Here is a 72,089-nt window from a genome sequence, read left to right on the forward strand (position 1 = left end):
AATTATATATAATATACGGATACTTATTATATATGTATCATATACAATTACTTATTATATATATTATATATATTTAATTATATATAATTCATATACTTAATCTACATTCTATAACCCATTAGTTAATAATGGTTATAGTTAATTATATATAAATTAGTAAATATGTATAAACCATCGACGTTAATGGTTTAAAACTATTTACTTTATATTTATTATTCTATTTTTAATAATTACAAATGTATATAAAGCTTAGTATGTAAATTGAAATGAAGAGGGAAAATAATTTTCTTAGTTTTAACGGTCTTTCTTGTCTTACATAATATTATCTCTCTCATATTAACAAAATCCACTTCCAAAGAGAAGTAGCAACATCTGTTTCCTACTAAAAGTTCTATCTTATAGAAGTTTTGGATCATGTAGTTCATTTTCACAAATTAAAACTAATAATTCCTATTTTATTAAAAATAAACTAATAAACCCTAAGTGCAAATTTCACATACTCTAAATAAAATATATGATAATAAATACATACATTTTCACAAATTGAAAATTTGTGAGTTCTCCAAATCTAAAAAAAATCCTTTGAAATCAGTAAAAAATAATAAATTTTTGGCAGCATAATGACTTAAATTTGTTTTATTCCAAAAATTAAAAACTTGCACACAAAAATCAGAACATCCACACTAACAACATAAACACAAAATAAAAATTAAAGACAATCTTTCATTTTTTTTCTTAATAATTCAAATAATTTATTTATTCTCTTTTTAATTTCACAATTCCTTTTACAATTTACTAACAAAACTTTGATATTAAGTTTACTAAAAAATATCATATAAATTTCTAATAATAAATACAAATGCATAGATCAAGAACACAATAATCATACTTACATTTTCATCACTAATCTGATTTCATAACAAAATAATTATAATAGCTTAAATTTTCACATATTGAAAATAAACAAAAGGCCTTTGTCAGGATTCACTTTATTGGCACATTATAGATTTAAATCAAATAAATAAAAATATAAAATATCATATTATATCACATTTCAAATTACAAAACATAAAAGAAAAAAAATACATACATACATGAAATTTTCTTGCCAATTTGTGACTTCTCTAACTCCAAATCATAGATTTATGTCACTAATACTCCCTAAATAAGATTTCTCACAAAACAAAAATACAATTACATAAAAAAAAAAACAATGTATTTTTAAGAAAATATATACAATGAAAAAAATAAACATAACTTCGGTGCTTGGAGTGCTCGAAGGTGCGGTGACACCAGGGTCAGACTGCTTGGAGCAAGCGGAGCTTGGAGGTGCGGCAACGCCGGGGCCGAAGTGCTCGGACTGGATTAGTTCGGAGAGAGAGAGAGAGAGAGATGGAAAGAGAGAGAAGTGAATCTGAAAAATGAAGAAGAAAGGAGCTGTGCGACAAACTTATTATCACATGACTTTTCCCGGCGCGTTTCGAAGCACTGCTAAAAGTTAAAACTACATCGACAAAAGTCATCCAAAAAATCCTAGTTTAAAACAGCGTCATTTCATTAAATGATACTTTTGCCAGCGCATTTTAGACTTTTGCCGTCGTAGTCAAACACACTGGTAAAAGTATTACCATTGATTAATAATCTTAAGGAGAGAATTTTCCTGCTCCGAATTTACAAATTTTCAGACACCTTTCTCAGCACATTTTGCGAAATGTGGTGCTAAAATATCATTTGTCGACGCACTTCATAAAATGCGATGACAAAAGTACTTTTCCTAGTGCTTTTCGCGAAATGTGTCGGCGAAAGTTTATTAATGTGATTTGTTTGATTAGTGCAATTGTTAATCTTGAATCACATCGGCGACAATCAAACAATTAACTATGTTTGAAATACTCCATACTTAGCCAAGGTTGCAAGAAACTACTAGACTCATATTGCTATGATTCACACTGATAACAAAACTTTAACCACTAATAGTCAACAAGAACAGACTTTGAACTTCCTGTGGGAAATTAGATCATTGTTTAGGCTTGAAATACCCCATAATTATCCAAGGTTGTAAGAAATTACTTCCTCAGGGTGAGATCGATTATGATTCACACCGATAGCAGAACTTTGACCACTAACAGTAGACAATAACCGTCTTGATTAGTGAAATTATTTATATATTGGAATATCTCGTAGGCAATCAAATCATTGATTAGGTCTGAAATACCTCATAATCATTCAAAGTTACAAGAAACTATTGCCGTGGGGTAAGATCGACACTGATCGGAGAACTTTGGCCACCACTAGTCAACAATAACAGTCTTTATTAGTACAATTGTGTATCTTGGAATGCTTGTGGGGTAATCAAACCGTTGATTGGATCCGAAATATGTCATAATTAGCCAAGGTTTCTAGAAACTACTACCTTAAGGTAAGATCGACGATGATCGACACCAAATTTAGAATTTTTTTCAACCACTTTTCCCAATGCTTTTTGTGAAATGCGTCGCTAAAAGTCACCTTTTCCATCGCTTTTCGCAAAAAGCACCACTAAAAGCACTTTTCCCAACGCGCTCTCAAATTGCACCAACAAAAGTCGAAACATATGCAATGGTATCAGTCACTTTTCTCAGTGCATTTTGCGAAATGTGTTGCTAAATGTTTTTTCTCGGCGTATTTCGCAAAAAGCGTCACTAAAAGTACTTTTTCTAGCGCGTTTGGGAATTGCGCCGACAAAAGTATAATTATATGTAATAGTTAAAGTAACTTTTCCTGGTGCATTTCTCAATATTTGCCGGGAAAAGTATACTCATCAAAAGGTGAGGAATTTTGCCAGCATGTTTTGGAAAAGCACTGGTAAAAATCACTTTTGTTAGCGCATTACTACAATTCGCCGACAAAAGTAGCGTTTTGCGGGCACAAAAACACGCTAGCAATTCTTCTGACGTTTACTGGAGCATTTCATGAAAAATGCTGGGAAAAATCACTTTTACCGGCACTTTTCCGAAATGCACCGACAAAAATCCTATTTCTTGTGGTGTTTATGGCCTGAAGGTGGCTCTTTGGCTTGCTGTTGATGTTGTGATACTTGAGTCTGAGTGTCTTATGGCTACAAAATTAATTACTACTAGAAACATTGAGAGTCTTATGGCTACAAAATTAATTACTACCAGAAACGTTGAAGCTTCTTCATTTGGAGTAGTATTTAATGATATCTTATTAATATGTAATAGTTTTGTTAATGTTTAGATCATTCATCGCCCTAGAGAAACCAATGGAGTAACTCATAGCCTTGCAAAGTTGGCTCTTTCTTTAGATAATGAACATGTTTGGTGACCAATGTATCCTAGCTCAAGTAAGTTTGATTTTGGCTGATATTTAGCCTTGTCAATGACGTATCTCTATCAAAAAAAAAAAATACTAATCTTATTAAAATACTAAAAAAAAAGCGCAAATGCAATAAATTGACACATTTTTTATTTTTTAATCAATTGATTTTAGAGTACTCTTAATTGTTTCTGTATCGTATTCTTTACATCACCAAAACTCACATTTTTTATTTACAATACATTATACATAATTTATTTATAATCTATTCATTTGAAATAAAAGAAAAAATGAAAATAGGAAATAGAAACTAATTGAAAATATTTTGATGAGTAGTATTTTACAAAATCTAATAGATTGCTATTTTAACACAAATTCTTTATATTTTGAAGAAGATTCTTCCATACAAAATAATGCTTTTATTGCCCAGACGATTATTAGGTTGAACTTGTTTAGTTTGTTCTCAATTTATAAGAATATATTGTAGATTTTTTTTTTAATTTCAAGAAAAACATAACTTATTGGTAGAAAATGATTTTTTTGACAATGTGCTAATCAAAATTAGAAAAACCGGTTACAATGATTATCGTGCTACATATTTTTTTAGAGAAAAAACTGTTATCATTAATTAATAGCATCTTTTAAAACTACAAAATACATTGGAGAGGAAATATTCTCCAATTAAATACAATCTTCATCCACTCGAAAAACAAATTTAACTAAGCCATGGGTTGCTACAGTTGGTCTTTATTTATTTATTTTTTAGGGGATTTATTTTCTTAAAGTTGCACAATTATTTTGATGTTAGTGGTAGTACTTTTATAATTTTGATTGATATGTTATAGCTGTTCTTTATAAATTTAGATCATGCATTGTGAGTAAATCATTCTCCATCATTATTAAATCTTTCCTCTCTTATTGGTTATTTTCTCTAAATTTTAATTATTAGAATATGTTAAAGTGAGATCACACTATATAATGTAATTAAAAATACATAACACAAATAATTTTTTTTTTTTTTTAAATTATGATTGTCCTTGGCTCACTGGGATTTTTTTTTTGAAAGGGAGGCTCACTGGGATTAAGCCATGATTATTAACTTGATACATATTATTTTTCATAAATGTCACATCAGCTTGTAGAGTTAACCCACTCAAGTTTTTTTTTTGCTGGAATTGAGAGTTCACTGACTAGGCAAATAAAATGGAAACCACATCAGGGGATCCCTCCCTTGTACATACAAAATTGGCTAGTTTCTCAATTCTAGCTCTTTTGGCTTTAGCCAGGCTATTAGTTTGACTGTTGCAATCTATAGTTGTCCCATACTTCACTAACCAATCCATATCCAAAATAATTTCAAAGTAGATAATAACCAACTTTATCAAGTCAACTGACAACTCTCTATTGTCCACTGTCACTGGCAGTGATCTGACCCATCTCTTGGAAACTATTAGATCCCTAGTGGGAAATAAGGTTCCGAACCCCATATCATAATAATCATGGCCTACACAGTCTATCAATAATCCTACTAGCAACAAAAGAGTGTGTAGCAACAGAATCAATCAAAACAGTATAAGAGGTCCCAACACTAGAAAGCTGAACTGTCACTACTGAGGGACTAGCCTCAACCTCTGACTGTTTCAGTGCTCGAGTGTCCGCCTCCCTTGGCTCTTCCTTTCTTGCTCTAGGGAAATCCTTATTTAAGTGTTCCACTATCCCGCACAAAAAGAAGGCCTTTACCCGAAACTCCCTCCCATGCACCTCCTACACCTGGCGCACTCTGGGTAAGTCCTCCAGTCCTCATTACCGCCCTGGCGGCCTATCTTTATACCACGTGGTCTCCTGTCAGGGACTGAAGCTAAAAAGGCATCTGGAGACTTCCTTTTCTGATCACTGGGGCCTCTGCCCTACCTGAACCCATGAATGGAGGTCCCATCCTCCTCGTGTCTCTCCTGGCCGCATTCTCTCACCAAATTTTATTCTCTGCACCCTCTGTAGTAAGGGCTTTCTCTACCACCTGTGCATATGTTGTCACTCCAGGCACGGTGTTAATGCAGACATCTCGGGCTATCATAGGTTGTAGCCCCTAAAGGAATCCTTCCTTCCTTGTCCCATCAGTGGGCACCAAGTCTGCACTGAACTTGGCCAATCTATCAAATCTCAACGCATACTCTAACACTGACATATTCCCATGAAGCAGTTTACTAAATTCTTCTGCCTTTGCAGCCCTAATTGCATCATTGTAATACTTCTCATTGAATAGAGTCCTAAACTCTTCCCACTCTAGGGTATTCATGTTCTTGGTCTGGGATATCACCTCCCACCGAATTCGGGCATCGTCCCAAAACATGTATGTGGCATAGGCCACACTCTTATTACCAACCACCCTCATAAAATCAAGGATGGTGGTAACCATACTCATCCACTACTCGGCCTTAGCCGGATCTGTACTACCCTAAAAAACTGGAGGGTGTTGTTTCCTGAACCTTTCATAAAGAGGTTCCCATCTGTTCCCAGCCTCTGACGGCTGATCTACTGTCGGCATCAACACAGTTGGTACCTCTGGAAAAATGTTCCCTGCAAGAACCTGTTGCTTCTCAAGAGGGGGATCTCTTCTTCTTGCTTCAATAATCTGGCTTGCATATCAGCAAACACTTTCTACCAGTTCATAAGAGCTGGCGAAGGGGTCTGACCCTGATTATCATTCTCGCCATGTTCTTCCTGACCAACTGATGAATCTATCTACCTTGGAAGCATACTTCCAAGCTTGTACCTTGCTGCAGCAATCAATTCGGCCAGCTAGGTAGTAATAACTAAACATCTTGCTGCCCTACGGTCCACAACTGAACAAACAAACATTCAAACTCAACAGTCATGCTAATAAGTATGTCACTACAATAATTTTTACTTTTAATGACTCTCTATAATGACTTACACCAATGGTGTAAGTCATTATAAGTATTTAGGGATATTTAAAGTATAATGGTGTAGGTCATTAAAAGTTCTTGTTGATGACTACCTAGGTAAGTCATTAAAAGTGGTGGGAGACGTTAATTTAAAAATATGAATATAAAATTATTTATTTATAAAATATCACACATGTAAGAGCATCTAACGTCTCCCCTGGGAAGACGTGCCACATGGGACGTCTCCCTAGGAAAGACATTAGATGTATGGCACGTCTTCCCAGGAGAGACGTTAGATGTCTGGTCTAATATATACTCAGTCTTTCCTTCTTCTTCTTCGAGCGCACGGACCAGAGGTGGAGAAGAGCGATTTTTTGGGCGATTTCAGGGCCATTTTTTGATGATTTTGGCCGACTTTAGGCTATAAAATCTCATTTGAGGTAAGTTTTTATCATTTATAAGTGTTGTATAATAGTTAGGATAATTTTCGTGTTTATTTTCTCTAGTTATTAAGGGATTGATATTGGGATTTTAGGGTTTATGAGTTGCGATTTTGGGTGATTTTTGGCTCAACAAAGTAGACATAAAGCATATTTGAGGTAGGATTTCAAGATTAAACAATGTATTATAGTTAGAATGGTAGAAACAATTATTTTTGTACATTTTTTTATATGATTTGTGGGTTTTATTAGAAATATTAGTTTAAAGTATGAAAAATATTTTTTTATGTATATTTGAGATACTATATTATTCAATTTTAAGATGATACCACATTATTTACGATTTTTAAAATTTTATTACTATTTAATCCAAAAATTATTAATTTTTTAATTAATTTTTAATGTTTGTTAAGTATATACATGTAAATATGTTTTGCTAAAATATATTTAATAATTTTGTCTAAAATAAGAAAAATAATTTAATTTTAATTTTACATACAAAATAGTAATTCAAGTTTATATGTTTATAATTTTTTTTAATTTATATTATTTAATTAGAAAATTATATATTTGTAATCTTTACTAACATTTAAGTAGGTTATTTATATATAGTTATGTTATTTTTATTAATTTAGTAATATTTTATTAATTAATTAATTAAAAATTTTAAGTTGTGGTTTTAACGGAGATTTTTATGAGATTTTTGCCTTAAATTTTCGATTTCAAGCACACATTTGACATTTTTAAGTTTCTAAAATTCCAATAAGAAGTTATTGTTAATCTAATTATTTAGTACAGTTTGTTTAGTAATATTTTATTTATTAATTAATTTAGTTTTGTAGGTTTTGAATTTAATAGCAAAGTGCGTGCTTTGCAAAGTTAAGTAAATTTGCTAGCAATGACTATTAATTGCAAGTGGTACATACATTATCTTATTTCTTGTTTTAGTATTATTAAAATTTTGTTAGAGGGGTTTGAATATCTTAAATATTCATCCATAGTGAAGTAGGTTCTAAGATTAAAATTGTGTGTTTCGGTGAAAACAGAAGGTTGAGAACTGTGTATTTTAGTGAAGTAGGTTCTGAAAAAATTGTTTGTGTACTACGGAGCTATAAGGAAGAAACTTATTGTGTGTTGTTTAAATTGTTTGACTTGTTGTTCATAGATTGTTAGATCACTATTATAGGGGAAATGCTGCTCGATTTTGTCTAGAATTATGTATTCTATTATTATATTTGTATTGTGTTGTGCTTATTTGATTGGATTTTATTAGATTAACATATGGTTAGGTTCCTAATATAGGAGAAATACTGCCCAATTTTTCGTATGCTTATTTAGTTTTTTTTGTTTAATTTTTCATAGACATGAGAGAGGATATAGATAGAAAATGAATGTTAGTGAATATGTTATCCGTGGAATATAAAAAATGGGTCAACCTTTTTCTACCAGTCTACCGAAACCTCCCCAGATCCCAAAGAATATAGAAATTGTGCAACCTAAAGTAAGTAACTACAACTTTAATTATTTTGAAAATCTATAGTTGAATTTTACTAATATTCTTTATATTATGTATTTTTATTTAAATATTAGTGTTCACACCAACCAGACAATGTGGCATTTGAATATTATGTGATGAGAATGTTGAAGGATTACATTGAACATCCACGACCTGGACGTTACTTGAAGAAAGAGGTATGTATATATATTTATAAAAAGTTTACGGTTTATTTATTATTAAGAGTATATATAAAAATAATAATTAAATAATATATTTTACTTTGTATTTTTTGTAGCTAAACACTACGCCATATACACCAGCAGAAATTAATGAAATGCGATAATAGTGGGTAAACGATATGCTACCAATAATTCAATGTCATCGTCCCAAAAAATAGGTTTCTGTAGTTTACTTTTTCTACCTTACTATATGTCTAGCTAGCTAGTATAATATTTATTAATTTTGTTTGTGTAACAACAAATATTACCTTTTTGTATATTTAGCTAGCTAAAACATATTATATACACATTTCAGTTTTATTAATGAAAATTCACAATTTAAATTTGCATAAAATTTATATTTTTTAATTAATACATTTAATTTCATTTAAAATATATATATTTAATTATATTAATTAATATACTGAAAATAAATATTTAATTATTTATTAATTTTTTTTAAAAAATATAAACACTAATGATGACTCGGGATAAGAGACATTGAATATATACAAAGTCTTTTATGGGGAGACGTTGTAGGTACCCTACGATGACTCCCAGCTCCAACAACGTCTCCCCTGGGGGAGACATTAAATGTCTACAATGTCTTCCCCATATAGTCATTAAATGTATATTTTGTTGTAGTGTATCGATTCGTATTCATACCAAAACATGGTGCTAATAAGCACTTCCTAACATTTATAAGCAAGTAACAATGCTAATAAAAATTTGTTGGCACTCATAAACAATTAACGATGCTAATAAGCATTTCTTTAACATTTAATAGTGCTAATAAGCATTTCCTAGCATACATGTACCTACAACAACGCTAATGAGTGTGTCCTGACCTACATGTCCATATAACAACACTAATAAGTGTTTCCTTTACATTCACAAGCAATAACAATGCTAATAAACATATCTTTATCATTCATAAAACAGTCAAGGGCCAAGCCCTATCAAAATATCTCATGCTTCCTAATAAGGCAGGCAGATAAGGCCTTTATATCCTATTTAAGCAGTTAAACACATAACCACATAAATAGTTACCAAACCTTGAGTCGAGCTTGTCTTTAGTGGTGAGTGTACATGCCCAGTCAGTCTTAAGGAACCCTTAACCTTGGCACTCTCTGATACCAAGTTGTAACGCCCTGGATAGCCAAGAGTGTCACACTATGTATTTTAAATAGTGCTAGACTCTCTAAACAAGTCTCTTGGCTATAAACATGTAACTAAACGTGATTAACGGTTTAGGGTTAAAAAATTTGGTCAAAAAAGAATAACCATTTCATTAAAATATTTACGTTTGTACATGAGATCCCAAAATAACGTTTAAAATGTCTATTACAGTTCAAAAGCTACAACCAGCCGACCTAAGTAGCAAAATAGGGTTTGACCCTTTGTTCCTTTGAGAAACCCTTGGCTGTGGTGGTCGAGCAGCCGCATATGTACACGTTGCCACTGAACCTCTCCAACTCATGGCTGATCTAGTTTCCCTTTCCCCTTACATGCACCACATAGCACCCGTGAGCAAGGGCTCAGTAAGAAAACTTATACATGCTCATAAGTAGTTAATAATATATCATAGAATCATAATAAGCATGCCTAGCAGTAATAACCCTACCCATGCATGCATTCTATACAAATAAGTGAGAACACTGTCACACAAGGGCCTGCTGCCCTAACTAGATGACTAATAACTCATACCGAGGCCATGCCCTAGGATATAGGACTAAAAAGTCACCCCGGGGCCCATCGCCTATCCTCTATATAACCAACCTTAGAGCTGGCCCAGCGTAACTGGCGCTTAATTTTCCACAACAATTGGGTCAGACAAGCGTATAATGAGCTCCTAATTAGGCCTAACCAAATCGACCGATGCTCAGTGCACTATTGTCGTCCTTGACTTATAAGTCAAGCCTTTCTTAATCAGATAATGCAAACAAGCATATATTACATAACATTTATCCAGATACATAACATTCAACATGCTTAATCAAATAATCACAAGCATAATCATAATCATGTTCATTTATAGGGGTCCAATCCCTAATCAAATCTATATTTAAAAACTGGCTTAAGCCCTAATCACATACATCATGTATTGGGTGCAGTTTTCTTACCTCTGGTCCAAGCGCGAGTTAAATATGAACGACCCTCGAGCACGATCCTTTCCCGAGCCCTAGCGGTACCCTCAACTATAGATTAAGTCCTCTTAGCTGCAGCTAACCCAATCCTAGCCTTAAGACATCAAACCACCCAAATTCAAGCTTTAGATTCCACTAGTTTTTTCCTCGAAAAATCCAAACCCATCTAGAGAGAGAGAGATAGAACGGTTGAGAGAGAGAGCTTATTGCAAATATACTTTTGTTTATTCTACTATGTTCAAAAAAGGCTAAGTATATATCTCCGTAAGGTTGGTAATGACTAAAGTACCCCTTGCCCTTAGCCTTGCCTTCTTATGCCCCCAAGGGCAAACTCATACTTTGTCACATGTCCCGTTAATCATAATTAATGCCTCATAATTCCCGTTACTTCCAATATCCTCGGATAATTACTAAACAATTTCTCATTACCCTATAAATCCCAGTAATATACTAAATTACTAAAATATCCCTAAGCTTAACCTAAGTTGGGTATTTGATCTCGTTATGATTAGACCACTAACTTGCTCTCAAGGATCGCCTCATGTCGAATAACCCAAATCTATTCACATAATAATGTGGTCTAAATTATTATACACACACACACACACACACACACACACACACACACACATATATATATATATATTAAAATATGCTCTTAGCGGGCTAAAATCCCAAAAATGTCTTTCTAATAAGAACGGGCCCACATGAATGCAAATACAATCATATTATAATATAACTCACATAATTCATTTATTCACGCATCAAATCACATAATAATGCAATTAATCAGTTATTGCCCTCTTGGCCCCATAAGCAAGGCACTAAGTCTTATTAGGGAATTTGAGATGTTACAATAACCATAATTATGCTCATTCACAGGGGCTCAAGCCCTAATCATAACAATGTTCAGCAACCAGGCTGTTGATCCCAAAAGAGGGTGTTTTAATATTTAAACTCGCAAGTGCACGAATAATTTCGGAATATAATTGTTGGACCCAAAACGGGTATGTTTTAAATATTTATAACTCGCAAGTGCACGAATCGTATTTATAGAATAGTTTCGTGTAAGCACGAGGTCGAACCCAAAGGAGTTGACTAAAATCGAAAAAGAGAAACTATTTTAAACCAAAATTAATAAATTCTAACCTAGCTCCAAAGATTGATGAATTTTAATATTATGAACATAAAATAAAAGATTGAAAAATAAAGCTATTTAAGAGAATAAAAATAAAGCAATAATGAGTTGAAAATAAGTGTTAAAAGAAAAGATTATTTAAGATACTAGAATCCACAAAATGTAAGTTTAATAATATTTATTAGTATATTGATTCCCAAGTTTTAGTGATAGTTAAAATAATTTAAACTATCATTTTCCAAAAAGATTTATAATTTTAAGCACAAATTTCTTATAAAAAGATAGGATTTTTCTTCACTTTTCAAAATTATAATTTCAAAGCATTTAGTGTAAATCAATCTAATGAAATAACAAATAAATCAATGAACATTATTTATAAGGCAAAACATAATATTTTTGTTCTAAGCATGGATGTGTACAATTTAATGACACATCTTACACAAAGAATATTATGTATTTGCACTAGTGAAGAACAAAGTGTATATATATATGCTAACAATCCAAAATACATGATATTTAAGATGAAAGAAGATATTTGAAGAAGAAAATTCCATAAACTTTGTTGCATAAAATGGGAAATCAACATACAAAATAAATACTATCTAGTTACATATTGTTTCATCATCACCTTAATAATCTTAAAAAGATTAGAAACACATAACTAGAATAGCAAATACAAACTAAAAATTACAAACATAAATAGGAAAATTTGGAGGAGAAACCCCCAAATTTTTCCTCTAAAAATACATAGAAATAAAATAAAAAGAAGAAGAAGATGAAGAGAATTGAGAGGTTTTGAATGTGTAGAAACTTTGTATAGAGTAACCTCCTTCCAAATGGACACCACAAATCCCTTATTTATAGCCAAAAATGATGATTAAAATAATCAATTCAAATTAATTAAATTGATTAAATTAATTGAATTAATTATAATATGGCAAATAGGGGTAAATTATAGGGTGTAATAATTATGTTTTGGGGTAAAATGTGTAGAAAATGTGGTAAAATGTGGTATTTTTGTCATAGGGGACAAATGATACAAAAGCATTTTTTGGGCTCAAGGAGGTTGCTTTGGTTCATTTGGGCGGCTGGCCCAGGCGTGTGGCAGCTTCGGATGGCATCAATTAACTGAATTGGCTGGATGCATTTCAGGAAGAAGGGGCATTGATTGAAGCAGGCGTGGGAGGGAGCTGGGCATTTATGCTTGGCATTGATGATAGGTGTGCATGGGTGGTCTTGTGATGTTTGGAGAAGCTTGGAGGTGATTAACCAAAAAAAAGGCCCAGGCGTGATGTGCTGGGTGGAGCATCAAATGACTTTGGGCCTGCTGAAGTGGGCCTAAGGAGGCAAGTGGACTGGGCCTTTGATAAATGCCAATTTTTCTTCTCCTTTCTTTCATTCATTTTTCTTGGCTTTTTAAGAGCAAAAATACACCAAAATCCCTACAACATAAATATAAAATAAATCATAATAGAATATTTTCCACTATAAAATAAATCAATTTAATTCTTTGAAAATATTAATTATAACTTAACTTATATTTAACACTTAAGCTCAATAATAAAACATTTTTTTACCACAAATTAAACTACAATATATTACAACAAAATAACTATAAAAACACACAAAAATATATAAAATTAAAAGAAGACTAATAAATTTAAAATTACTTAAAAACTTAATAAATCAATTAAAAACTCAAGAATTAAGCAACAATTAGCACATAAAAAGTGGTAAAATAACTCTATTTTGTAGAGTTATCAATAATGTTCATGTAAGTACGAGGTCGAACCCATGGGAGTTGACTAACATCAAAAGAAACTATTTCAAACAAAGCAAGAATATTCTAACCTAGTTCCAAATATTTGATGAGATTTTGTTTTAGAAAAATAAAAGACAAGTAATAAAAAGATTTAAGATTAGATAGAAAAATGGTTTTCAAATGAGATATGTAAAATAAGATTATTAAGATTTTAGAATCCACAAAATGCAAGTTCAATAGTATTTATAAGTATATTGATTCCCAAGTTTTAATATAGTTGAAATAAATCACACTATATATTTTTTCAAAATATATTTTCTATTCAAGCACAAGTTACTATTTCAAAAAGGTAGGATTTTTCTTCACTTATAAAAGATATAATTTCTAAGCATTAGTTGTGTTACAACCTAATGAAACTACAAAAAAATCAAAGAGATAATGTTTAGGCAAAAAATGATACTTATGCTCTAAGAATTAGATGTGAACAATTTAATGAAAAACATTTAATCAAAGAGTATCATATTTTTGCATAATGAAGAACTAAGTGTAATATGCTTTAACACTCAATAATAGATGAAAAATGCATATCTTTGATAGAAAAATCCATTAACAATGTTACACAAATGGTAAATCAACATACAATAAAAAATACTATCTAGTTATATTTTGCTTCATCATCATCTTAATAACCTTTGAAAAAGATTAGAAGCTTATAACTAGATAAAAATTACAAAATAACATACTTGACATGCTCTTCAAAAGATGAAAGTGGTAGAGAGAAACTAGTGAAAAGAAGAGAGAAAAATGTGTAGAAGATGTTGAAAAAAAATGAAGAAGAAGAGCCCCTCCAAATGGTCTTACAAGACTCTATTTATAGGCAAAATATGGAGATTAAATTAATCAAATTAAAATAAATAAATTGATTAATTTAATTGTGTTGGGAAGTGGTAGGATAAATAGAGTAAGTGTAAGAGTATTGGAAAGATGAAATGTTTGGTTGGGTAAAATATTAGTGAAAAGCTAGGGTAAAAAAAATAAATTAGGAGTGTTTATTTAGGTAAGAAAAATAGGGAAGAGTGAATTGATATTTGAGTGAGAAATATTGGGAATAAAAATGTGAGTTTTTGGTCTTATTTTTGTGGCTTTGGCATGGTTGACTTGGGCTAGGCAGATGGGTTCATTGATGGGAGCTGGTGGCGTGGAGGAAGGCTTCATTATTGGGCCTTGGATGTAAAGCTGACCCGTACAGCTTGGAAGTCTTCAGGAGGCAGGAGCGTGCTTGGTTGTTTGTTGATATGCATATGTGCATATATGATGCAGTTGGGAGATGTGGAGTCAACGTGGGAGGCAGTGGCTGCTTTGGTGATGTTGAGGAGCATGCGCTGGGACGAATTGGAGGCAACCGGGCCTTGGCTGGTGAGAAGCGGTACTGTAGCAGGCGGGCCTGGGTTGGTGAGTGGGCTTGGGCCCAGGTGCTTGGTTGGCTCCATTCTTTCAAAAATAACATTTTTTTCTCCTTATTCCTTTTTCTTTTCTTCACTCTTTCTTGGCTCTTCAAGAACCAAAAATAGAACCATTTCCTACAAAATAAATGCAAATTAAGTCATAATAAAATATTTCCAATTATAAATAATTCATATAAATTCTTTGAAAATATTAATCATAACTTAATTTAACATTTAAGTTCAACAATACTCATTTATTTATTTATATAAAATTTTACAACAAAATAATTATAAAAATACATAAAAATCTATAAAAATTAAAATGAAACTAATAAATTCAAAAAGTAATTAAAACTTAATAATTTAATTAAAAACTTAAGAACTAAATCATTTTTAGCTTAAAAAATGTGGTAAAATAACTCTAATTTCTAGAGTTATCACACCCCAAACTTAGAATTTTGCTAGCCCTCAAGCAAAAGAAAATTAAAAACACACATTTTTTTTTATTTGGTGATATCAAAAATGTCCTCAAAGATTGCACATTGAAAATAATTTATAAAAAATATGAATCAAAATTAACCTTATGTAATTAATTCCATAGTCAATCTTGCTTTGAAAATATATTTTAAATTAGAAGTCCAAAACTATTTATCAAGTTATTATGTGAATTTTGGAAAAATTGTTGTAATAAACTATTTATTTCACATATTATGATGAATAATTTTTTCAAAATTTCATTTTTTTAAGCAAAATTGACCCAAGAATTAAACACAAAACTTAATAAAGATTCATATATTTTTTAAACTAAAATCAAACTCAATCAAAGGTATTATCATAGGAAAAACGGATATCACCAAAGGGGTTTTTTTTTTTTTTTTTAAATTGTTTTTTATAGAAAATAAAGTATAAAAGTACAAAACTATATATATATATTAGAAAGATAACATTTTTTTTTGTTTTTTTTTTTATATATATAATTAATATATAAAATAGATACTCTACCATTCAATTTTTTTTTGTTTTTTTGTTTTTTTTTTAAAGAAATTCTACCATTTTCAAACATATGAAAGAAGTAACCATATAAACCCACTACCCCCAAACTTAATTTATGCATTGTCCTCAATGTATCAAAATACAAATATAAATTGAAGCGTGAAAGAGTTTAGAGTTTAGAATGGCCGTACCTCATCATGGAGCATGTCAAGAGTGCAATAAAAAAGAAACAAAAATCAAAACAAGAAGTTAACCTAAAAACATAAATAAAACACACATTTACCAATAATTGATGAGAGCGATCAAGGACCATGGTAAATAGGATCCTCAAGAAGGATTTCATCCACTTTAGCAGTTTTTAATTCTAAAAATGGTTTCAATTTTTGTCCATTCACTTTGAATACATTACCATTATTAGGATTTTCAATTTCAATGGCTCCATGTGGAAAAACAGTGCGAACAATGTATGGACCTACCCACCTAGAGCGTAACTTCCCCGGGAAGAGATGCAAACGAGAATTGTATAAAATGACTTTTTGACCGGGAGAGAAGTCTTTTCGCAAAATGTTTTTGTCATGGTAAATCTTCATTCGATCCTTATATTTTTTGGAATAGTCATATGCATCATGCCTAAGCTCTTCTAACTCATTTAATTGAAGCTTTCTTCTCTCACCCGCTTTGTCTAATGAAAAATTCAATTGCTTAATTGCCCAATAGGCTCTATGTTCTAGCTCAACGGGTAAATGACATGCCTTTCCATACACAAGTCTATAGGGAGACATTCCAATGGGTGTTTTGTATGCAGTTCTATATGCCCATAATGCATCAACGAGTCTTAAGGACCAATCTTTCCTAGATGGATTGACAGTTTTCTCTAAGATGTGCTTAATTTCCCTATTTGATATTTCGACTTGACCACTAGTTTGTGGGTGATAAGGTGTAGTGACTTTATGTGTAATACCATATTGTTTCATTAAATGCTCAAAAGATCTATTACAAAAGTGTATACCGTTATCACTAATGATAGCACGTGGTGAGCCAAAACGGGAGAAAATATTTTCTTTCAAAAACTTAAGCACAACTTTATGGTCATTTGTGTGGCATGCAACAGCTTCAACCCATTTAGACACATAATCAACACCAACAAGAATGTACAAGTTACCAAAAGAGTTAGGAAATGGATCCATAAAATCAATGCCCCAAACATCAAATATTTCAACAATAAGGATAGGATTCAAAGGCATCATGTTTCTTCTAGTTACACTTCCTAACATTTGACAACGTTCACAAGATTTGCAATAAACATAAGTGCATGAAAAATAGTAGGCCAATAAAATCCACATTGTAAAATTTTCAAAGCAGTTTTCTTACCACTAAAATGTCCACCACATGCATGATCATAACAAAAAGATATGATTTTAAGTTGATCACAGTTTGGAATGCATCTCCTTATTATTTGATGAGGGCAATATTTAAACAAATAAGGGTCATCCCACATGAAATTTTTCACTTCAGAATAAAATTTAGATTTGTCATGCTTAGTCCAATGAGAAGGAATTTCACCAGTGACCAAATAATTTACAATGTCAGCATACCAAGGCAAAGAAGATATATGCATGAGTTGTTCATCAGGAAAAGTTTCAGTTACAGTGGTGGAGTCATTATTAGTCTCAACAACAATTCTAGACAAATGGTCAGCTACAACATTTTAAGAACCTTTTTTTATCTCGTATCTCTAAATCAAATTCTTGTAAAAGCAAGATCCAACGAATTAAGCGAGATTTAGCATCTTTTTTCGACAAGAGATATTTCAATGCAGCATGATCAGAATAGACAATTATTTTAGATCCTAACAAATAAGACCTAAATTTCTCCAATGCAAACACAACAGCAAGCAATTCTTTTTCAGTTGTAGAATAATTTAATTGAGCATCGTTCAAAGTTTTGCTAGCATAGTAGATTACATGAGGTAACTTGTTAATTCTTTGTCCTAGAACAACACCGATAGCATAATCAGAAGCATCACACATTATTTCAAAAGGAATATTCCAATCAGGAGGGCGAATAATAGGTGCACTAGTCAAAAGGGATTTCAATCTTTCAAAGGCAACATGACAATCATTATCAAAGACAAAAGCATTCTCTTTTCCTAGCAAATGACATAATGGGCGTGAAATTTTGCTAAAGTCTTTTATGAATCTTCTATAAAAACCGGCATGGCCTAAGAATGATCTAATTTCTTTTACTGTTTTAGGTGGGGGAAGTTTTGAAATAAGATCAACTTTTGCTTTATCAACTTCTATTCCCTCAGATGAGATTACATGACCTAAAACAATTCCTTTTTTAACCATAAAATGACATTTTTCCCAATTAAGAACTAAATTCTTTTCTTTGCAACGAATTAAAACAAGAGAAAGATGGTGCAAACAGTCATCAAAAGAATTTCCAAACACAGAAAAATCATCCATAAACACTTCAAGATTTCTTTCAACCATATCAGAAAATATTGCAATCATACATCTTTGAAAAGTTGCAGGAGCATTACAAAGACCAAAAGGCATGCGATGATATGCAAAGGTTCCAAAAGGGCAAGTGAAGGTAGTCTTTTCTTGATCTTCAGGGGCAATGAGGATTTGGTTATATCCAAAATAACCATCAAGAAAACAATAATATGAATGGCCAGCTAAACGTTCAAGCATTTGATCAATAAAGGGTAAAGGAAAGTGGTCTTTTCTAGTAACATTATTTAGCTTTCTATAGTCTATACACACTCTCCACCCCGTTTATACTCGAGTAGGGATTAATTCATTTTTCTCATTTTCAATAACTGTGATCCCAGACTTTTTAGGCACTACTTGAACTGGACTAACCCATTGACTATCAGAAATAGGGTAAATGATACCTACATCTAACAGTTTAAGTACTTCTTCCCTAACGACCTCTTTCATATTTGGATTTAACCTTCTTTGACATTCCCGAGAGGTTTTAGCATTTTCTTCTAGATGGATTCTATGCATGCATATGGATGGGCTAATTCCCTTGATGTCTCCAATAGTCCAACCTATGGCTTCCTTATGTTTTCTAAGGACATCTAACAATTTATCTTCTTGTTCTTTATCTAAGGCAGATGCTATGATAACAGGCAAGGTTTCAGACTCTCCTAGAAAAGCATATTTTAAATTTTCTAGCAAAGGTTTAAGGTCTAACTTTGGAGACTCGGAAATTGCTTGAACATGATCTAAGGGTGAAAGGGGTTCAACTTTGGTTTCATTTAAGGGTATAGACTCTAACAAAGAATTCACTTCATCATTAAAATCATCAATATGCAAGTTCATACCAAAGTATTTTTCACAAAAATCAAGTAAGTCATTTCCATCATCTTCACACATACTCCCTATCATGTTAACTTCATGCACTTCCTCACACTCAACAGATTTAGCAACATTAAAAACATTTAATTCAACAGTCATATTTCCAAAAGATAATTTCAATACACCATTACGACAGTTGATAATTGCATTAGATGTAGCTAAAAATGGTCTACCTAGAATGATGGGTATTTGAGCATGAGCATTTTCAACAGGTTGAGTGTCAAGAACAATAAAGTCCACAGGGAAATAGAATTTATCCACTTTAATTAAAACATCTTCTATGATACCTCTAGGGATTTTCACTGAACGATCGGCTAATTGAAGTGTTATAGAAGTTGGTTTTAATTCTCCTAGACCAAGTTGCTTATACACAGAATAAGGCAGTAAATTCACACTAGCTCCTAAATCAAGTAAAGCTTTGTTAATGAAATGATCGCCAATGATGCATGAAATTGTTGGACAACCGGGATCTTTATATTTCACAAGGCTTTTATGTTGAATTATGGAGCTAACTTGTTCAGTTAAAAACGCCTTTTTTGGAACATTGGTGTTTCTTTTAACAGTGCAAAGGTCTTTTAAGAATTTAGAATAGGCAGGAATTTGTTTAATGGCATCTAAGAAAGGAATGTTTATGCTTACTTGTTTGAAAAATTCTAAGATGTCACTATATTGGTTGCCTTTCTTGAGTGGAATTAATCTTTGTGGAAAAGGAGCTTTTGGGATGGAAGGAAGGATTTGAGCATCATTTTTTGAAAGGTCATTTGTGTTGGAACTTTGAGGTTGGCTTTGGTCTTTTTCAACTTGAGGTATGTAATCGGGTTTGACAATTTGTTTTCCGGACCTAAGAGTTGAGATAGACTTAGCTTCTTCTTTATGACTAGGAGTTCCTATTTCATATTGGCCTTTAGGATTTGGGATGGGTTGGCTAGGAAATCTTCCTTTTTCTCTCTCAGTTACAGCATTAGCAAGTTGACCCAATTGTGTCTCGAGTTTGGCAATGGATTGAGACTGATTTTGTAAGATTTGTTGGGTGGATTGCATGAATTGTTGTAAGGTGTCTTCTAAGGAAGGTTTTCTTTGTGGAGGGTAAGGTTGACTTGGTTGGGCATGATTTGGATTTGGCAGGTGGAATTGGTTTCCTTGATTCATTTGTGGTTGGTTTTGTCTCCATGAAAAATTAGGATGGTTTCTCCAATTTGGATTGTATGTGTTGGAAAATGGGCTATCAGAAGAAGGTTTTCCATACGAATGTAAATCATTAGCCTCTTCAGAAAATGTTTCAATAAAAGAAGGACATGATTGAGCATTATGACATGAACTAGCACATAAAGAACAAACATCTTTTTTAGGTTGCACATGAGAATTCATAGATTGACTTATTACTAAGGCTTCTACTTTTCTTGCTAATTTATCAAATGATGTTCTTAAATCACTTTCTTCTTTTATTTCATACTTTCCTTCTCTTTTGTAACGACCCACTAATCTAGACTCTTGGACCATTATCGAACTATACATACATATTCTTACTAAAACATATATTTGCGAAAATACCACAATTTATTATAAACTTGTAGAAACAAAGGTTACTTTCATAAATAATAAGTAGGATATGGGTACCCATTGTCTTTAAAACAAAAATAACTTAAAAACTAAAAAGAGTTACATAGAAAATGCGGAAAATACATTTAAAACCATAAAAGCATAAACAAGACTACATCCTCGAATCGAATAACGCTCGGCCCCTTGACTCCATTCACCATCGATACACATCCTCCAAGCGTCACGAATCTTACCGCCTCTAAAGCTTATTTCCTGCACATAAACAGAAAGGAGTGAGCCTAATGCCCAGCAAGGAAAATCTAACACATAGTCATAAACATAAACATAATTTCATAATAACGTAAAGACATATCATAACACATAATTCACTTATTATAATGGCCATTATTACTTGGGGTCCCATAGACTAAACAAGCTTATGCCCATGAGATTAGTGGGGTCCTACCAGCTAAATAGGCTTATGCCCACAATCTTTTTGGGGTCTTGTTAGTCAAATAGGGCATATGCCCAAGCCTACAACATACACATGCACAACATATTCATAACATACCCATATCATATCATAACACAAAAGATAACATAAACATAAACATATATATTCTAGCCTATTTTCCTTACCAAAGTTACCGGGATTATGGACTGAGTTGGGACTTTTGGAACACTCCTAAAACCATAAGAAAGAGTGAGTCTAAAGAAAGGAGATGAAATGAAAGAGATGGAAAGACTAAACCATAAAAACATACTTACCAACTTATATGCTTAAGAGCTTGGATTCCCTAACCAAAATAAGAATAAGGTTAGGGGACTGAGTAGAAGATTTTGAGAAAAGAAATAACATAAAATACAGAAAGGAACTAGAGTTTTGGGTTTACCTCAAAGATTGCAAGATCACTCTAACCTTCACCGAAATACTATAGAACTCACTTCCCAAAGTGTTTGATAAGCTTATGATGTTTAAGCTTATAGTTTTTCCCCAACCAAGTGTTTACACTCTCACACTCACTTAACACTAGCAGCTTCTGAACTTAGAGCAAATGGTGAATAATGGCTGGGTACTAGGTCCTATTTATAGAGTTTGGGAATGAAAATATCTTGATTTTACTTGAATAAAAATAATGGCTTTTTAGGTGAAAATCATTTGAATAATCGTTCAGCAGAGGCTGAAGACTCGTTCACAAGATGCTGGACTGTTGAAGGAGTTTGAATGGCTGAAAGGAAATGAATTCAAAAGAGTTTGAATCCATGCTGAAGGAGGCGATATATCGCCTCCTGTAGGCGATATATCGCCTGGGCCAGTATGCCCGAGGCGACCGTGCATCGTTTCGTGTTTTCCGTATCTACGTGCTGCGACATATCGCCCCCTATAGCTGCGATATATCGGCACTCGCTGAATATTTAAACACGAAATTACACATTTTTAGCTAAGTTTGAATGGAGTAAACAGCCTTGACTAAGCCCTCAACGTATTCAAAGCTGCTGACTGACCCTATAACATTCAAACTTTACCCTTATTTAATTTAATCCTCCAAAATACTTAATCCTTAATTACCATTCATAACATGTGCTTAAAATCCTATTGGTTGAAGTCTAAACCTTATAATATAATACATATAATCCTTAATATCAGTCACTTTAATCAAACCTTAGGTTATACTTAATATTCTTAAACTATAGATTAAACTTAGAAAATCTATAAGTACTACTATGAGTGTCCAAATAATTCCCGGTCTGAACCAAAAATCCACAGTAACAAAGATAATGCTATAAATACTATCATACTATTATCTATCTTAGCTAAGTAAAGTTCTTGGACTCTACATCTTTTTTGTGAAGGGTTGGCTCTAGACCTAGGCTCAGAGTAATTCCATTGTTGTGAATTAATAGACAATTCTTCAAGAGCGTCCCAAGCCTCTTGCCCTTGCAATTTTAAAAATTTTCCGGTATGCATAGATTGAATCATTTGTCGGTTTGAAGGGGTTAAACCATCATAAAAATATTTTACAAGTCTCCATTTTTCAAAACCATGGTGGGGACATTTTAATAATAAATCTTTAAATCTTTCCCAACATTCATAAAATTCTTCGTTATCTTTTTGATAAAATTCGGAGATTTCTCTTCTTAAATTATCAGTTTTGGACATGGGGAAAAATTTAGCAAGGAATTTATTAAAAAGTTGATCCCAAGTAGTGATGGTTCCAGTTGGAAGTGAATTTAACCAAGCTTTGGCTCTATCTTTTAAAGAAAAAGGAAACAACCTAAGTTTAACCGACTCATCAGAAAAATTTTGAAAACGAAAGGTTGAGCAAATTTCCAAAAAGTCTTTTACATGCATGTACGGATCCTCTCTTTCTAAACCATAAAATGATGGTAACAATTGAATGATTGATGGTTTAAGTTCAAAATGAGTGGCATTAGTAGTGGGCAAAACAACGCATGATGGAGCATTAGATGAAATGGGTGAAAAGTATTCAAGAAGAGTTTTTTCTTGCACAACATTAGTTTCTTGTTCCATTATGCTTAAATTTTCAAAAACACTTTCAATTTCACGTAAAGACACTAATTTTTTCACCAAACGATTTTTTGAATTGTGATGCCAATGATGCATACAATGTCACAAATTCACCAAGTAGCACAAACAATCACAAGAAAACAAATTTTTGATGTGGAAGATCAGTTAGAACCGCAACCACAGAGCATACTTATAACAAGAAGATATTATACTATTCATATAAATATATAATTTTTTTTTATTTTATGATTTTTTATATATATATTTTTTTGTTTAACTTGTTCCCAGGACTATTTGATTCCACTTACTCACAACTTAATAACAGCTCCCCGAGGTTAATTAATAAGCGTGGATGAGAACTTTGCCAAATTTCCTTTAAGCAAAAATTGCTTATGTTGAAAGAACAAGCTTTGTTTTTTCAAGTATTTTCTTAAACAATAAAATTAAAACTAACTAAATGAGATAATTAAGAAGAAAAATAAAATAAAATAAAATGACAATAGCAATAGCAAATAGTTATATAAAAATTAGGAGGCACTTATGCCATCAACTAAATGATCAACGAAAAATAAAAATTAGGAGGCACTTATGCCATCAACCAACACTAATAATAATAATGATAATAATAATAAAACTTAGGAGGCACTAGTGCCATCAACTAAGATAAAAAAAATAAAAAAAATAAATAAATAAAAGCTAGGAGGCACTAATGCCATCACTAGAAGAGATAAATTGCTCAAGTATGTAGGAGGCAAAAATTGCACTCAACTATCAAGTAATTAGGAGGCACAAATGCACTCAACTAAAAGAACATAAAAAGTAAAAGAAAAAGAAAAAGGGTTAGGAGGCACAAATGCACTCAACTAATTAGTAAGTAGGAGGCACTAAATGCCATCAACTACCAAAATATATATACATATATATATAATATAATATAATATATAACAATATAAATAAATATATGTATAACTTTCTTTTTTTTTTCTTTTTCGATTTTTACTCTTTTTTTTTCGATTTTTTTTTTATAGATATATATTACTTTTTTTTTTTAAGATAATAGTGCAAATAAAAATAAAATAACTAGTAGAAGAATGTTACTTACCTTGTAGAAAGATCGTTTCTTTCTTACAACTCCCCGGCAACGGCGCCAAAAACTTGTTGATCCCAAAAGAGGGTGTTTTAATATTTAAACTCACAAGTGCACGAATCGTTTCGGAATATAATGTTCATGTAAGTACGAGGTCGAACCCATGGGAGTTGACTAACATCAAAAGAAACTATTTCAAACAAAGCAAGAATATTCTAACCTAGTTCTAAATATTTGATGAGATTTTGTTTTAGAAAAATAAAAGACAAGTAATAAAAAGATTTAAGATTAGATAGAAAAATGGTTTTCAAATGAGATATGTAAAATAAGATTATTAAGATTTTAGAATCCACAAAATGCAAGTTCAATAGTATTTACAAGTATATTGATTCCCAAGTTTTAATATAGTTGAAATAAATCACACTATATATTTTTTCAAAATATATTTTCTATTCAAGCACAAGTTACTCTTTCAAAAAGGTAGGATTTTTCTTCACTTATAAAATATATAATTTCTAAGCATTAGTTGTGTTACAACCTAATGAAACTACAAAAAAATCAAAGAGATTATGTTTAGGCAAAAAATGATACTTATGCTCTAAGAATTAGATGTGAACAATTTAATGAAAAACATTTAATCAAAGAGTATCATATTTTTGCATAATGAAGAACTAAGTGTAATATGCTTTAACACTCAATAATAGATGAAAAATGCATATCTTTGATAGAAAAATCCATAAACAATGTTACACAAATGGGAAATCAACATACAATAAAAAATACTATCTAGTTACATTTTGCTTCATCATCATCTTAATAACCTTTGAAAAAGATTAGAAGCTCATAACTAGATAAAAATTACAAAATAACATACTTGACATGCTCTTCAAAAGATGAAAGTGGTAGAGAGAAACTAGTGAAAAGAAGAGAGAAAAATGTGTAGAAGATGTTGAAAAAAAATGAAGAAGAAGAGCCCCTCCAAATGGTCTTACAAGACTCTTTTTATAGGCAAAATATGGAGATTAAATTAATCAAATTAAAATAAATAAATTGATTAATTTAATTGTGTTGGGAAGTGGTAGGATAAATAGAGTAAGTGTAAGAGTATTGGAAAGATGAAATGTTTGGTTGGGTAAAATATTAGTGAAAAGCTAGGGTAAAAAAAATAAATTATGAATGTTTATTTAGGTAAGAAAAATAGGGAAGAGTGAATTGATATTTGAGTGAGAAATATTGGGAATAAAAATGTGAGTTTTTGGTCTTATTTTTGTGGCTTTGGCATGGTTGACTTGGGCTAGGCAGATGGGTTCATTGATGGGAGCTGGTGGCGTGGAGGAAGGCTTCATTATTGGGCCTTGGATGTAAAGCTGGCCCGTACAGCTTGGAGGTCTTTAGGAGGCAGGAGCGTGCTTGGTTGTTTGTTGATATGCATATGTGCATATGTGATGTAGTTGGGAGATGTGGAGTCAACGTGGGAGGCAGTGGCTGCTTTGGTGATGTTGAGGAGCATGCGCTGGGACGAATTGGAGGCAACCGGGCCTTGGCTGGTGAGGAGCGGTACTGTAGCAGGCGAGCCTGGGTTGGTGAGTGGGCTTAGGCCCAGGTGCTTGGTTGGCTCCATTCTTTCAAAAATAACATTTTTTTTCTCCTTATTCCTTTTTCTTTTCTTCACTCTTTCTTGGCTCTTCAAGAACCAAAAATAGAACCATTTCCTACAAAATAAATGCAAATTAAGTCATAATAAAATATTTCCAATTATAAATAATTCATATAAATTCTTTGAAAATATTAATCATAACTTAATTTAACATTTAAGTTCAACAATACTCATTTATTTATTTATATAAAATTTTACAACAAAATAATTATAAAAATACATAAACATCTATAAAAATTAAAATGAAACTAATAAATTCAAAAAGTAATTAAAACTTAATAATTTAATTAAAAACTTAAGAACTAAATCATTTTTAGCTTAAAAAATGTGGTAAAATAACTCTAATTTCTAGAGTTATCACAGGCCAACCCCTAATCGCATATAACACGTATTGGGTGCATTTTTCTTACCTCATGTCCTGAGTGAATAGCATATGATGACCCCTATGTTAGGAACGAGTTTCCTAATACGCAACGGAAATGTGTTGGGTTGGCCCAGTGTACAACAAAAATTTTGTAACATATTTAAACTACATTTAAATATGCGGATCCATTAATATACATACATTAATCATAAGCAAGTTAAGAATAGAAATCATACATCTTGAAGCCTATCAAGTGTCCTTACTATTTTTTCGTTATAAGAACAATCTTCCTGTCCAAGCTTCTCCCAGGTACTCACACCGGGGCCCATCGCCCTATCCTCTATGCATGCCTAGCAGTAATAACCCTACCCATGCATGCATTCTATACAAATAAGTGAGAACACTGTCACACAAGGGCCTGCTGCCCTAACTAGATGACTAATAACTCACACCGGGGCCATGCCCTAGGATATAGGACTAAAAAGTCACCCCGGGGCCCATCGCCCTATCCTCTATATAACCAACCTTAGAGTTGGCCCAGCGTAACTGGCGCTTAATTTTCCACAACCATTGGGTCAGACAAGCGTATAATGCGCTCCTAATTAGGCCTAACCAAATCGACCGATGCTCAGTGCACTATTGTCGTCCTTGACTTATAAGTCAAGCCTTTCTTAATCAGATAATGCAAACAAGCATATATTACATAACATTTATCCTGATACATAGCATTCAACATGCTTAATCAAATAATCACAATCATAATCATAATCATGTTCATTTATAGGGGTCCAATCCCTAATCAAATCTATATTTAAAAACTGGCTCAAGCCCTAATCACATACATCATGTATTGGGTGCAGTTTTCTTACCTCTGGTCCAAGCGCGAGTTAAATATGAACGACCCTCGAGCACAATCCTTTCCCGAGCCCTAGCGGTACCCTCAACTGTAGATTAAGTCCTCTTAGCTGCAGCTAACCCATACCTAGCCTTAAGACATCAAACCACCCAAATTCAAGCTTTAGATTCCACTAGTTTTTTCCTCGAAAAATCCAAACCCATCTAGAGAGAGAGAGATAGAATGGTTGAGAGAGAGAGAGCTAATTGCAAATATACTTTTGTTTATTCTACTATGTTCAAAATAGGCTAAGTATATATCTTCGTAAGGTTGGTAATGACTAAAGTACCCCTTGCCCTTAGCCTTGCCTTCTTATGCCCCCAAGGGCAAACTCATACTTTGTCACATGTCCCGTTAATCATAATTAACGCCTCATAATTCCTGTTTCTTCCAATATCCTCGGATAATTACTAAACAATTTCTCATTACCCTATAAATCCCAGTAATATACTAAATTACTAAAATACCCCTAAGCTTAACCCGAGTTGGGTATTTGATCTCGTTATGATTAGACCACTAACTTGCTCCCAAGGATCGCCTCATGTCGAATAACCCAAATCTATTCACATAATAATGTAGTCTAAATTATTATACACACACACACACACACACACACATATATATATATATATTAAAATATGCCCTTAGCGGGCTAAAATCCCAAAAATGTCTTTCTTATAAGAACAGGCCCACATGAATGCAAATACAATCATATTATAATATAACTCACATAATTCATTTATTCACGCATCAAATCACATAATAATGCAATTAATCAGTTATTGCCCTCTTGGCCCCATAATCAAGGCACTAAGTCTTATTAGGGAATTTGAGATGTTACAATAACCATAATTATGCTCATTCACAGGGGCTCAAGCCCTAATCATAACAATGTTCAACAACCAGGCCAACCCCTAATCGCATATAACACGTATTGGGTGCATTTTTCTTACCTCATGTCCTGAGTGAATATCATATGATGACCCCTATGTTAGGAACGAGTTTCCTAGTACGTAGCGGAAAGGTGTTGGGTTGGCCCAGTGTACAACAAAATTTTTGTAACATATTTAAACTACATTTAAATATGCGGATCCATTAATATACATACATTAATCATAAGCAAGTTAAGAATAGAAATCATACATCTTGAAGCCTATCAAGTGTCCTTGCTATTTTTTTGTTATAAGAACAATCTTCCTATCCAAGCTGCTCCTAGGTACTCACACCAAGATCTTCCACAGCGTTCTCTACACCTCATGAAGTGTGTGGGCACTTAGAGAATAAAGGATAGTTTATTTGTGATTCTACTTGATGTACTCAATACATGAGATCAAGAGAATAGGCCTGGGAATTGGTTCTTTATCTTTTCAGGGAGAGAAAAATATCGTTATATTTTTCATAGAGCGAATGACTAAGATGTCTTAGTTATCTATATATTTTCTGATTAGTCATACTTAAAAGAAAATATTCAAATTTAAAAAAATAAATCTGTAACTAACTTACAATTTATCTTTTTAATTAATTAATTATCTTATTAATGAAAATATCCAAAAACTAATTTTTTGAATTATCCATTAATTAATTAATTAAATAAAAAAATTGAAAAACCTGTCCCTAAAAAACTGCAGTACACGCCACACACAGTCCATGGATTGTATGTGGTCGTGTACCACCCTAATTTTTAGGGATATTTGATTTTTCTATTTTTATTTAATTATTTATTCAAACTACTTTGTCAGATAAAAATCTAACAACCTAATATCTAATTCAAATTTAAATTAAATATCTTTTTAACTAATTATCAAATATAATTAATTATTTGAATAAATATCTATCTTTTAAATTCAAATCAAATTTGAACTTATCAGATTGTTATCTCCCACTCAAATAAAGATATTTAATTAATTCTACCAATTAATTAAATCCAATATAATTTCGAAAATTAGATATTTAATTTATTATAATTTCGAAAATTATAATTAATTAATTATTTAATTAAATTTTGAAAATTATTTAGTATAATTTTGAAAATTATACAATAATTAAATAATCACTATTATCATATAATTGCATATTTGGCTCGAAGAACAAATTTATTCTTAAATATGACTTTCAACTATTTTTCCCTTTATATCAACTCTTCCCTTGAATAGTGTTGATAGAACCGCTGTGTGGACCTATGGACCTATAATTCAAAGCTCCAATAAATTTGAGATTATTAATTAAATAATCTTAATTTATTAATCTCATGATTATTCCACTATAAATATGAGACTGCACTATTGTAATTATAGACATTTCATTTACTGTGTACTTTATAATTATAAAGCGTCCATTGATATAATCATTGCATACAAATTGACCCTCTAAATGGTTCATAATTAATCGGGAATAAAATTACCGTTTTACCCTTTTAATTATCTCTTGTTTCCTTAAGTGCCATTGACTTTACTAGTGAAGGTTAATTCATAACTAAATTATGAATTTGAGCTCAATAACCTTTCAGTCCCAAAAGTCAACCCTTAAGAGAACCACTATTCAATCTCTTGCGAGAAGGCATAGATTCCATATTTGTATACTATGTCCCCAACCATTTACATTAATGAGTTCCCAAAATAAAAGTTTCTAGCCTGATCATTCTGAGAGACCCTAACAAGTGAATCAAAGAACTCATATAACATAAACATGAGTTCATAGTAACTTCAAGATTAAGATCTATTTGTATATGATCATCAGTTGATATATTTAATTAATACTTCAAAACGGTATTTAACTAAGTATTGATAAACATAGCTGGTACAGTTCTATATATTCTCTAATATATAAAGTACATCCACTAAAGTGTCCTACTACCCTAGTGTAAATGTGGAAATTTTTCCCTTGTGAATTCTATTCACAAGTGAAGTTCTATACTACGAGACATCCTAAAAGCTACTCATTGTCCGCACAAGGGGATAAGGACGTCACATGATGGGGAGGGAATTGGGCTAAGAAGGCCACCCTCGCTATGCGAGGACCCTCGGCCGCTTGCCAATCCGAACATCACCCTCGCTATGCGAGGGTCCCCAGCTGGCCATCTGCGTGCGCCCCGTCCCATCAAGCATCGGGCCTCGCCTGCACTCGGGCGAAGGTCAGCCTCCCTACGCGAGGCACCCTCGCTGTGCAAGGGTGAGGCCTTGTTGTGGCGCCCGTGCCTCGAGCCTCGCCACGCCTGCACCCGGGGGGAAGGGGGGCAGCCTCGCTATGCGAGGGACCTTCGCTATGCGAGGGTGCGGCCATGTTGCGCTGCCCGTGTCTTCAGCCTCGCTTCCATGTGACCTGTGTAGGCCAGCCTCGACTCCTAGCGCCATGGCTTCACATGACACTTATAGGTTGAAGCCACCTTGACATTGGCGTGAGGAGCACTTAGAGACACTTAATGGGATTGCCAAGCCAGCATTGGGTATCAAACGGGGACTGATGAGGACGACCGGGCACAGGACACGTGTATTGACACGGGGTGTACGGTTGTGGAGGGAACAGAGGCACGGCCCTGTCATTTGCATCTGAGGAGTAGTGGCGGTACAGACCTGTACGAAGAGTAGTGGTACCACTTGGACACCCCCGACCATACGCCAGAGCCGACAGTACTATGTCCTAGGTCACGACTCTGGCATCATCAGGGTAGATAACACTACGCCCTGAGCCACTACACTATCAGAGTACCTGTGTACGTCCCTGACGTCTGGGACTTGTTTGTATCAGGGGCCAATAGAGCCCCCCTATAAATAGGCCCCAACCCCTCAGGTTAAGGGGGTTGGAAAACTGAGTGTATGAAAGAGACTTAAGAAATATATGATCTTGGTTTCATTGTTGCTTTGGTTTCCTTCTGTTGATTCGAGTTCTTTCCATCTGATTCAAAGCTTTTTGTAGTATAGAGATCACAGTTTTCTAACCTTTAATCGTTGACGAGTTCTTACCATCAACAGTTTGGCGCTGTCTGTGGGAACGTAAGCACCAAGCTACTGTTCTACCATTACTTCCGGCAAGAGGAAATGCCAAGACGTTCGAAGCGACTCAGGGAGCCACGAGAGGTGGAGGTCCACCTTAACGGAGTCCAGCTGAAGGCCTCCATGAAGGATCCACCTCCACCCCGAGACGTGGAGCCCCCAAGGGACCCTAAGGTTTGCGAGAATGACAGGGAGGTCTCATCACCGGCCGTCCCGCCCGGTGAGAATCCTCCAAGGACAACTACCGCACCACCCGGGAATGCCAACGAGTTCCCGCCTCCCAAACCACCATAAGTACCGAACTCCGGCCGGTAGGATCCGGGCCCCTCGACGCATAGACGTGACAAACAACCCCGGCTCCATTCTGTGAGCTTGAGTTCTAAATCTCGTTTCTATGAAGAGGAGATTTGTGAGCTGCACCGTAAGAACCAAAGGCTGGAGGCCACCCTGGAGAACATGCAGGAGGTGCTGAATGGCCTGTTGCAAGGTAAGTCGAACGTGACCCTGCCCAAGAGGAAAGAGAAAGGTCAGGAAACCACTATCCCGGTAGACGACGGGAGGACCAGACACTCCACCAGTAACACCCCCAGGGAGAAGCCGCATGAGCATCCCGGACCATCGAGGCCACCCCAGGGGCCAAGGCAAGGGAACAATGTTGGCTCTCGCAATGACACCGAGGTCACCTCAAAGAGGACGCCCTCGGATCTGCGAGAAGAGCTCAACAAGAAGAGGGCAGATAAGAGGACTACCCCTCCTACTGTCCCCCGGGACGACAAAGGAAAGGAAGATGTCAACCCGTCCATGTTGAGAGACTCCCTGAAGAAGAGGAGGCAAGACCTCGATATAGAGATGAGGAGCCTGCGGAGTAAGATTGTCACCGCGTCTGGAGGGCAAAGCTTTGAGGAGGAATTCGACCATGAATCACCCTTCACCAAAGAGATCCAAGCCATCCGACTCCCAGCCAACTTCAAGGAGCCTCATATGACCCCGTATGAAGGAAGCACTGACCCCAAATACCATCTAGACGCATTCAATGACTTGATGAAGTTGAGGGGGATTAGTAGCGGGGCTAGATGCCACTGTTTCGCAGTCACGTTGAAAGGACCTGCGTACAAATGGTTTAAAAGACTTCGACTGGGATCCGTCAGGTCTTGGCAACAGTTTTCAGATGAATTTCTCCAACAACATCATGCCGTGCGTGATTATACAATGCCGGGCACCAGCCTCGCCAATGTAAAACAGGGCGAAAATGAGAGTCTAAAAAGCTACATCCACAGGTTTAACATGGAAGCAGCCAAAGTGGGGAGCTTGACCCGCATGGAGTTAAAAATGGCCATCACCGTTAGGGTGCGTCCAGGAAGAAAATTGTGGGATAATATGCTCAAAAGGGAAGTCACAGACCTAGATGACTTCTACGAGAGAGCGCAGAAGTATATTCGTGTAGAGGATGGCCACGCGAACTTAAAGGCGGGAAAGTGTGAGTCCACTGCAAAGCCCCCAACTAATGAAGGGTCGAATGGAGCAAAGAAGAAGAGGGCGTACGAAGGGCCGAGGGATGATCAACATAGAAAGCCCAAGCGGGGAAGCGACCATAGGCAAGCGGCCTATACTTTCTATACGAACCTGACGAATACCAGGGAGCATATCTACCTCACCAACGAGAAACGGGTCCCCTTCAAGAAGCCCCCACCAATGAGAAAGGATCGGTCCCAAAGGGATCCCAATAGATACTGTCAATACCACAAGGATATTGGTCACACCATAGCAGAGTGTATTCATTTGAAAGAAGAAATTGAGGAGCTCATCCGCAGGGGGCACCTAGGCCGATATGTCAGGAGAGAAAGGCCGGAGTCGGAGGATGAACCAGTGATATCTAAGACGCAAAGAGGAGCTCCAGAGATCCAGGGAGAAGTGAGAACTATTTTCGGAGGTCCGGGGTTTGGGGGAGACTCCCAGAAAGGACGAGATAGGTACGCTAGAGAAGCCAGGCGAAGTCCACCACCCTGTGTTATGAGTTTGGAACAGCGCCCCCTGAAAAGCTTTAAGGGAGAAAATGACTCAATCACTTTTACAGAGGAGGATGCACGAGGGGTGCACTTTCCCCATAATGATCCTTTGGTGTTGACAATTCAGTTGACCAACCTGCGGGTGCATCGGGTCCTCGTAGACAATGGAAGTTCCGTAGATATCTTATATCGCCTCGCCTTGGAGAAGATGGGTTTGGGCATCAGACACTTGAAACCTTGTCAATCCTCCTTATATGGGTTCGCAGGGGACTCGATACAACCTTTAGGGGTGATTGAATTAGCACTCACCATGGGAGAACAACCCCGACAGACCACAATCATGGCAAACTTCGTCGTAGTGGATTGTGCTTCAGCTTTCAATGCGGTATTGGGGAGACCATCCTTAAGAGAATTGAAAGCAATCACTTCAATATATCACCTCACTGTCAAGTTCCCAACTCCTGGTGGGGTAGCAAGTATGAAGGGAGAACAAAGAGAGGCGAGGGAGTGTTATAACACCTCCCTTCACACGTCTGCGAAACTGCGAGAACCGATGGCGATGGTGGTGCATGGGGGCACAGACCCACAGGAACTAGACCCCAGAATCGTGGAGGGCCCAACCGGGTAAGAATAGTAGTAAGACTCCCACGTCTGATGCAAGTAGTATCTGTGTTTAATTTGTTGCATGTTATGTTAGCCTAGTAGACGAGAATCAAAGGGGTGGCCTATATAACCTCCCAAGTAGATGTAAGCCTTTTATATGTATATCGTTGTAATCTGACTACTATGAATGAAAATGTTCACAACTTCACATGTGATTTTTCTTTTTCATGCGAGCATCAACCGAACTGCCTACTGAAATAAATCTCACCAAGCACTTGGGGGGTAGGACAAGAGGCATGAGTAAAAAAAAAAAACTCTTATATTCAAAGGATTAGCTACCCTTATGAATATCAAGGGAACAGTTTAAAAGGATGACCTCTAACTAAAGGCTGACACCCCAAGAGGTGAGGCCGTAAGGAGGGAATCACCCGATAAGTCTAGATCGACCATTAAGCCGGCTAGCCAAAAAGGGTCTTACAAGGGACCCTTGAAAAAATAGTACTATGTATAAGGACGAGAAGGACGCTTCTCGCAAAAAGTAACAAGCACACGCAACGAATATAAAAGGACCCCAACAGCCCAACGGGTTAACGTGTCCTTACAAGTATAATCAAGGTGCACCAGAAAGATTATCGCCATCAGATCAAAGAAAAATATGTAATCCACGAACAATAGTAATAAGAGGGACTTACCAGAGCTCCTTAAGTTTGATAAAAAAAAAAAGAGAAAAAGAGAAGAAGTGGTGCGAGGGATTACATAGCAAAAGCATACATAGACTGACCTACAAATCTCCACCTCGACCTTTCCACTCAGAAATCTTCTCTACGGCATAGTCTCCAAAAGGAGATAGGTCAACGGTGGGGTTAGTCCTCCAGACAGCATGCAACGTTTTCTCGATTATGCGATCCTCAACGTTCACAAGCTCAGCCTCGAGCACAACGATCTTCCCGTTTAGAGTTTGGATGGTAGCCTCCAGCTGAATGCTGGTATGAGAGGTTGATACAGCCCGGGCCAAGGCGGTATCCCTCTGGCACACCGCCTCGGCCAGTTGACTTGACAAGGCATCCTTTGCAGTCTCGGCCACCAATAGGTTCCCTAGTGCCTCCTCAAGCTCGTGTTGCAACCTTTGGGCCGATGAAGAGTGGGAGGCGAGCAGCCGATGGTTCAAGATGGAAGCCTGAGTGAAGGCGAGGATATGAAACAAAGCCTCAAGGGTCAGACGATATACCAGAAATAATATAAAAAGTATATATATGGCCATCATAAATGAATAAACCAAGTATCGCGACAGTTACTTGCAGGGAGGCTCGCATATAGGCGTTCTCTAGCTCAGCCTAGGGGACATTGTGCAGCGTCCCCCATTCACCTTTGGGAAAGTTTCCCAAGTGATGGCTCATGGCTTCCCCATACTGGCTCGCCAGAGGATGATCTTTAGGAATAGAAACATGAGCTGGGCCGGGGGAGGCGTGAGTGCCGGCCAAGGCCCACTTTGGCAAGGATGGGGACCGAGAAGGCCTTGACCCATCTGCGGTGGTGCGGGGAGCAGAAGAGTGCGGAGTCGTTTCCTGGGGTAAAGAGATGCCTGTGGATGCCTCCTCGGGGGTGAAGGAGCCCCATCAAAAGGAGGAATGACAAAATTCCTTCTAGGCACGGAGGGGCAAGGGACACAGGCATCGAAGGCAAACTCGCCGCCAGGCATTGACGGCGACATCCGAGAGGTAGCACCTTCAATATGACCGTCATTGGCTACACCCTTAGCCCTGCCAGCAACATAGTACAAGCAGGAGTAGTTCTCAGACACCATGGTCTCCTCAACGTCCATATGGTCGCCCGGGGGGTAGACATAGTCCCTATCGGCTACTTCATCATAATTTCTTTCATCGTGACCATATACTCACGGACTCTCGAGTACGGGTGCCGCTGGGGGTAGATCCACAGGGTCGGGGGACATAGGGCGTGGACCCGCAGGGACGGGTGACGCGGGGTCAGGTGACGCGGGGTCAGGTGACGCGGGGCGTGGATCCTCAGATTCAGAGGAAATGGAGCATAGGGTAACTTTCTGGTCCTGGGTCAGCAACCCGTACAAGTGGAGATTGCTCTCTGTGAAAAGGGCGCTGGCTTGTTTGCATACCTTCGACATGGCCAGGATTTGTATTACTCGGTCATGAGCCGACCGTTTCAAGTTGGGGCCAACAACCCCTAAGAGACCTGCCATCAAACGAAAAGAAATAACCACAGTTAGAAAAGCTATAAAAAAAAAAGAGAGAAGTCAAATAATAAGAGAAACCTATGATATATGGGATCAAAGTGAGAATAGCCTTACATGGGGTGTTGAAGCTAGAGTGTCGAGTCTGCCCGCTATAAGTAAAGAAGTAGTTTGACTTCCACGACCCCCTATTGGAAATAGATCCCTCCACGAGGGAACTCCCTTTAAGGGCTGCGACTTTCTGGAGTTGGTAGAACCCGGGGGCAGATTTATTCTCCCTCAGGGTGAATAAGTAATGAACCTCGCTCATTGAAGGCCCCCTAGAGTACACCTGACGGTACAGCACATATAGGCAGCTAAGCATCACCCAGGAGTTGGGGGACAATTGTAGTATCGCTAATTGAAAGTAGTCCAACACTTTGATGAAGAAAGAGTGAAGTGGCAAAGCTCCACCAGATCGGATTATGGAATCGCTGAATGCCACGAACCCTTTTGGCGGTGTTGACGCGCGTTCCTTGCGCTCTGGTATAACAAACTTGAGATTCAAGGGTAACTTATGAGCTTTCAGCATGTTGCCCAGTTTCTTCAGGGTAACTGTGGACCTGCCGGTTTCATCGGAGGTGTCCAGGGCTCTCTTCGACATCTCGGGTACCTGGACAAAGATAGGCAGTTTATGAGCAATAGACTTTCTGAGGGTCCTGGAAGACCCCCCACATGTCCTATGTCTACCAGCGCTTTGCTTGACCCTAAGGCGCAAGACATGGGATAGGAGAGGAATCACGGGCGGAACCATGGAAAGGAACTCCAGTTCAACCAATTCATGTCTACCGCCTTCGAAGGAGGAATCCTTATGACCGGGAGACTCGTCACGACAAAAGGAAAAAGGCTCAGGGGGCAAGTTTTCTTCTAGGCAAGCAATTTCAGAAAGGCAATCCTAGAGGATTGATTGTAGCTGGGAAATGTATGTCGCTTGCTGGGGGGAGAGACCAGAATCCGCGTCCCTAGGATGGGATTCTAGCTCCCTCTCCAGGCCGCATGCTTTATGTCTTAGGTAAGACAGTCTCCTGAGGTATAGCGCCCGCACACCTCCGCGGTTAGAGGGTCTACGTGCGTCGACCCCTGAGTCGGAGGATGACAACTCAATAAATTAGACATTGGACGGACATTTGGGACATCGCCTAGACGCCATGGACTAGCTAAGACTTGAAGGCATGTACGCCTAAGGGTGACTCTATATCTACAACATGAGTGTGAGGGTATAAAAAAAGGGCCTATGTATGGGTACTAGAAAGGCTATACGAAGAGAATGTTAAACTCTGAAGAATGAGTGTCGTGCAACCATCAATTCTACCCTCGCGTAATCAATGCAAAACAAAAGGGAGAAGAGAGGAAGGAGGCATACCTGTGGGAATATGAAGCTGAAGGGGTGCAAGGATAGACTTGCAAAGGAGCAGAGGCAAGACCGTAGGAGCAAGGGAATGCCCAGCGTCACCACGAAGCTAAAAAAAGATAAGGAAACAAAAAAAAAATATATATATATATAAAAAAAAAGGATGAGTAACGAAAATAAAAGAAAGGGTACCTCAAGAATGCTTTGGAGGAGGATAGAACCCTTGAACTCTTGAAAAATAAGTTGGAGAGCATGCCACTAGGCTAGGCAAGTCTTGGTGTGGAGAAGTGGCTTCAAGCCTTGGGGTATTTATAAGGAAAGTCAAGGCTGCCTAGCCATTGGATCTATCTCCCTATGAATGGTGGAGATCAAGAGTATGGGTAACCTTGGGATCCGCAATTGAGGATGATTGGTCCTTATGCAATCTTAGGGATTTTCATGGATCTCCCAAGAGTTAGATGGTTGTTGTGTTTCTTTGGGCACTATAAAGAAACACAACTCCAAGCCTCACCTCGTATTTCTTCGAGCGACGTTGGGAAACTTTCCAAGGCTAAGTCCCCCAAGGTTGGCCGTACATGTCAAGCAAGAGAAATAGAGAGAGTCTACAAACACACTTAAAAGTGTACTTATAGACTCGAGGGGAAGTGTAAATGTGGAAAATTTTCCCTTGTGAATTCTATTAACAAGTGAAGCTCTATACTACGAGACATCCTAAGAGCTACTCATTGTCCACACAAGGGGATAAGGACGTCACATGATGGTGAGGGAATTGGGCTAAGAGGGCCACCCTCGCTATGCGAGGGCCCTTGGCCGCTTGCCAATCCGAACGTCACCCTCGCTATGTGAGGGTCCCCAGCTGGCCATCTGCGTTCACCCCATCCCATCAAGCATCGAGCCTCGCCTGCACTCGGGAGATGAAGGTTAGCCTTGCTATGCAAGGCACCCTCGCTGCGCGAGGGTGAGGCCTTGTTGTGGCGCCCGTGCCCTGAGCCTCGCCACGCCTGCACCCGGGGGGAAGGGGGGCAGCCTCGCTATGCGAAGGTGCAGCCATGTTGCGCTGCCCGTGTCTTCAGCCTCGCCTCCATGTGACCTGTGTAGGCCAGCCTCGACTCCTAGCACCATGGCTTCACATAACACGTACAGGTTGAAGCCTCCTTGACATTGGCATGAGGAGCACTTAAAGACACTTAATGGTATTGCCAAGCCAGCATTGGGTATCAAACGGGGACTGATGAGGACGACCGGGTACAGGACACGTGTACTGACACGGGGCGTACGGTTGTGGAGGGAACAGAGGCACGACCCTGTCATATGCATCTGAGGAGTAGTGGCGGTATGGACCTGTACGAAGAGTAGTGGAACCACTTGGACACCCCCGACCATACGCCAGAGCCGACAGTACTATGTCCTAGGCCACGACTCTGGCATCATCAGGGTAGACAACACTACGCCCTGAGCCAGTACACTATCAGAGTACCTGTGTACGTCCCTATCGTCTGGGACTTGTTTGTATCAGGGGCCAATAGAGCCCCCCTATAAATAGGCCCCAACCCCTCAGGTTAAGGGGGTTGGAAAACTGAGTGTATGAAAGAGACTTAAGAAATATATGATCTTGGTTTCATTGTTGCTTTGGTTTTCTTCTGTTGATTCGAGTTCTTTCCATCTGATTCAAAGCTTTCTGTAGTATAGAGATCACGATTTTCTAACCTTTAATCATTGACGAGTTCTTACCGTCAACACCTAGTGATCCGGATCTAGATCACATGTATTCATAATACTAGTGGACCGTACTTCCAGTAATTAATCTAAAGATTCCATAACTTTATTTTACTGTGAACTATTCAAGTTTATTTATCTCAAACATAATGCTCCCGTACCAATACGTGTTTGAGATCACATATATGATGTTGGCCCTTGTTTTGGTCAACTGACACGGAGTCAAAATGCTTGATGTGGATAGATATGTTGGAATGAATATAATGACAAAAACAGTAAAGCACACAAGAATTTATAGTGGTTCGGCCCCAGAAACTGGTAATAACCTACGTCCACTTGAGTTGTTATTGATATGAGATCTCAAAGGAGTGATCAAAGAACTAGGGTTCTCCGAGTTTCACAGACCTGAGAGAGATAAACAGTACAATCGTTAATCTAATAGCCAAAAAGTCCCTTCCTTGAGCTTCCTTTTTCTATTTATAGGCTCAAGGAGGATTACATGAATTTGTTACATATATTCTCTCCTAATTAATCGGATAATCAGGAATCATAGGAGATAATCTCGGGATTGACTTTGATTCACCCAAGATCATATTGAAATATGCGGAGTGTGCGACCATGCTGGTTGTAAGAAAAACTCAACCGCCGCGCCTGTAATGTCTTATTGGTCGATACTCTAATAGAACTCTGCCAGGTTCAGAAATCGCCTGCCACGTCATCCGTGCCTGTTTTTTGGATAACATTTGCTCCCCAAGTTTATTTATTATGACCAACAATAAATAAACTTTAAGGAAACGACCCTTCGATTACCCCACCAGATCTGTCAGAGGAGTTCGTGCATCCTTGGGAAAAGTAACCTACCCCTGTCCAATCACGGCTTTTCGGTGCCCAAGTAACCTATTGACGGCTATCACCCTTCCCCACGCTTCAAAAAGAGGCAACTGATGATTACTTCCTCTTTCATGCCACGGACAAAAAATATATATAGCCTTCTCATAGTCTTTTTTTCCTTTTTACGCAAGTTATTTCTCCTTCAAGAAACCCTAAAACTAGAACCTTCAATCTCTCCGAAGGCCATCTTTCAACATTTCAAGAACCAGCCGTTCGTTCATCTTTGCTTGAAGCTCTTCCAAATCTCCACGACCTTCGCTTTGGTAAGTTTCAGAACCTTTGTGCTCTTTTATTTTTGCCGTGCATGCTTCTGTGTTTCTGGGTTGAGATGCATGAAGGTAGGGGATTTATTGGGTGATAGTAGATAGGATGATGTTTCTCTGCCATTTAGAAGTTACGAGTTAGTTTGATAGTTGAGATCACGGATTTAGGACGTAAAATCGAAGTAAAGATTCGATTTTTATGCTAGTTGAAAAATTGAGTTTTTCCCGCCCTTAAAGGAGTTGAAAAAGCTTTTTTTTCAAAAACTTTTTACTTTCACTTTTTGATCTATTTTTCAAACTATTTGTGCGAAAAAATTAGTTTTTTGTTAGAATGCTGTTGTATAAAAGTTTGACTTGTATACACGACCAGCGTTATTCTAAAAAACTTTCTAGATTCTTCATCCTCACCTCCTCATTCTTCTGTTCGCAGATTTTAATGCCAGATTTGTGGGGAGGTGAGCGGCCAATCAATGACGATCTTCTTGCACAATTACTTGAAGGCGAAGAACAGCTGGCCCATCGTGTTCACGAGATTCCATTTTCCAGAGTTTCTTCTTCTAGACCTCAACCATCACCACCTCAAAGGGCCCGCTCTAAATCTCTAGGCAAGAAAAAACCAAACCCTGAAAACAATCCAAATCCACCTGCCCAGTCTGATTCGCAGGCTAGGGTTCCCTCGACCAGTGGTCGAGAAAACATTGTCCTTGACCCTCGCATTCAGGTCAGGGCTCGCCCTCGGCATTCAAACCTTCCTGATGTCGAGTGGTATCTTTCTCCCACCAGCCAGGTGACTCCCCGGATGCTTGCCAATTATCTTAGGAAGTATCCTCTTACCGGGGTCAATCTCAAGATCCTAGCTGCTGACCAAAGAGCTAATCTGCCTGGGGGCGTCTACAGCGCTTGGTCAAGGTACCACATAGAGGCGGGGGCTACCCTTCCGCTACATCCATTTTATCAGGGGTGGCAAACTACTTCGGTGTTGCCCCCTTTCAAATTACCCCAAACAGATATAGAATGCTGGCTACACTCTATATCCTTTATAAACTCAAAAAATGGCCAGAGCCCACCCCTCACGAGGTCAACTTCCTTTTTGACCTTAAGTCCAACCCTCAACAATACGGGATAGGCTTTTTTCATCTTTGTCACCAGGAAACAAACTGCACGTTCCTGAGTGACATTACCCATATATCCAACGTGGGGAAATACAACCAGGAGTATTTCCTCACGCCAGACATGATTGCGAACAACTTGGCCTTCGCTCGAGGAGGTAAATGTCCCTTTTCACTGGTCGCTACTTTTCCTTAGCAAATTCTTTTGCACTTCTCTAAAGTATCTTGTGCCTTTCAGGACCATGATTACGCTCGAACCCAACACCAGACATGGTGTTGAGGTCCAACGCATTGGCCAGGATGGCTGACGCTGAAAAAAGCATTAAGTCCCTGGTCACTGATGAAAACTTGAGGCTGTCTGGCCTCCTGGCTCCTCGTCAGGAAACAAGGGAACCCGTGGTGGCAGACGCCACTGCCGAGGGGCATCCCGAGCAGCAACCCCCAGCGTCCCCTCCCCAAAGGAGGCCAACGGGAGTTACGATCAGGGAACCCACTGGCGTCCCTTCAGCAGAGAGGCCTTCTGCGCCCCAAGGGAAGGGGAAACAAAAGGCAATAGAGTCTGTCATAGACTTGGATAAGTCTTCAGACGAAAGCGGTATTGTTATTTTGCTTTTAGATAGCTTGCCAATTCCCTGTCACTTGTTTGACGGGGACGTCAATTTTACGTATACTCCAAATCTAGGGCCAGACTTCTTCGTGCCAGAGAGTGAGTGTATGACTAATAGAGTCAGTAGTGTAGCGACAAGTAGTTGTAGCTCGGGTATTGAACTTTGTGATTTCCTTTACCACTTTTCTGATATGCCATGATTTTTTATCTATTTTCGTCTTACTGTCTGCATGCTTATCTTTTTCTGTAGAGATGACTTCCCCCAATGTTTTCGACTTATACCAGACTCAAGAGGAAGAGGAGGTCCCCCTGGTCCGACGGAAGAAATTGGCTAGGAGACACGATGGTGAATCTAGCCAAGCACCCTCGGCCAAGAAGGGTCGAACAACTGATCCTCCCAAGGATGGGCCCTCTGGTCAACCTTCTGCTCAAACACCTGCCTCTACTGAGAAGGAGGTAGCACCTGCCACCACCAACCCTCCGTCTGCGGCTCAAAAAGAACATGCCCAACAAGCCGAACTTCCTAGGTCCCGACTCTCGAGCCGTTCCCTGCGATCAGCTAAAGATCGCCTTGCTCACATCCTGAAGCATGACCGTTGTAGGGAAGCAATGGCTGAGGCTGAGAGCATGGTGGTCGATCAGTTCCTTAACAAGGCTCTTAACGAAGTGGCTAGTGTAAGTACTCTTTCTCTTGGATTTTATCTTTCCTTCTTGTAATATAGCCTAACTTTTATCCTTTGACTGCAGGCCATGCTGACAATGACCGCTGCTCGTACTCGTGCTAGCGCTAGCATCGAGTAGTCTCGGGCAAAGGTCATCGAGGAGCTTCGGGCCATAGAGGCTAGGCATGCTGGGGAGTTGGAGGTGGTCACCCAGCAGAAGGATGCTTTGATGGCATAACTGGCTAAGAAACAAGCTTCTCAGGAAACTCTGAGGAAGCAGAGGGATGACTACCTGGAGTCCAGCCGAATCCAATGGCGTGAAGTCAAGAAACTTAGGGAGGAGCATCTCACTAAGGACATGACCATTGCTGTTCTCAAAAGCTAGGTGGAACAACTCAAGCTCACTAATGCCAAAGACTTGGAGAGGTATAAGAACGCGACACTTCGGTGTTTCTACAATTTTTGGAAACACAGCCAAAGTGCCGATTTCAGTTACCTCCCAGAAGACACCAGGAATACCGAGCTAGCTCGATGTACTACTCGGTTGGCTACCGAAGAGAGAGCTAGAGTTCCTGCTTCCCCAAGCATTCAGCCAGCTGCTGGAGCGGAGGGAGGAGAAGCTGGAGGGGACGTGGTCGACCAGAGTGCTCTAGAGAATCCTCCTGCTCCTGAGGCTCCTTAGGATTTTTTGTTCTTTTATTTCTCTTTAATCACACGACCTACGAGTCGTGATGTAAAGACTAAATTTTTTTCTTTTTAATTTTGTTGCATGGGCAGCATAGTTTCCTTTTACTTTAAACAATTACATCCAAGCAGTACTGCTTGTGGTGTAAAAGAATTCCTTTTGATATTATAATATTTCTACTTATTATAACATCTATTCGCATGACCGAACTTAGCATTGATACCATGGATGTTCCCCAATTCATGTTCCTTGGTGATAAGCTTTGAGAGAACCTCATTACACAACAAACACAAATAGGAAGGCAAGGGGCCCCCTTGTCTTAAGTCTCTCTCGGGATAGTACTTCTTCAGAGGGGATTCGTTCAATAGAACCGCAAATGAGACTGTCTTGAGAAAGCATTATGAGTTTGATAAAGTGCACTCCAAACCCATTTGCTTGCAGAACCCTCTTGAGAAATCTCCATTCAATGCGGTCATAAGCTTTGTGCATGTCCATCTTAATTGCCATTAGTCCTCCTTTCCCATTCTTCTTCTTCATAGTATTCACTATTTCCTGAGTTAAAATCGATGATTTTGCAATCCACCTACCTGGTAAGAAGGCTGACTAGAGAGGAGATATCAACTTCCCCATGACTCCACGTAATCGCGTAACTAGGATCTTAGCTATGATCTTCTAGGAAAAGTTGCATAAACTTATCGGTCTGAACTTCTCCACAACATCTGCATTTTCACTCTTCGGAATGAGACATATGAATGTGTGATTGAGTCTGCTATCCAGTTCTTCATTACTAAAGAAATCTTGGATACAATCTATAATATCATTATTAATATCGTCCCAAAAGTGAGTATAAAAGCATCCCGACATTCCATCTGGACCAGGAGCTTTGAGTGGATGCATTTGACCAATAGTTTATCTGATTTCTTCCTCATCCAAGACTTTAGTGAGCATTGAATTTTCCTCATTAGTAATGAGTTTTGTAAAAAAGAGCTTCTAGATTAGATGGAATAACTGGGTTACTTGAGGCAAATAGACTTGCAAAATAATCATTGAAAATTTGGCCCATTTCCCTCTAACTTTCCTTTAGTTTCTCATTCGGATCCCTCACAACCCATATATGATTTCTTCTTCTGCTAATAACGGTTGATGCATGGAAGATTTTGAATTCCTATCTTCCTTATGTAGCCATAGTTCTTTGGACCTTTGTTTCCACATGCTTTCCTTTCTCTTCCACATCTATGTTATTTCCTTCTGAGTGTCTTCTTTGTCATTTGTTTTCCCTTCTACTTCATCTTGTTGTTCTAGCCAGTATAGCCTTTGTTCCAACACCTTTAATCTCTCTTCACAACAACCAAACATTTTCCTATTCCACACTTGGAGTCCTTTTTTTTTTTTTTATAATTTCTAGCTTGTCATGCACCTGCCATTTTTTATCTCCCTGATTCATGGAAGACCAAGCCGTTTTGACAACTTCAGTACACGATTCTTCTCTTAGCCAACCTTCAAAGAACCTAAAAGGGCAATATCCCTTTGACTTATTTAGGATGGTGTCAAACAGAATTGGGCCATGGTCAAATATCATAATAGGAAAGTTTTGATACTCTTCCTTTCAAAAACTCCATTATCCATTCAGTAGCCACTATCACCCTATCCAGCCTCTCCCTGATTAGCCCTCCTGAGAATCGTTTATTCTGCCAGGTATACTTACCACCCTTGTAAGCGAGATCCACACCTCCTGTTCTTGCAAAACAAAAATGCCTCAGAATCTCTGTATCTCTCTGAGTAACTCGTTTTCCACCCATTTTTCCCCTGGCATTCCCAATAACGTTTATGTCACCTACCACTGCCCAAGGCATATTTCATCTCAAGAACCTACTTATGAGGCTCTCCTAGAATCTACATTTTTAATCTTCATATGGAACTCCATATGTAGCAAAAAGAGTCCACATCTTGTTAGCCTTCATTTCAATAACCAAGGCTTCTATAACTGACCTTGACACCTCTATAGGAGTTAGTTGGACTTCTTCATTCCAAAGAAAACAGAACCCACCTGTCGTGCCATTAGATTCAATGAAGGTACTACCACTGAATCCCAATGTCATAAAAAATCTCTGCATTGAATTGTAGTTTCCATTAGAAAGACACAATCAGGTTTGTGTCTTTTCACTCAAGATTTCAAAGCTTGGGCTGTTGGGTCTCTCGTAAGACCACGAAAATTCTAAGACAGTAGTCTCATTGGGGAGGAGGGGGCTTGATAAGGGTCGCCTCCTCGCTCATTTGAAAATTTTGATCCAAAACAATTTGTACCTTAGTGAGTTGATTGTTATCCTTTCCATAACTCTCATTTTGCTCGTTTTGGGAGTACTTTTTGGTGTCTCCCTATGCCTTTTAACTCTCTTCCCCCTCTTCGTTGTGGATGATTCGCTCTCCCCACTTCCTATTTTGAATGGCGTCTCCTTCTCAGGTGGTTCAAATGTGGGAATAGTAATTTGGTTGCCGAAGGCTACCTCCTCTGTTTCAGTGCTTGGTTGGATATCTGGTTTGATACATAAGTCTACTTTACTCTTTCTTGGGTCGGTTGTGCCTTGGATCATTTCTGTCAAGTCTGGTGGGTCATGGAAGATAGTTGGTTCGGCTTCAAATTTATCAATCTGAACTAGGCCCATGAATTTCTTGGTAAGTTAAATTGATTGTGGGCCTAGGGTCCAGGGTAGGCCTGTTGTTTCAGGATAATGGTGTGGGGTTCTTGATTTACAAAGTTGGACATGAGGAATTTCCAACTTTTGGTCAGTAGTTAGGCCCACATCAGCCAAAAAACTCTTTATTATCCCAGTGTTCATGGGGTTTGAAGGTGGCCTGGTTAAGGACCTATGTGTATTTGCAGGCCTAGTATTGGGGTTTTTGTTTCCCAAATTAGAGCCTACAAACTGAGATTCCTTGCTGCTCGTAGCATGTCCCTTACGCTTCTTCCCTCTTGATCCGCCAATCACTGATTCAACATTTCAATTGTTGTAGGGTCTCTCCAGTCCTCGGGAAACACTAGCTTCGGCGACTAGTTTCCCATTGTAGGCATCATGAGTTTATTGCCTTTCTCCACCTTTGACAACATCATTACTCTAGTATCAAAACAACTAGTGATTGGAACACCCGTCTTTAACCAGGCTCCGTATGGTTGAACAACATTTCCTTCTAGAGGATAGGCAAAGGCCTTAGGTCTCATGTAGTGAGAGGCCGAGTGGAATAGATATCCACAATTGTAGCATAAGGTTGGTAATTTTTTATACTTAAACTGGATCCATTCATTCCTTTGTTTCCTCATGCTTATGAAGAAACCCGCAGGAATCTAGTACGTTATACTAAGGAGAACTTTGAATTTCAAGTGCCCTCTTCTAACTATTTCTTTCCTGTCCACCAAATTGAAGTCGGTATATTCTCCAACCTTCTTGAACTCAGAGCAAAGCTTTATCCATGTTCATCTTGTGCCAATTACCATACTCAGGCCATTCCCTTATATTCAGGAGTTGGCCATTGATAAGCCATGGCCTCCTTTTAAGTACTATTGCATTGTCCTCTTCTTAAAAAAATATATAGCCCATAGGCCCGGTTCTATGGTTTTCATCTTGCACCTCCCTTTTGAATCCCACACTTTGGGTAGAATATGTTTCAAAATGGTCTTTGTTATGCCTCTTCTTCCAAAAGCCTTTGCCAAAATTGTTGTTTTTGTCACTTCATCAGTGAGCTCAACATCCTCTTCTAATTCAAGAGATAGCTCATCTATGAACTTTTGCTAAGGAGCTCTATTTCATTTTGATCTTGGGCCACATTCTGATGTACCTCCTCTGCTCTTGTCTCTTCGTACTCCAACCAGAAGGAGCCAGAGTAACCACTAATCAGACTACGAGACTAGAGAACCCACAACAAAAAGAAAAGGCACTAATCCTCAGTGGGTCGCAAAACACAAAACTCCACTCAACAAAGGGAAAAACTAACACCCCACCAATGGAACAGTAACTGAAACGAATTAAAAAACACATATTCAACTTCTCCAAAGACCTTAAATGTGAAGTAACTCCTTAACTTCAGTTAAAACAACCTAATCGATAATGATTGACAAATGTCATGTTGGATAACCAACTTCTCACCATCGGAGAAAAACCCTACTCACCCATGGTAGTTGGTATTGACAACTTTGTTAACCCACTCAAGTTAAATGACATTTTTTTATTAATTTATGAAGACAATTTTCTTGAGTAAATTTCTGGAGACAATTGTATCATTGGATTAGTTGTGAATGCTTAAAAAGTATTGCTAATTTTTCTTACAGGACACTTCATTAAATATCTATTTTCACCAAAATCCATAGGTTTTAGGTTGAAGCTGGTCAAAGGTTTATGATTACCAATTAATACTCTCTCTCTCTTTAAGCAAACCAAGTTACAAAACCTATCTATTTATATTTTTCAATAAAAAATTATAATTATGAGCGTTTCCAAACTATCTTGATTTTATTAAATGTCTTTTTCAGCAAATTTTATTCCATTTTAATCTTGATATAAAATGAAAAGGCAGACATGGGGTTTTTTTTTTTTTTTTTGGTATAGGGGAAAGGCATGCCTCTTTACTTGAACACCCTAAGAAAACACCTATTAAGTAATAACTTTCCCCATGCCTCTTTACTTGAACCCCCTAAGAAAACACCTATTAAGTAATAACTTTCCCCATGCCTCTTTACTTCAACACCCTAAGAAAACACCTATTAAGTAATAACTTTCCCCATGCCTCTTTACTTGAACCCCCTAAGAAAACACCTATTAAGTAATAACTTTCCCCATGCCTCTTTACTTCAACACCCTAAGAAAACACCTATTAAGTAATAACTTTCCCCAGGCCTCTTTACTTCAACACCCTAAGAAAACACCTATTAAGTAATAACCCATTGGCATATTATAAAATTTTGTACTAAAAAATTATGTACAATATTAAGTTAATTTGAACCTTTGTTAGCTTAAAGTCAATTAATCTTTTTTGGTGAAGGCTGCATCTACAACTTGGTACAGCCCACTTTCGATTTGAGCTACATTTCATAATAATTTATTTGAGTGTTGATTTTTATTTTTATATGTATAATAAATTATTTCTTTAAACAATTAATTGTTTTCCTTAACAAATAGCAACATTACCATTTCAATTAAAGTTACAAAGTTTATATTTTATTTGATGGAATCAACTAAAGAAAATCACACTTGGTATAATTTGCTACTAAAATTGAAATTGTGTATAAAAAAATATACAATTATAATTATGTCATCAAAACGTTTTTGTTTAAAAAAATTTGTCACGCGAAAAAAGATAATTTAATTGTGTATCAACAAAAAATTTCATTATATATATAAAAAAATTATAACAAAAACTATATTAATGTAATTTGTAGTTAAAAATTACATTTGAATTATGACATAAGTGATATTTAAAAAAAAAAATTATACTGTGACCAAAAAAATTCACTAAATAGTGTCTTCAGTTCTAAATTTAGTGTTATTGAGGCATAAAATTGAATTAATAATCTTCATTATATCTCTAAAAAAATATTCATTCCGTCTAATTTGCCGTTGTCACAAACTTAATACGATTAATAACTATATTAAACATGTTTTTCTAAAAAAATAAAAATAAAAAATATGAGTTGAATGAAAAAAATTAAGCAAACTTTCCAAGTCGTAGAAATCCAAAAAGAAGGCAACAAGAGAGATTCTCGACAAATATATATATGATAATTCAGTGCAGAGGTTTTAGACAAAGTAACGACACTAGTGTTATTTTATTATATTGACAATATAAGCTATACTAAAATCTAACTACATACTTCTCATTCTTATCAACTACTACTATTTTTTCTCCATTTCTCATATTGGAATAAGATAAGAAGATCCGCCATTGATGCTCCTCAAGCTTGGCTTGTTACAAGTCCCAAGTAATTATAACACTACATCTAAAATAATCTCTGAATTATATAATATTAAGAACACAAAACTCTGATGTTGAATATGATGAATGAACCTCTTATTCAACATCAGCAACCTTCAACTTCTCTTAATGGCTCTTTCCCTCCAACTCTTATCACATACCTATATGTTGCCCATTTCTTGGCCAGATGGGGTGCCAGGTTTGTCTTCTTTTTATATACATATATATATATATATAGGTGCCAGGTTTGTCTTCTTTATATATATATATATATATATATATATATATGTGTGTGTGTGTTCATATAGGTTGAATCATAATAATTTTGATATAATCCGAGGTTCAAAAAAATGTTTCAGGATGTGGGAATTTTCAGTTGGGTTGTACATGATCAAGCTTTGGCCAGATTCTTTACTGTTTGCTGCTATTTATGGTGTCTTGGAATCTGCCTCTACTGCAATTTTTGGCCCCATTGTTGGAAATTGGGTTGATAGTTTGACCTATGTAAAGGTATATAACAATCAATCTTTTAGCTTTTTTATTTATGGTGTCTTGGAATCTGCCTCTACTTGCTATTCTTGACATTTTTCAAGTACTTGCATACTTTCCAAATCTAAAACAGTATAATCAACTAGAGAAAAACCTAGCTTTTTTTAGAATAGACCACTATACATAGGGTTATATTATTGGTTTGTGGTGGAGATTGAAATATTTGACTGATTAATTATAATTGGCAGGTTCTCCAACTTTGGTTGGTATCACAAAATCTCTCTTTCATAGTTGCTGGAGGCACTATGATAGTATTATTGGTCAACTCAGCCTTGAAGGTGACACAGTTCAGTGCTTTCATTCTGTTTGTGATATTGACAAATATCTCTGGAGCTGTTGGCGTGCTCTCCACTCTTGCTGGTACAATCCTAATCGAAAGAGAATGGTAATCGAAACAAAATAGAATTATCTATCTATCTATCTGTCTATCTATCTATCTATATATATATATATGTTCTAGTTGAAATGATCATCGATTCATAAGCAATTCTCTATATTTTCAGTTGTCATTGACATAAAAGTCAAGGGTTTGACCATAATATAATAGAACATGTGTTCAGAAACAGTTATATGGTATAATGTTGTTTTAGTTGACATGATTCTAATAATGTTTAAAACAGTATTAGGCATGTCAATTCTAATAATATCAAATCAATTACAAGAACTTAATTGTTGAGAAAAACAAAATCTCAAAACCATCAAGAACCAAACTAACACACAAACACAAGCAACAACCAAACACACAATATACTTGGTTAGTTGGTTCAGATCATAAACAATCCTACATCCAAAGCAGAGATGAAACTCTAGTCAAATCCACTAGAAACAATCAAGAGACTACACTCTCAAACCTCTCTAATTCGCCTAAACCCCAATGTACTAGATCACCCTCAAACCAGAAAATGAATCTCACACAAAGTCACTTTTTCACTCAAGCAAAATACAAGAGTTGTAGAAGGAATTTCTTAAATCTTTCTCAAAGTTTTTTGAACTGTAAATATGCTATAATGATTCTAAAATAACGAACTTGTATTTATAAGAGCCCCAACCAATACGACCATTTAAACTAAAACTGGCAAAACTGATCTGGGCTGCATAGCTTGACCAGACCTTCCACACCGGTCGACCGAACATGTATAGACCTGAATTGTTGAGCCACCTTCACGATTGAATCAGAATGGTGGTGATGTAAGAAATAGTATCAAAACAGAGCAAATATTTTGATCATGCAAGAAAAAGTCTTTTAAGGTATTAAATCAAGGATTTGAAACCATGACATAATGAATCGCTTGTCTTGGAAAGACACCAAACTATACAATAGTATTGTACAAGAACATCATAACCTTAAAAATCATTACATGTAAGTTCTATTAACTCTATGAGGTGTTTTACATATCAGGGTGGTGGTAATATCAGAAGGGCATTCATCACCACAACATCTGACAAAGATGAACTCGGTCATTAGGCGAATCGATCTCACTTGCAAGCTATGTGCTCCTGTGGTTACTGGCTTCATAATCAGCTTTGTGTCACTAAAAGCTTCAGCACTGAGTTTGGCTCTATGGAATACCATGTCAGTTTGGGTGGAATATTGGCTTTTCATCTCTGTCTACAAAGGCATTCCAGCTTTGCAGGAAAACAACCATAGGAGGGCCTCAAAATCAGTTTCTGATGAAGAGCAAAAGAGAAAGACCAAATTGGTTTCCAGTGCTTCTTATTTTGAAGCATGGAGAGTTTATTGGCAGCAGGACACTGTACTCCCTGGAATAGCTCTGGCTTTGTTATTCTTCACAGTCCTCAGGTGAAACTTATAATAAATCACATTATGACTATTCATTATAATGCATTTTTGTTATTCCAATAGCTTAGTCTTTTTATTTTATTTTATTTACTATGTATGTAGTTTTGGAACACTAATGACAGCAGCCTTAGAGTGGGAAGGAATTGCAGCGTTTGAGATTGGAATAGGTCGTGGAGTAAGTGCTCTAATTGGAATTGGTGCAACAATTGTGTACCCATTCCTGCAATCTCATCTTTCAACACTCAGAACAGGCCTTTGGTCTATTTGGTCTCAGGTACTAAATTATTACTTACTCGTTACTAGAGTATTCAACTTTTTTTTTCCTTCTTAATATTATAATTTATTAAACACAACAGTTTCATGCTTGAACTGATTTTCCCCGTTGAAGCTGATTGTACAGATCTACCAAAATAGAATGAGGAATTGGCAGGGCCTTCCCTCGTTCCTATCCCCGCTAACCATTTTAATCATCCTTTTTGTATATTCCTTGTCGAGGGAGGAGCGGAATCCCCCATATATTTTTTTATTAAAAAAATTAATTTTAAATATAAATAATGTGAATTACATAAATATTAAGATATTAGATAATATATATAATTCAAAATATTAAATATTATAATTAATAAAATTTAAAATATTTAAGAAGTTACTAATATACTACTAAAAATTATTAAGAAAGATACAAAATAAATAAAAATTTTAAAAATCCTGATGGAGCTAGGAATACCATCTTCGCTCCAGCCTCGTTTAACATTTAGGAACATAAAATTATTTTTATTCCTGTTACGTTCCCCATTTAGATGGAAAATTAACATCATATTAGTGGCGGGTCCCTGCTAGGCCCCATCGATATGTGCATTCGTAATCTTAGCCTAGTCTCAAGTCCGACCCTAGGCACAGGCGGGACTGGCCTGTGCTTAGGGGCTTATAAATTTGTTAAAAATAACAAATTTTGTTAGGAGCCTCTACGACTTAGGTTTGGCCTGGCCCTGCCTAGTCTAGCACTTTAACAAGTTGTTAAGGCATAGCAGCCATCGTTACATATATAGGTTGGCCAAACAAAAATAGAGTAGAGTAGGTGACTTTGCATCCCTGTAATACTAGTCTACTAGTCTTCAATAAATAAAGTTGTCCATTACTACTAGAAGTCTAGAACTATCATTTCGAAGCAGTACTGGAACTACATTGTCTAAAGAGGTGGTTATGCCCCCCAAAAATTAGATTTATGTGTATGTATCTACAAGACAATTCTGTTACAGGAGCTTCACTTTAAGCCCTACTGGTGGCGCTCTCAGTGTTCTCAACTTGTGAACAGTTTTCGGCGCGAATTTTTTTATGACCGTGTATATTATAGCTATTTAGAGCATCATACAAATTTTCAGAAAATTTCGAATATTTTACAGTACCGAAAACTAAGTTCAAACATGTTGCAAGCATGACTAATTTTTTTTATGTGCGTGAAAAATATCATGCTTGAACCTAGTTTCCTAGTTTTTGGTACTGTAAACTATTTGAAATTTTTTGAAAATTTGCAGGATGCTCTAAACAAGTACAATATACATAGTCATAAAAAAAATCGCGCCGAAAACTGTTCACGGGTCGAAAACACTGAAAAGTCCTACCAATATGACTTAAAGTGAAACCCGTATATGTGAATTGTGCTATATATATTTATATAATACTGAACTTTAGTTAATTAGCTGCCGGTGTATTAGTCCTGCTGTGTATTCAATTCATTTTGGCTCCAAAACCCATAAGCTTAGTTTATTTATTTATTTATATATATATATATTTATGTAAATGCTTGATAAATTTTAACGTAGGGTTGACTGAAATCTACTTTTGATATAGTCACTCAATATTTGGCCCCCTACAACCTTATGCTAGTTCCGCCCTGTTTCGAAGAGGCTTATTTTTAGGTTTGATTGGAGGGTAATCTATATATGTATTGTGGTGTTGGATGTAGTGGATCTGCCTTCTACTTTGTGTGGGTTCAATATGGGTTGGTAACAATATTTCATCATCGTATATGCTCATGGGAGGAGTGGCACTCTCACGACTTGGTTTGTGGTCTTTCGACTTATCTGTCATCCAACAAATGCAGGTTAAGTCCTTATCTCAACACTCGAATCTACTACCATATATATAGCATTCTATGTAATCGTATATGAGAAAAATTAATTATTATTTTATGTTTCTACACTCTCTCAAAAGAAAAGAGCAAATGTTTTCCCAAAATTTCTACCCTTAAGAAAAGCTATCTTGTAGTTTTTTGCTCTGCTTTTTTTAAGTCCCACTAAAGTAACACTTACATAATGTTTATTTACCAAGCAATGCCAACTTTTTACACCAAAGTAAAAGTTGTATTTCAGCCATAGAATATAATCATTAGTGTCTCCAAACTTCTGAAATTTTGTTCCCCATCAACCTTGAATAACCCCACTTAATCTATAATTTTAAAAGAAAAAGAATAATTTTGCTCAACAGGATCAAGTCCCTGAATCGGATCGTTGTGTGGTAGGAGGAGTTCAGAATTCTCTTCAGTCAAGTATGGATTTGATGGGTTATGTAATGGGAATACTCATCTCCAATCCACAGGTGAACTTCATTTTATATTATCTCACACAATCTTTTTTATTCAACATTTTGGGCTAAATGAACTTCATTTTCAAGAGTAGTAGTCTAAACACATAAACAATATCACTTAATTTAGAGTCTATATGTGGCTGATTTTTTTTTCTTTCTCTTTTCATGTATGGGTGTCCCTTATAACTAATTTCATTTATAATATAAATATATAAGATAAGATTACGGTCCAGTCACTTTTTTTTTGGTTGTATCGGAACAGCCACTGTGTTACTTTCTACACTTTGATAAAAAAAAATTATAATTTTTTTATATAACAGTTTATATTGTAGTCATTTAAGACATTTTGCAAATTTTCAAGAAATTCCGAATAATTTACAGTGCTGAAAATAAGGTTCAAACTGTTGAATTTTACACGGGTATAAAAAAAATAAGCACGTGTGCGACAAGCTGTTTGAACATTGTTTTCAGCACTGTAAATTATTCTAAATTTCTTGAAAAATTGCAGGATGTCTTAAATGACTACAATATATGTCGTCATATAAAAAAAATTAAAAAAAAAATTATCGAAGTATAGAATACATCTACTAACTGCACCAATGCAGCCAAAAAAGTGACTGCACCAATAGTTTCTCCCTAAATATATATAGATATAGCTTGGTTCAAAACTTTGTATTAATATGATTATGTATTTTGAAATTTAATTGGACAGGATTTCTGGAAATTGACACTGATATCCTTTGTTGTGGTAACATTGGCTGCATTACTCTACACTTTTCACCTTTACAGGATCAGAAAACACCTCTTTCACTGGGAGAAGCTTATTTTGTTTGTTAAATTGTTGACATTTTCATCTGAAAATACACAACTTTGTTGATATACATTATTACTTGTAATAATTCTATGTATATCCAATGACTATCATTAAATCTAGGCCTTTTACTCCTTTCAAATTTAGGCTTGTTTTTTTATTTATATTAATTGTAGCTACATAACACCATCATACTCTACAAATAAGGTGTGATTGCTGTCTTTCATTAGTGTGAGACTCTAAATCAATCATCCTTAAATAACAACCAATCATAAGTCTACATTTATTCAAGTTTAAATGAATTATTTATTTGAGCAAGATCTTAAATACCTAAAGTTCAAATTCTCATTTTACCAACTCTCTGTTTTAGGCAGTTTAAACTTTCAGCTCATAGGTTGTTGATGTATTGTATTGTTTTATAGTTTTAGTTTGTTTCTCTCGCGAAAATGAAGTATGATAAGGAACTGTATTAGATCATTTTTATTAGAATTATTATATAGACTAATATGATCACAATCATTAATTAGAGTGTCTACTAATTGTTAATAACCATAATGGGATGGTTAACACTTACTAATTACATTTGAGGCACATGGTAGTACACTAATGACTATAGGTTGACACATTAAATCATAGTCTACAATCTCTAACAATATGAGCCTAATAGGCCCAATATATCCCTTAGGGTAGAAATACACAAGATATACATATAGCTCATATGTGTAATAAGATATGAGGGAACAATATCCCGAGGTATTTGGTAAGTAAAATTTCTAGGACTAAATTTCTTTAAAGGGGGAAGATTGTAATAACCAAAGTTATTATTTTCTTATAAGCTCCTTAATGTTAGTTTTTATTATTTTATAGTTTAACTTGAGTGGTGGAATTAGAAAGATTGCTTTAGAATATTCTATTTTTAAGATATGATTTTATGACTTAGTAAATAATTATAATTTAGGTAATTATAATTATTATGGTAGCATTTATGAAAGTTTAAATTAATTTTTAGCATATGATAAAGTTAAAAAGTGTATAGGTGTAGGTGTGGGAGAGTTTTTGGAGAGATAGTGGAGACTTTGACTACTTATGGTTGTATGTGAGTGTGTGTGGCAACAAGTGAGCGTTTGTAACGCTTGGAATGGGTAAAAACTAGTGTTGGCCGAAACCTTAGAGTGAGAGGGAGTTTTTAATTTTGAAAAATAATTGAATGGAGGTTGAGAAATTTTAAGGAAATGAGTTGAGTTGGAAGCCTATAAATAGAGCATTTCCCCTCACCATTTTTCACACTCAAACAAAAGCCTTCAAGTGCTCTTAATTTTGAAATCACTATCTCTCAAATATTCATATTTTTGCTCCATAAAACACTATATTGTCAAAACCATTGTAGCATTTATAGTGGTTGAAATTATTTTCTTCTATTTTTTCTATAAAGCCTCAAACACCATTGCCACTATACAATCCTACATAGTCGAAACACACTAAGCCTTCCAATCCTTGTTATAGTCGAAATACCCTAAAATCAAACTCTAAATATTGTTGTTAAGGTTAGACATTGTTGTGGGGGGCTCGGGATTTTGGAGGTTTTGAGATTTCTTTTTAGGGTGAAGGTTTGGGCGAAATTCACTAGCAAGCAATCTCTATTTTCTTCTCTTTTACCACACTCAAGGTAAGGAAAATTAAATATATTTAGATTATGAATTTAAGTGATTGCATGACCCCTAACATTTCAGGTACAAGGAGATAAGTGTGGTTGGACCTAAGTGATGCTCATAATTGTATGACAGACCTAAGTGATGTCCGGTAGGCTCGGATGCCAAAAACTGTATGACGGACCTAAGTGATGTCCGGGACTTGATTTTCACCCTTTTATAAGTACTTATTCTTTCTCTTGCCTGACTTGTTATTTAACTTATATGAATATGACAAATAGTGTATGATTATGACCTATAATATTTTATAACTTTATATGAATTAGTTATCTTGATAGAATAGTGTTATTATGAAATCTTGTATGAATTTATGATGATATGCATTGTATAATATGTATGATTATATGATTGCTCTGTATGCATTTTCCTTACTGGGCTTAGAGGCTCACTCCTTATAATATAATTGTAGAGATCAAGAAAATTAAGGGTAGAATGGTCGATGGCGAGTGAGACTTGAATAGCTGTGGTGGTGTATTCGTGAAGACCATGTAGCTGTTAGAAATATCTAGGGCCTATAATTTTGTCTATGATGCATTTTTCTTTAAGCATTTTATTTTCTTTATTTGAATGTTGCTATATTTAATTTTGTTAAAAACCATATTTTTTATTTTAAAACTAGGATCCCTCTGCTTTATATTATTTTTAAGTAAAAGAGCAACATTTATATTTTATGATCCAACGTTGTTTCTCGGCATTATTATTATAAGAAGTTAGGGCGTTACAAGATATCATATGGATGAATCCATTCATGATAGTATTCCTAAGTCTGAAAATGCATAGGATTTTATTGCCGCCATTAAGGAAAAGTACAAGAAATTCTCAAAGAATGAGAAGAATGAGCACTTCAACATGCTCCATCACACCATTTATGATGGTTTAAGTGACATCAGGGCTCACATTGACAAGCTCACGGGCTATTATCATAAATTTAAGGTCATGTGTATGGACCTTGGTGAGGATTACATGGTAAGGTTGGTGATGGAGACTATTCTATCTCATTTCGATGCGATCAGATCAGGCTACAATGCTTAGAAAGAGCAATGGACTGTTGGGGAGATGTCTGCTAGTCTTGCCAAGGAAGAGGAGGGCATGAGAAAAGGAAGGGCAAGAAGCATCTCCATGGTGACAAATCCTAACAATCCAAACAATCCTCACAAGAGAAAGTTCACTCCCAATAACTCTAGTGATCAAAATCCTCCTAAGAAGAAAGCATTTAGTCCTAAAAGGAATGGACATTCAGGCTCATCCTCTACTAGTCATAAGAATGAGCTTTTCAAAGGGAAGTGTAACTTTTGCCAGATCTTTGGGCACAAGAAAGTTGATTGTCGAAAGCTCAAAGCTCACATAGAGAAGAAAGGTAATTGTGTTGTGATGGATTGTTTAGAGTCCAATATTATTGATGTGCCCTCAAATACTTGGTGGTTAAATACTGGAGCCACAATTCATGTTACAAATTTCTTGCATGCAGTGACAAGTTGAAGAAGACCGAGTAGTCTAGAGCAACATGTGTACATGGGAGATGATACAAAAGTCCAAGTTGAATTTTCGGGGACAACCACATTACAGTTGAATACATGAAACTTTTTTGAGTTACATGATGTTGCTTACATACCCTCTATTAGGAGGAATTTAATTTTTGTAACTATTTTGGATAGAATAGGCTATAGTCTTCATTTTAGAACTGGAAAACTTACTTTGTATCGTGACTCTCTTTTGGTTGGAAACAGAACTTTATGTGGAAATTTATATAAACTTGTGTTTGCATGATATTGCTCCTGTTGCTTCTACTTCTTCTCTTAATATCGCTGTTGGTTCTAAAGGTGCAATATTATATTTGAAATCTTCTATGTTGTGGCACAAACATTTAGGTCATATCTCTAGAGACAGAATGGAAAGGTTGATCAAAGATGGGGTACTTTAAGATCTGGATTTTTCAAATTTCATTACCTGTGTTGATTGCACTAAAGGAATGTTAACTGCCAAGGTTAGAAAGAGCAAAACAGAAGGTGCACAAGATTGTTGGAGTTGATTCACACTGATATATGTGGACCATTTATTCCACATGCCATGGGTGGTTATAAATATTGCATCACCTTTATTGATGACTTTTCCCAGTATGGTCATGTAGAGCTCATTCATGAAAAATATGAATCTTTGGATGCGTTTAAGATTTTTAAGACGAATGTTGAGCTTCAAAAGGAGAAGAAGATCAAGGCAGTTAATTCTGATAGAAGTGGAGAGTATTATGGGAGTTATGATGAAAATTGAAGGAACCTTGGGCCTTTCGCTAGGTACTTACAGGAATGTGGCATTGATGCAAGATATAAAATTCAAGGAACACCCCAATAGAATGGAATCGTTGAAAGGAGAAATCACACTCTTCTTGACAAGGTGCGATGTATATTGATCCATTCTAGCTTGCCAGAGTTTTTATGGGGTGAAGCATTAAAGACTACAACTTATATCTTGAATAAAGTACCCAACAAGTCTATCCGAAAGAAGCCTTATGAGCTACGGTCAAGTAAGAAACCAAGCTTGCCTCATTTTTATGTTTGGGGTTGCAAAGCAGAAGTGAAGCCCTATAATCCAAAATTCAATAAACTTGATCCGAAAACCATTAGTGGTTATTTTATAGGGTACACCATTAGATCAAAGGGTTCTAGAATTTATTGCCCATCTCACACCACCAGAGCTATAAAATCAGATAGAGCTATCTATTTTGAAGACGAATTTGGTTCAAGTCAAGGGTCAAGAGAAAGTGTTTTCAGGGAAAAACGCATTTTAATCCTTGTACATGTCGCTTCCACTCCTATTAATGACTTTGTGATTGAACAGATTCCAATAGAAACTCATGATGAACCTCAGAATCAAGAACAAGGTGAAAAATTGATGTTAAAGATGATGAAGTTGTGGTGAGAAGATCACAGAGAGCCCGCATGCCTACTATTTCTGATGACTACCTTGTCTATTTGCAGGAATATGAGTTTGATGTGGGAGACACTTCTGAGACAGTCACTTATCAAGAAGCCATGAATAGTTCACAATCTGTGATGTGGATGGATGCAATTAAAGATGAGTTGAGTTCTATGTCACAAAATGAAGTTTGAGAGTTGGTTGAACTACCCAAAGGTTGCAGCCCCATTGGATGCAAATGGGTGTATAAGATCAAACGTGACTCAAATGGCCAAGTGGAAAGGTATAAGGCTAGGCTTGTGACTAAAGGCTATAGCCAGATAGAATGTATTGATTTAAAAGAAACATTTTCACCTGTTTCTACAAATGATTCATTGCGAATCATTATGGCTATAGTGGCTCATTTTGATCTAGAATTCAATCAAATGGATGTGAGGACTGCCTTCTTGAATGGAGATCTATTTGAATATGTTTACATGACTCAACATGGTTTGCAAGCTCAAGAAGTCTATATATGGGCCTAAACAAGCATCAAGGCAGTGGTATCTCAAGTTTGATATGATTGTCATGGTAAATGGCTTCAAGGAGAATGTAGTAGATCAATGTATATACACGAGGTCAATGGGGCTTTATTTTTTTTAATATTTTATGTTGATGACATCTTGCTTGCATCTAATAATTCTAGCTTATTGTCTGAGACAAAACAACTGTTGTTTAGCCACTTTGATATGAATGATCTTGGTGAGGCCACCTATGTGCTTGGGATTCATATTCTTTAGGATAGGGCAAATGGTATTCTTCGTTTGTCTCAGAAGACCTACATTGATTAGATCTTGAAAAGATTCAATATGCATTCTTATGCTCCTCGGAATGCACCGATAGTGAAGATGACAAGTTCTCAAAGCCCAATGTACACAAAATGATAAAGAGAGAGATGAAATGAAAATTGTTCCTTATGCGTCACTTGTAGGAAGCCTGATGTATGATCAAATATGCACACTCCCAGATATTTTTGTTGTTGTTGGCATGTTGGGTAGATACTTGAGTGATATTGGTCTTAGTCACTGGAAAGAGGCTAAGAAAGTCATGAGGTATCTTCAGGGTACTAAGGATCATATGTTGACTTACCACCGAGCTGACACTCTTGATATAGTTGGGTTCAGTGACGCCGATTATGCAGGATGCATGAATGATAAAAAGTCCACTTTAGGCTACATCTATATGATGGCTGGAGGAGTTGTTTCATGGAAAAGTGACAAGTAGACACTTACAACTTCCTCTACGGTGGAGGCAGAGTATATGGCATGTTATGAGGCTACTTGTCAAGCAATATGGTTGCAGAAATTCATTTCAGCATTGGGTGTTGTAGAATCTATTTCGAGGTCACTGAAATTATATTGTGACAATTCTGCAGCTGTAGCTTTCTCTAAGAACACTCGGAGTACTTCTCGTTCAAAGCATATTAATATAAAGTACTATTTCAATAAACATAAAGTTGCAGAATCCCTCATTACTATTGAGTACATGCCTACCACTAGCATGTTGGCAGATTCACATACAAAAGGCTTCCCTATATGCGTGTTTGTAGAACACATTACCCCCATGGGATTACTAAGAGCCTAGATTGTTGAGTTCAGTGGGAGTTTGCTATTTTGTGTATTGAACGTGCTAGTATTTTGTACGAAATGCTTGTGACTTGTATTTATAAAACATGGATAATGATATTTGCATTTACTTCTTATTGTTGTTATCATATATATAAATATATGTGTGTGTACGTATATATATATATATATATTTATATATATATGTATTGTTGTTTGGCGAAGTGACAGGTACAAAAGAGATGAATGTGCATAGTCTCAAATTATTGTACCACATGCATGTTTGGTTTAATGGTTGTTATTGTAGTTGAATGTCTTCAAGACTGAATCATACATAATCTATGCATCCTATCGATATGATATCATGTATGATTTATTTGACTGTCTTTGTGTGATGGACAATATTGTTTAAAATAGCATTTTTGCCCCCCGAACTACGACCACTGTATGATCGTGCCCCTTGAATGATTCGCGATGTTAAAAATTCCTCCCGAATTATGCACGTTACTAAAATATGAGACATCTGCTAGATTTCGTCTTAGGTGGCTAACAGATTGATGATGTAACATTTTGTCTCTTGATGTGGCAGTGCCATGTGTAGAATAATTAGAAATTTTGCCCCCCGAACTTTGACCACTACCAAATTGTGTCATTTTTATTAAGACTAATTTAATTTTTTTTCTTTTTAAAATGTTAATTAAATCCTTAAAAATTAAAAAAAAATATCTTAAAATATTAAGAAAATAAACAATACTAACAGTTTCAAATTAATTAAATAAAATTCAAATACTCAAAAATTAAAAATCTAATTAATAGAAATTAACATTTTTTTTACTTTTTCTTTTCTTTTACAATATAAAATAAATATATTTTAATATAAAAATTAAAAAATGAATCTTAAAACAAAGTTTTTTCCCTTTGTCCTCCTCCTCTTAAATTAAAATTTTTATTTATTTATTTAAGTCTATCATCCACCTCTTTTATAATTTTTTTTTTCTTTGCTTTAGTATTCATTTTAAATGTTATTCTGAAATAGTTTTGATTACTATTGTAAAATAAAAAGTAAAAAATAGTTATTTGTTTATAATTAAATTGGCTATTTATTAAGGATTTAATTATTATTTTTAAGAAAAAAATATTTTTTTTATAAAAGGGGTATAATTTGGTAGTAGTCAAAGTTCGGGGGACAAAATTGATAATTATTCTACACATAGCACTGCCACATCAACAGACAAAATGCTACGTCATCAATCTGTTAGCCACATGAGACGAAATCTAACAGAAGTCTTATATTTTAGTGATGTGCATTGTTCGGGGGGGGGGGGGGATTTTAACTTTGTGAATCATTCAAGGGGCACAATCATACAGTGGTAATAGTTCGGGGGGCAAAAATGATATTTATTCTTGATTATATTGTCCAAGTGAGAGAATGTTAGAATTATTATATGGACTAATATAATCACAAACATAATTCCATAATCACAACCATTAATTGGAGTGCCTACTAATTGTTAATAACCAAAATGAGATGGTTAACACTTAATAATTGCATTTGAGGCACATAATAGCACCCCAATGACTATAGGTTAGGTTGGCCCATTAAACCATAGTCCACCGTCTCTAACAATATGAGCCAATATGCCCAATATACCCCTTAGGGTAGAAATGCATAAGATATACATATAGCTCATATGTGTATTTGGGTGGTAAGGTGGTTATTGGTAAGGGTTTGCTCTCCATAAGCTCTCTCTTGTATTTTGCACCTGTTTTTGTTTATTGTTGTTGTTTTGGACAAATTGTAAGTGATCAAAATGGGCATTGTAAACTAAATGTAAGCTTAGGAGGTAAGCTTATCTTTGTGCAATTAATGCCCTAAATAAAATGGGATCTTGGTTGTTAGATGAGTATTGATGGTTGTTGTGATCTCTGATTTATGATTCTATAATGCTCATTGTGTTTGTAAATATAACAATTTTTATATACAATATTATCTATAATATGTCTTGACAAAGAACATATTGTGTGAGCACTCAAAAAGTTGTGCGATTATAAAAAAAAAAAATGCAAGAACTCAACCATTTTATATACATATAATTTATAGTTATTAATCATTTTAGGTGCGAGATTATAATTGATTAGTTTTAGCTTTTCAACACCTAGTTCAAGCTTGATAGATGACAAATTAGTTTATCGATGGTGTATTCTTACCAAAAAATAACATCTTACTTAGCAATAACATTAATTTTGTCGTTTGTTTAATTATTAGGGTTCAATCTTTAGAAATTTTTTATTAATTATATCCCACTTAAACAACTCAATTTTGTCGTACTAAAGATATAGACAAAAATGACAATTAGTCTCGGCCTTTAAATTTTTTGTCAAACAATAAGAGAAATGGGGCTGCCCGACTAGAGTAGTGAACCATATTAAACAATTTCACTCGTTTCATTATAAAAGTAGAGCCTGACTATACTTCAAGCTCAGATTTTACGACTATCCAACTTTACTTTGGACTTTAGTGTTAAAACTAGTTGAGTCCAAAAAAAATTGCTACTTCTTTTGATAATATGATTTTTCTAATTATGGATTCTATATATTCATTGTTAAATAAGCCTTTAATACATATTGATTGACTTAATCAATTATCATTTAATGTGTTATTGATAGAATAAAAAAAATTATCTGAAATACTAGGAGAAATAAACCTCCAATACTATATTCTCCCTCTAATTTAACAAAGTAACATTGTGTAAAATATGAATCAAATGCCTTTTCTAAGAGTTATGAATAAACTAACAAAAAATTAGGAAGAATGCAAAAAAATTAGGGATTTTTTTGCAAATACATATATCAAGAACTTTTTTTGTAAAAATACGGTTCTTATATATTTAATTCATTAATATATATGTATTTTAGATTGTATTCAATATTACGGTTTGCAAGTGGGTCTCCTACTCTTCCTTCTACACAATCTTCATCTCTCCCATCTTCATGATCTCATCTTTTCTTCTCTACCAGCCATTGCCGAACTGTATAACTTCAACAAAGCAACCAGAAATCTCCTCCCGTCAAATCCAAAACACTCAAATTCGCAACAAAAAATTGAAAAACCAACAAAATCTCATCAAAATATGCAATTAGGTTGAAATCCTATTGAATTGTGACTTCAAAAACAAACCCAACCACTCAAATCATTGCAACTTTCAGGGTAGTTCTTATTACTTTTGTTGCTTTGTTTTTTGTTGTTTGGTGTTTCAAAGGTTACTCTGAATATTGAATAAGTTGCTTATGGGTTGCTTTGAATCTAGTACATATTGCTGTAAATATTTAGGTTGCTGCAAACAAGAGATTGACAGTGAGTAGGATAAGAGAGCTATTGTCAATTTCATGAAATGAGGTAAAACTGAATTTCTGGGTTGCTGATTATGTTGCTGACTAGTTCTTTTAAGTTTAATGAAGGTTGCTGACAAGCCTGCTTAAGAGATTCCCTATTTTCTTTATATTTTCTTGATTGATTTGGTTGAATCTGAATGAGTTGCTGTAAATATTTAGGTTGCTGCAAACAATCGATTGGAAGTGAGTAGGATAAGAGAGTTATTGTCAATTTTATGAAATGAGGTAAAACTAAATTTCTGGGTTGCTGATTATGTTGCTGACTAGTTTCTTTAAGTTTAATGAAGGTTGCTGACAAACTTGCTTAAGATATTCTCTATTTTTTTTTATATATTTTCTTGATTGATTTGGTTGAATCTGAATGAGTTGCTGTAAACATTTAGGTTGTTGCAAACAATCAATTGGAAGTGAGTAGGATAAGAGAGCTATTGTCAATTTTATGAAATGAGTTAAAACTGAATTTCTGGGTTGCTGATTATGTTCCTGACTAATTTCTTTAAGTTTAATGAAGGTTGCTGACAAACTTGCTTAAGATATTATCTTTCTTTTTTTTTTATTTTATATTTTCTTGATTGATTTGGTTGAATCTGAATGGGTTGCTGTAAATATTTAGGTTGCTGCAAACAATCGATTGGAAGTGAGTAGGATAAGAGAGCTATTGACAATTTTATGAAATGAGTTAAAACTGAATTTCTGGATTGCTGATTGTGTTGCTGACTAGTTTCTTTAAGTTTAATGAAGGTTGTTAACTAGCTTGCTTAAGATATTCTCTATTTTCTTTATATTTTCTTGATTGATTTGGTTGAATCTGAATGGGTTGCTGTAAATATTTAGGTTACTACAAACAATCGATTGGAAGTGAGTAGGATAAGAGAGCTATTGTCAATTTCATGAAATGAGGTAAAACTGAATTTATGGGTTGCTGATTATGTTGCTGAGTAGTTTCTTTAAGTTTAATGAAGGTTGTTGACTAGCCTGCTTAAGAGATTCTCTATTTTTTTTTATATTTTCTTGATTGATTTGGTTGAATTTGAATGGGTTGCTGTAAATATTTAGGTTGTTGCAAACAATCGATTGGAAGTGAGTAGAATAAGAGAGCTATTGTCAATTTCATGAAATGAGGTAAAACTGAATTTCTGGGTTGCTGATTATGTTGTTGAGTATTTTCTTTAAGTTTAATGAAGGTTGCTGACAAGCTTGCTTAAGATATTCTCTATTTTTTTATATATATTTTCTTGATTGATTTGGTTGAATCTGAATGGGTTGCTGTAAATATTTAGGTTGCTGCAAACAATAGATTGGAGGTGAATAGGATAAGAGAGCTATTGTCAATTTTATGAAATGAGGTAAAACTGAATTTCTGGGTTGCTGATTATGTTGCTGAGTAGTTTCTTTAAGTTTAATGAAGGTTGCTGACAAGCCTGCTTAAGAGATTCTCTATTTTTTTTATATTTTCTTGATTGATTTGGTAGAATCTGAATGGGTTGCTGTAAATTTTTAGGTTGCTGCAAACAAGCGATTGGAAGTGAGTAGGATAAGAGAGCTATTGTCAATTTCATAAATATATGGTAATAATTAAACACTTGGAAAAATATTGGATGTTGTTTTTGTTGTCATCCAATCAAGTTTTGGTACTTGAGTATCTATCTTTTATAGATAAACATGTGAAAAACTATATTCAAGAATATGACAAGGGGGATTACTTAACTGTATTATTACTATAGTAGTAAGTGTGTTCAAGCAATATCTCATTTATCGATGTAGGAAAAGAACTGAGCTTGGTTTTTCTACTTGAGTAGGATCATAAGTAGTACCATATTTGCTCTTTTTTTTTTAACTAGCTTAGGTATACACTTTATTGTCAATTAAGAAGTGAAAAAAAAATAACTCCACTATGAAACCTAAATCCTTTGAAAGTTGAAAGTCATATTACATGTATATTTTGTATTAATACTACTTTGTTTTCTACTTTTGTATTATATATTATCAGGCAAGGAATATTGATAATGATGGAGTGTTTTTTTTAGTATTGTTTCTTTGTCCGGTAGGTAAGTTATTGGATTTAAATAGAAATTCGAGTGGCCTATATGTGTGAAGAGGGGAAGCTCAATGAGCAAGTTGTTGTAGGAGAGAGGGAAGGAAAGTGAGTGTTGGGGGTGATTAGGACCTGCACAACACAGCCAATACAGTGCACAAAGAATAGCAACAAAGAAGAACAAGTAATAGACAACTAAACAAACTCAAAAGTAATCAAAAGTAAAACACAAAAGAAAGAACACCAAGAATACTTGGTTCATATACAACCAGTTTGGTTGATCCTACATCCAAGGCTAGGCAGCAATGCCTAAGTCAAATCCATTATATCTAAAACCAGATTACACCCTCCAAGCTCTCAAGATTACAACAACACTCATCCAACTTCTCTTGAAACACTCTCTCACTAGAGTATTACAACACAGTTCTTGCTCTCAGCCAAAACTCTCAGAAATTGAATACTCTTAGGTTGATCAGGCCTAAAACTATATATAGGGTCGAGATACAAGAACTAAAGAGACAAACAGAAACTAACTGTAACTAACAAAAATTAGTTAGTCTGTTACAACTTACTGGTGTCCACGCAGATGCAACTAGAGAAAACGTAGATGCAACTGAAAACACCAGATTACTGTGAGCTTTCATTTTGCTAATATTTTGATTGGTTGAGGAAAGAAGTCACAATCTTCACAATTCTCCACCTTGACTTCTTATTCCGAAGCAGGGTTCAGTGGATTAGACAATGCTGCCTTAGCTTTAGCTCTAAGGGATTCCCATCTTGATGCCAAGCAAGTTCAATGCCGAAGTGAACTTGCTCACGGGTATGACCTTAGTCATCATATCAGCTGGGTTGATCTCAGTAGATATCTTCACAATCTTGACAAGTTGTTTTGAGACAATATCCCTTTGAAAATGGAGTTTAACATCTATGTGTTTCGTTCTTTCATGAAACACAGTATTCTTAGACAAATGTATTGCACTTTGTGAATCACAATGTACAATCACATGATCTTGTCTAAATCCCAGCTCACTCATCATCCCTTTTAACCAAAGAGCTTCTTTTACTGCTTCTGTGAGAGCTATGTATTCTGCTTCAGTCAAGTAGAGAGCCACAACATGTTGTAAATTAGACTTCCAGCTTACAACATTCCCTCCAACAGTGAAAACATACCCAGATAAAGATCTTCTTTTATCATAATCTCCAGCAAAATCTGAGTCGCAATACCCCATGACTTCACATTGTTTTTGGTTTGACTTTGTGTACAAAATCTGTAGGTTTGCAGTGCTCTTCATGTACCTTAGTAACCATTTCACAGCTTGCCAATGTTCCAAGCTTGGTTTGCTCATAAACCTACTAACCAAACTAATTCCATATGCTAAATCAGGTCTTGTTGATACCATAGCATACATAATGCTACCAACAGCATTAGCATAAGGAACTCCCTTCATCTTTTCTTCTTCAAAAGACGCTTCTTCTTCTGTAAGAGACTTTAGCTTGAAGTGGGCTCCAATGGGAGTGTTGACAGATCTGGCTTCCTTTTGATCAAACATTCCCACTACCTTCTTGACATATCATTCTTGGGACAATCTCAACATGCCCTCATTTCTGTCTCTAGATATCTCTATTCCCAAAATCTTGACAGCTGCCCCCAATTGCTTCATATCAAATTCTTGACTTAGCATCTCCTTGAGCCTTTCCATTTCAGATCTGTGTTTACATGCTATAAGCATGTCATCCACGTAGATTAACAAGTAGATGTAGCTTCCATCTTCAAGAACTTTGAAGTAAACACAACTATCAAACTTTGATCTTTGAAATTTCTGTCTCAGCATAAAATCATCAAATCTGAAGTACCATTGTCTTGGTGACTATTTCAAACCGTATAGAGATTTCTTCAGCAAGTACACCTTCTCTTCCATCCCTGGCTGTATGAATCCTTCAGGTTGTTGCATGTGTATTTCTTCATCAAGATTACCATGAAGAAATGTTGTCTTCACATCAAGTTGATCCAATTCTAAATTCTGAATTGCAGTGATAGCCAATATAATTCTTATAGAAGTGTGTTTGACAACAGGAGAAAACACTTCATGATAGTCTATCCCTTCAACTTGAGAAAAGCCTTTTGCCACCAACCTTGCCTTGAATCGAGGTAGCTCAACTCCTTCAATCCCTGGTTTTCTCTTGTAAACCCATTTGCAGCCTATTACTCTTTTGTTCTTAGGTTTATCCACCAGAATCCATGTCTCATTCTTGGATAAAGACTCCATCTCTTCTTTCATAGCCTTATTCCATTTACTCCATTCAGCACTATTCTTGGCTTCCTTGTAGCAAATAGGCTCATGTAGCTCTAGTAAATCAGCTACACTAAGGGCAAAAGCAGTAATATCAGCATGTGCAAATCTCTCAGGAGGTCTGATCTGTCTCCTTGCTCTATCTCTAGCCAAGAGATAATCTGAAGCTTGAGTATCTCTGCCATCAGCTTCAGTGCCATATGCATTACTTCCAGATGCTTCTCCAAGTTCACTCTCCTGAACCCCACCTTGATTCTCATTCTGTGATGTTTCTCTCAATTCAATCTGCATAGTATCTTTCTGATCAACTTGTTTAGAGCTGGCTTGATCACTAAATTTCATGTTAGTTTTATAAAAGCAGTGCTCATTGAATATAACATCACGACTGATAATGCATTTTTTCTCATCTATTAACCAAAGTTTATAACCCTTGACACCACTTGGATAACCAAGAAACACACCCTTCATAGACCTAGGATTCAACTTCCCCTGACTAATATGAACATAACCTATACAACCAAAAGGTTTCAGGTGACTGTAACTTGGTTTATGACCGGACCAAACATGTTCAGGAACCTTACAATCTAATGCAGATGAAGGTGACCTATTGATGAGGTAGCAAGCAGTAGCAGCTGCCTCTGCCCAAAATGTTTTTGGCAAACCTGAATCAGCTAGCATGCATCTAACCTTATTCATGATTGTTCTGTTCATTCTCTCAGCAAGACCATTTTGCTGAGGGGTGTTCCTAACCGTATGGTGCCTAACAATGCCATTTTCAGTGCAATAAGAATCAAACTCAGCATTATAGAATTCCAAACCATTGTCAGTTCTAAGTTTCTTAACTTTCTTCATGGTTTGATTTTCTACCATAATTTTCCATTCTCTAAACCTTCCAAAAGCCTCATCCTTAGTTCTAAGAAAATAGATCCACACTTTCCTAGAATAGTCATCAATAATAGAAAGGAAATATTGAGCTTTACCGAGAGATAATGGAACTTGGGATGAACCCCATAAGTCAGAATGAATGTATTCCAATATTCCTTTGGTTTTATGAGTTGAACTTGCAAATTTCAACCTGTGAGCTTTTCCTACTACACAAGTCTCACAAAAATGTAAGTCTGAAATATATTTAGAGTTCAAGAAACCTTGCTTACCAAGTTCTACCATTCCCTTGTGACTCATGTGCCCAAGTCGTTTGTGCCATAATTCTGTGGTATTAGGTTCTGTAGTTGAATCTCCAGCAGACCCAGTTGAAACTCCAGCAGACCCAGTTATGGTCTCTCCTTGTAGTATGTAAAGTCCTTGTCTTAGCTCACCTCTCATAAACACCATTGTACCTTTGGATACTCTCAAGACTCCACCTTCAGCTTTGTAGCTATAGCCTTTGGAATCTAAAACACCAAGAGACAACAAATTTCTTTTTAGTTCAGGTATAAATCTAACATTAGAAAGTACCTTTATGGTGCAATCTCTCAATTTGATCTTGATAGAACCAGTTCCTTGAATTCTGCATCTGCTGTTATTTCCCATCAACACTTGCCCTGTACTTTCTTCTTTTAGATCAAAGAACCAATCTTTTCTTGGTGACATGTGAAATGTACACCCAGAATCCATAACCCATTCATCCTTAGGATCACTGGTTGACACAGTCAGAACATCAGCTTCCATAGATCCATCTGTGACATGAGCTTCATCTTTGTTGTCTTGCTTTTGTCCTTCATTTCTTCTCTGTGGGCAGTTTCATCTGAAGTGACCTTCTTGGTTACAAATCCAGCAAGTTTTCCTTGGTTTTGACTTGGATCTTGATCTCCCTCTGCTTTTTCCATTTCAATGGTTGTTGCCATCTTTTCTTTCAGATCTTCCTCTCACATTTAGACCTTCGGCTTGAGATCTTGACACCTTAACATTAGCTTTCAGATCTAATTCCTTTGAGTATGCAGCACCAATCACTTCTTGCAGTGACAATGTATCTTTACCATACTTCAAAGTGTCCCTCAGATTATCATAGGCCTTCGGGAGTGAGTTCAATAAAAAGATTGCTTGATCCTCTTCTTCAATCTTTACTTCAATTGACTCCAAATCTGAAACTAGCTTGGTGAAGTCGTCTATATTATCATCAATAGACTTGGATTCCTCCATCTTGAATCCATAGAATCTTTGTTTGAGATAGATTCGATTTGGTAATGCCTTGGTCATGTACAACTGTTCTAACTTCTTCCACATATCATGAGCGGTTTCTTCCTTGATTACTTTCCTCAAAACTTGATCATTCAAACTCAGAATGATTGTGTTATTTGCCTTTTTCAACACCTCTGCTTTGTTTTCCAACTTAGCCATCTGACTTTCTTCTTGTAGGGCTTCTTCACATCCAAGATTACCCATATGAGCCATCATCTTTGCATGCCATAGACTGAAATCATTCTTGCCATCAAATTTCTCCACCTCAAACTTGGAAGTCGACATATTGAAGAGAATTGCTCCTGGCCAGCGAACAAGTTCTCAATTGCGGAAGTACTTCGAAGTTCTTGATCTTTCTTGGAGAAAATCACAGTCAAAGATGGTGAAGAATGCAGCCACTCTAACCTGGCTCTGATACCAGTTGTTGGGGGTGATTAAGACCTGCACAACACAGCCAATATAGTGCACAAAGAATAGCAACAAAGAAGAACAAGTAATAGACAACTAAACAAACTCAAAAGTAATCAAAAGTAAAACACAAAAGAAAGAACACCAAGAATACTTGGTTCATATACAACCAGTTTGGTTGATCCTACATTCAAGGCTAGGCAGCAATGCCTAAGTCAAATCCACTATATCTGAAACCAGATTACACCCTCCAAGCTCTCAAGATTACAACAACACTCATCCAACTTCTCTTGAAACACTCTCTCACTAGAGTATTACAACACAGTTCTTGCTCTCAGCCAAAACTCTTAGAAATTGAATACTCTTAGGTTGATCAGGCCTAAAACTATATATAGGGTCGAGATACAAGAACTAAAGA

At 36.1% G+C, this 72,089-nt stretch overlaps 2 protein-coding genes and 1 non-coding gene across 3 annotated transcripts; all 3 read left to right on the forward strand.

Moving 5' to 3' along the window:
- The first annotated feature begins 22,811 nt into the window (after positions 1 to 22,811).
- Positions 22,812 to 22,918, forward strand: LOC133802872 (small nucleolar RNA R71). Its single transcript, XR_009877619.1, has one exon. It is a non-coding gene; the product is annotated as a small nucleolar RNA R71 (small nucleolar RNA).
- Positions 22,919 to 49,016: 26,098 nt separating this feature from the next.
- Positions 49,017 to 55,262, forward strand: LOC133800850 (solute carrier family 40 member 1-like). Its single transcript, XM_062238934.1, has 8 exons — positions 49,017 to 49,592; positions 49,753 to 49,903; positions 50,131 to 50,327; positions 51,342 to 51,743; positions 51,846 to 52,017; positions 53,710 to 53,847; positions 54,231 to 54,341; positions 55,042 to 55,262. Exons 1-8 carry the CDS (start codon positions 49,465 to 49,467, stop codon positions 55,204 to 55,206), a joined length of 1,464 nt encoding a protein of 487 aa, XP_062094918.1. The 5' UTR covers positions 49,017 to 49,464; the 3' UTR covers positions 55,207 to 55,262.
- Positions 55,263 to 56,917: 1,655 nt separating this feature from the next.
- LOC133800849 (uncharacterized) lies at positions 56,918 to 58,616 on the forward strand. The gene is made up of 2 exons (XM_062238933.1): positions 56,918 to 58,206; positions 58,318 to 58,616. The coding sequence occupies exons 1-2, from the start codon at positions 57,906 to 57,908 to the stop codon at positions 58,326 to 58,328; spliced, it is 312 nt and encodes a 103-aa protein (XP_062094917.1). The 5' UTR covers positions 56,918 to 57,905; the 3' UTR covers positions 58,329 to 58,616.
- Positions 58,617 to 72,089: the final 13,473 nt, after the last annotated feature.

This window comes from Humulus lupulus, chromosome 9, assembly GCF_963169125.1.
Source record: "Humulus lupulus chromosome 9, drHumLupu1.1, whole genome shotgun sequence".
Taxonomy (NCBI): domain Eukaryota; kingdom Viridiplantae; phylum Streptophyta; class Magnoliopsida; order Rosales; family Cannabaceae; genus Humulus; species Humulus lupulus.

Coding starts and splice junctions, on each gene's coding strand:
- LOC133800850 (XM_062238934.1), top strand. CDS start 49,465: ATGTTGAATATGATGAATGAACCTCTTATTCAACATCAGCAACCTTCA. Junction 51,744..51,845: donor TTATTCTTCACAGTCCTCAG/GTGAAACTTATA, acceptor CTATGTATGTAG/TTTTGGAACACTAATGACAG. Junction 54,342..55,041: donor TACTCATCTCCAATCCACAG/GTGAACTTCATT, acceptor TTAATTGGACAG/GATTTCTGGAAATTGACACT.
- LOC133800849 (XM_062238933.1), top strand. CDS start 57,906: ATGTCTGCTAGTCTTGCCAAGGAAGAGGAGGGCATGAGAAAAGGAAGG.